General features: G+C 39.4%; 1 protein-coding gene across 1 annotated transcript; it reads left to right on the top strand.

Annotated features, from left to right (window-relative positions):
• Positions 1 to 41,444: 41,444 nt before the first annotated feature.
• On the top strand, positions 41,445 to 70,899 carry LOC306649882 (NXPE family member 3-like; the record flags this gene model as incomplete). Its single annotated transcript, XM_079121321.1, has 5 exons — positions 41,445 to 41,501; positions 48,862 to 49,616; positions 55,322 to 55,401; positions 57,983 to 58,195; positions 70,358 to 70,899. 5 exons carry the CDS (start codon positions 41,445 to 41,447, stop codon positions 70,888 to 70,890), a joined length of 1,638 nt encoding a protein of 545 aa, XP_078977447.1. The 3' UTR covers positions 70,891 to 70,899.
• Between the last annotated feature and the right edge of the window lie 903 nt (positions 70,900 to 71,802).

The following is a 71,802-nucleotide window of genomic DNA, read 5'->3' as shown; positions in this document are numbered from 1 at the left end:
AATGGCGAATTAACTGACTATTCCTTGTTAAGAAACTTAGAAACAGTACCTTGTGTCACTTTTAGTGTATATGCAAGCATCACAAAATCTCGGAAATTTTTGTTTTAATTTAGATAGTTTCTAGACCTGTTGCAATAGTAGTATGGCTGAGACAGCGTTGATGAGGTAAAATGAAGAATGATTCTAGAAATAAGCATTTCTTGGTGAGGACATGGGGAAATTGGACCCTCATGCATTGCTGGTGGGACTGTAAAATAGCACAATTGTGGAAACAGTTCTTCAACAAGTTCAGCATTAAAGTTACCATATGACAAGGTAATTCCACTCTTAGGCATGTGCCCAAAAGAACTGAAAACATGTCCACAGCAAAACTTGTACACGAATGTTTATAACAGTGTTATTCGTAATAGCAAAAAAGTGAAGCAACCCAAATACCTATCAACTGATAAATGGACCAATATAATTGGTATATCCATACAATGGACTATTACTCAGTCATAGAGGGGAATAGGGTGCTGACACATGCTGCGATCAGGATGAATCCTAAAAACGATGCTGAATAAAAGAGGTCAGACACACAAGGCCGCGTATTGTGTGGTTCCATATATGTGAAATGTCCAGAATAGGCAAGTCCATAATTAGTGGTTGCCAGGGGATTGGGATTGGGAGTGGGGGAGGAGGAAATGAAGAACAACTGCTAACAGGTTTATTTTGGGGGATGATGAGAATGTTCAGGAATTATAGTGCTGATGGTTTCATAACCTTGGGAATGTACTAAAAACACCAAATAATACAATTTGGAATGGAGTATTTTAAGGTATGTGAATTATATTTCAATTAAAGAACCCACAAAGTCCTATTGCCTGAAGATTTAATTAGAGAAGGTGGGTGCCTCCTTAACAATGAGGTATACCTAGAGATGTAGCTCATGTAGTGGTAGAGGGTGTGCTTAGTAGTGTGTGGGTTCAATTTCCAGCACCTGATAAAAAAGATACATTTATAATACAAAGTTTACATTTGAGGAGGACATAAAGAGAGAGTTTGGTGGAGATGCCTAATTTGCAAGGTCTTGCCTGGTGTTAGATATTGATGACACTTAGTAGGACCATTTTATTTGCACTTACTATTCAGAGCAGAGCATTTTCATCCCTATGTTCCCTTAATGCTCTTATTAACAACCCAGCAATACTATCCCCGCTAACCACCCTATAAAAGTAACCTCATTAACCACCCTATCGTAAGAACGACCCCATTTTGCAGATTAGAAAGTGCAGAGAGCGGAGCAGCTGGCAAGTGGCAGAGCCAGATTCTCATCTCAGTTTTCTGACACTGAGGCTGATGTTTTCCCCATGTTATGAGCTAACTCCTCAATTTTTAGAAGCGTTTGATTTTACCTCAAAACTTCTGCTCTCATTTTTACTGTTAGAGAAGAACTCTTCACAGAACCATGCTTATCAGTCATACTTAAAAACTGTTCCCTTTCCCAAACACCTTGAATCACACTACTCGTCTCATGTCCAGAGCAAAGCTGCTCTTCATTCAGTTCAGCAAATATTTATTTAGCACCTTCAGTGTACAGATACTGTTCTTGGAAGTGGGGGTACAGCAATTAAATTAAAACAAGGCTTTAAAAATTGTTTTCAAGGACATGGGAGGGAGAGGTGAGTGCACAACAAACAGCAAAATAAATGTTAAGGGGTGGAAAGTTCTGTGAATAAGAATAGAGCACAATTGCATGCATATCAAGTTCAACAAGATGCAGAACAAAATAGTGTGTTGCATACATACATACACATTTGTGGTTAAAAGGATAAAGGGAACAATAAACAGAATTTGGAATAATGATTACTTTTGGAATAGAAGACAGATGGGTCAGGGAGAGGTACAAAGGATTTCAAAGAATTGGTAGTATTCTGTGAAGTTCTGAGTCTGTGTGTGTGTGTGTGTGTGTGTGTGTGTGTGTGTGTGTGTGTGTTTTCAGTACTGGGGATTGAACCCAGGGGTGTTTAACCACTGAACCCTTTATTTATATTTTATTAGAGACAGAGTCTCACTGAGTTGTTAAGTGCCTCTCTAAATTGCTGAGGCTGGCTTTGAACTCCCAATCCTCCTGCCTCAGCCTCTCGATTTGCTGGGATTACAGGTGTGTGCCACTGCACCCGGCTTTGTGTGTGTTTTTAATACATGAAGGATTTAATAATATTTTAAAATCTTAAAAGAATAAATTGGTCTTTCGACCAAGCAACTTAACACATATGGAAATGTGTACATACGTTTACCTAAAGATGATCACTAGAAGGTTTGTAGAAGTTTTTTCCCAATATTGCAAAACTGGAAACTACCCAAATGCCCACCAATGGTTGAATGAATAAATTGTATCATATTCACACCATGGAACTCCATAGCCCACGAGAATGAATGGACTGAAACTACACAAATTACATGAGTGAATCTCACACCTGTTGAATGACAGAAGGCAGTTGCAAAAGAGGCCATTCTGCATGATTCCCTTTACATAAAGTACAAAAACAGGTAAAAAGGATCTATGCCATTAGAAATTAAGATGGGCACTCACAGGGGAAGCATTGAGGCTGAACACGAGGGGCACTTTGTGGGGCTAGTAATGCTGTTTCTTGATCTGGAAGCTGGTGTTGTGCATGTGTTCAGATTGTGAAAATTGAACGAACCACACACTTACATAAGACAACTTTCTGTATATATATTTTTAAAAATCGAATAAGAGAATATAGACAAGGTGGGGGTTTTCATCAGCTTTCTTGCTGCTGAAACTAAAATTGTACAATTGTAGAGGAGGAAACGTTTATTTGAAGGGCTTACAGTTTCAGGAGTCTTAGTCCATAGAAGGCCAGCTCCACTCCTGGGGGCTCTAGGCGACGCAGAGCCTCATGGCAGGAGAGTGTGGCCGAGGGAAGCAGCTCACATCATGTCAGGAAGCATAGAGAAAGAGTTCACTTGCCAGATACAAATATATATACCCAAAGCCATGCCCCAATTCCCAACTCCTCCAGCCGCACCCCAACACTTCGGTTACCACTCAGTTAATCCCTATCAAGGGATTAAATCATGGGTTGCATTAAGACTCTCACGACCCGGTCGTTTCTCCTCCGAACCTTGCATTGTCTCACTTGAGTTTTGGGGGGACACTTCACATCCATACCATAACAGTGGGTGTGCTATTTTCTATCAGGTGAGCAGAACTGTCCTCTCTGTTGAAGCGACAACTGAGCAGAGACCTTAGGAGATGAACTGTGCAGGTTTCTATCTTCCTGAGTGAATATTCTAGCGAGTACTTGTTGAGTACTTATTTTGTTTTAGACTGTGAGTTCCCAGATGGACCCAGCTTGCCTTTGGAATTTCACCATATTTAGTGTACAATGGAGCACAGCATGCTGCTAATCTACAAATTGGATGTATATTTTTTCTATTTTGAACTCCCAGTCACTCCCAGGATGATTCTTCTGATTTTAGGAGACTTCTTTGGTTTTCTGGTCTTTAACTGTCCTTTTACCCTTCCACTGTGCTTTCTTCTTTTGAAAAGGAGAAAATAAATCCTAGGATGTGAGACAACATGTTTATATCCACTTAATCAGCAAAGCTGTCTTCCTTCTTGTTCAGGCAATTTTCAAAGGTTCCAACATCTTCTCTCAGCCAATACACGGTAGCCTGGCTGAAAACTGCACACTCATTTATTTACCCCTTCTTCACTCTCCACACATGCACACAATCTTTGCTCCATAAAAGCCTAAGGGGACCTACATCTGGAGTGTGCATTCACCACACCTCTGTGCAGGCATTTGCTTGTCTACCTCACTTAGAAGCAGAGCAGCTTGTGGGTGGGGGGTTGTAACACGTCAACATTTTATTCCCAACACACATTACTATTAATACCGTAGTCTCCAAAAGTGCTGCCTGAAGGGGCACGACAGAGTTCAGAAAATCAGGGAAGTAGCTTTGGGGTTGAGAAGTCTGTTGATGGATGTTTGATGAGGTAGTATTTGGTACTCGGAAAATGAGAGAGAAGGAAATTAGGTGTGAGAGGCAAGGAGCACTAGTTTCAAAGCAATATCCTCAACCAAACAAAAATAATCCAGATTGAAAAGAAGAATGCTAATGGAGGCCTCAAAGACCAAAGACACAAACCCAACAGAAACAAGCCATAAGTTAACTGCCGTACAAGTTAACCAGTGTTCTCCAGATAAATAGGACTAATCAGACCATCCGCTTATCTATCATCTATCTGTCCATCCTTTTAGACTATTGAAGCATTCAGTTTTTTAGTTTTTTTAATTTTTTGTCTTAATTTTTTATTAGTGCATCATAATCATACATAATAGTGGGATTCTTTGTGATTTATTCCTACATGCACATAAGTTAGTTGACTTCATTGCCCTGAATCTTTTCTTCCTCCTCCTCCCTCCTTCTGCTTCCCTTCCTCTTCTCTACTTGACTGCCTTTTATTTTCATAATCTATTGATTTATTTCAAGGAATGAGCTCATTCAATAATGGTAGCTGGCAAATCCAAAATCTGTAGGATAGGCTGTCAGACTGGAATTTCCAGTAAAAGTTGATGGTGTAGTCTTGAATCTGAATTCTGCAGGGAAGCATGCTGGAAACTCAGTAAGGGTTTATATATTATAATCTTGAGGAGACTGTTTCTTCAGGAAACCTGGGTCTTTACTCTTGTGACCTTTAACTGAGTGGATGAGGCTCACCCATATTATGGTGGTATGTTTGTCAGTTTTCTACTATGGTGAAATACCTGAGGCAATTCACTTATAAAGAGAAAATGTTTATTTAGATCATTGTCCTGGAAGTTCCTGTCCAGAGTTCCCATTGATTTGGGCCTCTGCTGAGAGCACAGGAAGGGTGGACACAGGGAGAACATGGCAGAGCAAACCACTTCCATCATTAGTGAGGTAGCAAAACCCCTGAGAGACTGGGATCCTACACTTCCTTTGAGGATACACCCGAGTGGTCTAAGACCTCCCACTAAGTCCCACTTCTTAAAGGTCCACAGCACCTCCTAAGACTGCCACCCTGGGGATCACACCTTTAACATACGGAAATTTGAGCAACAGTATCCATATTCAAACCATAGCAGATGGCTGACCTGTTTTATTCAAATGCTGTTGGCTTAAGGACTATTCATCTGAAAAAAATACCTTTACAGTAACTGCTAGACTAATATTTGATTAAACAGCTGGATACCTGATCCTAACCAAGTTGACACATAAAATGAATTGTCATAGCCACTAGTCCCAAAGAGGGTGTGTGCCCTTTGAATATGTTGGTCTCTGTGGTAGCATTCATACCTGGGCCTGCACTCTTAGACGATACCTCCCAATGGTTCTCTCTTTATTTTACCTTATCCCTCCCACCCAGGAGCATTATGAGATAATTGAACAAAAGGGAAGAAATGTGCTTTGCTAGGTATGCATCTTAGAAGAAGCATTGGTGAACCAGAAGGGGAAGGGACATTTGGGAGCCTGGGGCCTGTTAGCCCCTGTGAACTCCCAGAGCCTGTATAATATTATAGAATCTACTTCCATGGGTCTCAATACCCAAGTGGAAACAAAGGCTACCTGAGGTATGCAGGTTCCCTCAGAGACCAGGTTCACTTCCTCTTCTCAAGTTCAGCAGTATATGAGAAAATAAAGAGAGCAGAGTTATGGTTCCCAAACTGTGGCATAATTAGAATAGTCATATTTAACAAATGGTTGCTTTTAACAGACATTACAAAGCAACATGATTTTAATAGTCATTCAATAGTTATAGGTTTTATAAAATCAATCCATGGGGTATATTGATGGTCCCTTTCCTTGACATTTAATATGGATCATCAATTTGAAATTATTAAGAGACTTTTTTTGTTTGTCTTTGAGGGTGTTTCCAGAGAATATTGACATGTGGGACAGCAAACTAAAAGGGGTGACCTACCCTGAATGGGGGTGGTGCAGTCCAATGGGCTGGGGGGCCTGGATGGAAGAAGAGTGGAGAAAGGAGGAAGTCAACATGGATGCAGGTGCCATTTTTTCTCTCTCTTGGGTGCTGCTTTGATTGCTGTTGCTTTTGCCTGAGGGTATTCAACTCCAGCTCCTCCACTCTTTCAAAATGGACTCAGATCAGTGACTCTCCAGGGAGTTCTCAGGCCTCCAGTCATGGTCTGGGACTGCATCACTGGTTCTTCTTCTTCCGAGGCTCCAATTCTTGAACTGAACAGCTACTTGCTCCTCCAGTTCTCTAGTCTACAGACGGCCATTATGGGACTATCCAGTTTCTGATTCTGTAAATCAAACTATTCTGTTGGATTTGTTTCTCTAGAAAACCCTGACTAATATAGAAATTGGTACTGAGAAGTGGGGTTATTACTGTGACTAACCTGACCATGTAGTTCAGCAGCTTTGGCAATTGGTTTGTGGGAAGAATTTTGAAAATGCAAGATGGAAAAGCTTTAGAATATTGCCAAGTGAAACTTAATTGGTGGTTCTGGTGGAAGCTTAGAAGACCAAAATGCCAATAAGCATATGGACTGTGCTTATGAGATTTCAGAGGGAAATGAAGACTCTATTGGGAATTAGACTAGAGGTTGCTCATGTTGTATCTGGCAAAGAATTTCTCTACATTTCCCCCATATCCTAAGACTTGGTGTGGTTGCATTTAAATGTGATGGACTAATTAATCTGGGGGAGGAAATTTCAAAGCAGCACAGTATTCAGTCAATGTCATGGATATTGCTGACAGCTTTTAGCCAGGTTTACTTTGAGAAATGGGAGCAGAAAGCAGAGCTAAAATATATATAAAAAAACTTGCAGTTTGACCAGAAAAGTGCATGTAAAGCTGGGACCAAGAAAGCTGTGCTTGTCAAAGAGATTACAGCTCCTAAAGAGATGCTAAGTACTTTGCACACAGACAATATGAAAGATGCCTTAAAAGCATCTCAGGGATTTGCAGGAGCACACCCACTACAAAATACATAAGAGAAAATTCCTTTGAGAAGAGATCATAGTGGCTTCCTAATCACACAGGGGATGTAGGAAATTTTTGCACCATGCTCAGAGACTCAGCTGTAATTCCAGGGGGCCTAGGTATTGTGGGAGCTACCAGCAATCCTTGGTGTCATCCATGTGGTGCTGGTTCTTCAGAAATGCAGGTTTGAAGATGATATGTGGTATGGGATGATAAGGGGTCAGGGAGACTTCCACCGAGACTTTAAAGTAAGGCATGGGAGGCCAGGCAAAGTGTAGCAGGATCAGAGTCCTTGGGGGGGCGATATGAGAAGCTGTGAAGGTGAAGCCAAAACAGGAAAGGAGACTCCAGGAATTAAGATATGCTAGTAATGTGGACTGTTTGCTGAGAACAACTGCCGACTGTGGAGAGAGCCAGGCTAAAAGACAGCCCATGTACACTACAACTAGCAAGGCCAAAGGGGTGGGACTGCCCAAGCCCTTTGGAGAGTTCATCAAGTGACCATGTGTTTTAGATGCTCTACACAGTTACCAGGCCTGTTTGCCCAGGCAACTTTTGGTCCTATTTTGGTTCCATCCCTTCTTTCTGTGTCCCTATTCCTCTCCTTTGGAATGAGAATATTTAATCTATGCCACCATACATTGAATATGTATAACTTGCTTTTGATTTTTACAGGGGCTTACAGCCAAGAGTTTGACTTTGGTCTCAATGGAGACTTTGGTTTTGGGCAATGCTAAAACTCTTAAGATTATGGGAATCTTGGAGATGAACTAAATGTATTTTTCATTTGTGAGATAGACATGAGCTTTTGGGGGCAGAATGTTACATTTTGGATTGATATGTGCTTCAAAAGCTCCTGTTAATGCAGGAATGTTCAGAGTTGAAATGATTATATTATGAGAGTTGTAGCCTAATAAGACCATCCTAGTTGAATGGACTGACTGAATAGAAACTGTAGGCAGGTGGGAATGGCCGGAAGATGTGGGTCACTGTTGACCTTCCCTAGAAGGGTGCATCTTCCCTGTGGCCCTTCTCTCTCTCCTCTCTCTCTCTCTCTCTCCTTTCTGACCTTGCCATGTGTTGAGCGACTTTCCTTCACTGGGCCCTTCCCCATGATGTGCTGCCTCACTTTGGGCCCAGAGCAATGAGACCTCTGAAACTATGAACCCCAGCTAAATTTTCCTTCCTCTAAGTTTTTCTCGTTGGATATTTTGACTATAAGAATGAAAAGCTCACTATAACAGGCCCTGAACCATTGCAATGCATCTATGGTTATAGGGTGTTGGAACTGAAGTAGTTTGCATAGTGGATAGAAGAAAAGAAAAAAGAAAAGAAAAAAAAGTATAGTAAGTTATTGTAAACTGCAGTCATTCCCTCTGTGTTGATGAATACCAGAACTTACTCTACCTTTTCCAGTTACAGATTCAAATTCAACTGAATTTATAGTTCCTTCTAGAACCTGAGTTATTTCCTTGGGACTGGAAAGAATTTGTTTGATCATTACTGAGAACAACTCCAAGTCAGGTACTGTTCTAGAGACTGTGTATAGAATAAAAATCTGTACACTTACGGAGCTTATATTCTAATGGATAAACACAGAGAAGAAGAATTAGACACACAAAAAGTAGGTTTGAAGATAATATGTGGTGTGGGAAAAAAGTAAAAGTAGAACTGGATGGGGCTGGCATACAACTTGGTGGTAGAGAGCATGCTTAGCATGCACAAAGTCCTGGGTTCAGTCCCTGGCACCAAAAAAAAACGTGGATCTGAATGACTAGGTTCCAGAATGTGGAGACAGGGAAGCTGTGCTGCAGTGGTACCCAGGGTGATTGCTAGGAGGTTCCCAGAGATGAGTCAAGCTAAAGAATGGAAGAAAGTGAGGGAATCAGCCTAGAGGAAATCTGGGGGAAAGCATTCAAGACAGAAAGAACAGCAAAGACAAATACCAAGCGTGTGTTTGTGTGTGTGCAAGCACAGTGTACCTGATGGACTTGAGGAACTGCAAAGAGGCCAGTGTGGTAAAGCTGGAGGATGGGGGATGGAGCACAGCAGGAGATGAGCTCAGGGTGGTTAATGGGACCAGGTCATGTAGGGTTGTATAAAAATGTAGCTTTTACTCTGGGTTTTAAAAAATTTCAACTTTTATTCATTATTCTGCCTCTTAAAATCCTTTGTAGACAATTTTATTTTCCTAATTGCATTCTTCCCCATAAAATTTTGATACCATAGATAAATATTTGTTTATGTGCTGTGGCCTTTTGGAGGATATTGAAATATCTGACAATTTTTTTTCACAACAGCTTGTCCCCCAAAAACAATTTTCGTGCCCTGGAGGGTGATGTTGCTCTCATGGAGAATGCATGTTGAGTGAAGTGGTGAGTCCCTGGGGAGTTGGGACAGAGGAACGGAGTGCTCTCACTTCTATATTTTACTTTATTTTATGATCTCACTTTAAAAAGCATCATTCTGGCCATTCTGTGGAGTAAAGATGATGCAAAAGTGGAAGCAAGGAGAGGAGTTAGGAGAGAGACTGTGGTGGCAGCTGGATGTAGTGGTGCACACCTGTAATCTAAGTGACTCAGGAGGCTAAGGCAGGAGGTTTGCAAGTTTGAAGCCAGTCTGGCAACTTAGTGAGAACCTGTCTCAAAATAAAAATAAAAAGAGCTGAGAATGTAGCTCTGGAGTGAAATGCCTCTGGGCTCTATCCCCAGTACTAAGGAGAGAGAGAGAGAGAGAGAGAGAGAGAGAGAGAGAGAGAGAGAGAGAGAGAGAGAGAGAGAGAGAGAGAGAGAGAGATAGTGGTGATGTAGACTATGGAGGACGGGAGTAACAGTGGAGGTAATAACAAGGAGTTGGATTATGAGTATATTTTGAAGGTAAAACCAACAGAATTGCTTGATTTAGGACAAGGAGACAAGAATGATTTTACATGGAAGACCTGAAACTAATGCTACTAGGAGAAAACTCGGGGAAATCTCTTCAACATTGGTCTCAGCAATGATTTTAGATAAGACACCAAAAACAAAAGCAACAAAGTAAAAAATGAACAAGTGGGACTACGTAAAATGAAAAACTGTTCCGCACAGCAAAGGAGACAAGCAACAAATAAATGGCAATATATAGAATTGCAGAAAATATTTGGAAACCATATATCAGATAAAGGATTAAGGCCCAGAATATATAAGGCACTCATACAACTCAAAAACTCACAGAACTCAAGTACTCCAATTAATGAATGGGCAAAAGACCTGAATAGACACTATTTTCCAAAGTGGACTTACAGATGGTCAACAGGCACATGAAAAGGTACTCAGCATCACTAATCGTCAAGAAAATGCATAGCAAAACCACAGTGAGATATCACCTAAAACCTGCTTGGAAGGCTATTAAAAACAAAAGCTAAGGGTTGATGAGGGTGTGTTCAAAGGAGAACCTTATGCACTGTTGGTGGGAATGTAAATTAGTACTGCCATTATGGAAAACAGCAGGAAGTTTCCTTGAAAAATTAAAAATAGAACCACCGTGTGATCCAGCAATCCCACTATTGGGTACATAACAGAAGGAAATAAAATCAATATATTGAGGCAGTATCTGCTTTGCTGTTACCAAAAGTTCAGTCCTCGTCCAGATGCCAATCCAATAATGAGGACAAGGTTTTGAGAAAGGGGAAAAAGAAGTTTTATTACTTTGCTAGCAAAGGAGAAGCACAGGGGGCTCCTGTCCCAGAGGCTCCTCATCAGGGGGAATAGGGGGCGTTTAAAACGGTGATTCAAAGGCTACATTTCACATGTTCTCTGTTGGAGCTGTAATACACTTGTTAATTTGGTAGATAGTCACTTCTGAGATCTTCTGGTGCCGTCCCCAAAGTCTGAATTACTTCATTCGTGGATGTGTGCTCAAGGACTGATAAATCTACCTAGGATGGGGAAGAAAGGTAATCCTGTTTCCCTTGAGATTAGGGAGGAAAGAAACATGTCCTTCTAAAAATAAGTCACATGACAATATATAACGAGGTGGGGTGATAGGGGGAAGAGAAGAATGAAGGAACCTTGGAAGGTGTAGAGGAAAATGGGGCGGGAGGGGGTGGGGGAAGGAAAGATAGTAGAATGAGACAGACAGTATTGCCCTGTGTATATGTATGATTACATGAATGGTGTGAATCTACATTGTGCACAACCATAGAAATGAAAAGTTGTACCCCATTTGTGTACGATGAATCAAAATGCAGTCTGTAAAAATAAAAAAGGTTTTAATAATAAAAAATAAAATAAAATTAATTAATTAATTAAAAAGGGCTGGGGATGTGGCTCAATGGTCAAGCATCTCTGGATTCAATCCCCAGTACCAAAATAAATAAAATTTAAAAAAAAATAAGTCACAGTGGCAGAGTAGTTAGGGCGATATTCAAAGCATCAAATGGACCACTGTTACATTTCCATGTTCACGGCAATATTACTTATAATTGATATCCAAGGTAGAAATCAACGTAAATATTTATTGACAGATGAATGGATTAAAAAGTGTATTATACATATAGCTCATTATTTGGTCTTATTAAAGGAGATCCTGCCACTTGCCACGTCATGGATGAACCTGGAAGACATTATGCTAGTGAAAGGAGCCAGACACAAAATGTTAAAATACTGTGGGATCTCATTTATATGTGGAACCTAAAAAGCAGAAGTCAAATCTACAGAGATGGAGAATACAATGTTTACCAGAGAGGCAGGAAGAGGGAAGGAAATGGGAAGTTAGAGGTCAGAGAATACGAAATACTCTGGATGTAGGATGATCATGTCTAGATATCAGTGTTCAACATGAGGACTATAGTTAATAAAATGGCATTAGATTTGGAATTTTCTGCTAAATGAGAAGGTTTTTCACTGCACTTGCCACCAATCCAAACTACACTAAAACAAAACAACAACAAAAAAGTGTAATTAGGTGAGATGATGGTTGCGTCAATGTAAAATTAACCATTTTACTATTTACATGTATCCCATAACATCAGGGATACACAATAATGTTTATTTATTTTTAAAGTAGGTTATTTGCAACATGGGTGGAGGGCTTTATGCCAAGTGAAATCCTTTAGATAAGGACTGTATGGTCTCCCTGACATGTGAAATTTAAAATAGTCCAACTCATAGAAGCGGAGGGTTGAATAGAGATTGGCAGGGATACAGGGGAGGGAAATAGGGAGGTTGTGATTAAAAGGTATGAAGTTCTAGTTGTGAAAGATAAATCAGGTCTGGAGATGGATACAGCAAAATGAGTATAGCTAATAATACTATGTTGCATTACCTAAGATGTAGTAAGCCAGTAGATCTCTTTTTAAAAAAATTTTTTTAGTTGTTGATGGACCTTTATTATTTAATTTACTCATATGTCATGCTGAGGATTGAACCCAGTGCTTCACACATGCTAGGCAAGTGCTCTACTACCAAGCTACAGCCCCAGTGGGTAGATCTTATGTTAAATGTAATTACCAAAAACAATAATATAATGAAGGGGATGGATGGAAACATTGGGAGGTGATGGATATATTATGGTGGTGATGGTTTATAGCTGCACATGTACTCATCCCCAAACTCACTGAGTGGTATATATTAAATATACATATATTTAATATTAAGCATACATATATGTCAATAAAACCTCAATGAAGTGGTTTAAAATTTTTATCATGCTATTAGATAAATTACTCTATTTCTAGTTTTCCAGAGCTTTTATGTTTTAAAATATGTTTGTTAAAAATGTTTCATTTTGGGCCGAGGTTGTGGCTCAGTGGTAGAGCATTTGCCTCACATTCTTGGGGCACTGGGTTCAATCCCCAGCACTGCAATAAATAAATAAATTAATTAATTAATTAAAGGTATTGTGTCCACATAGGACTAAAATTTTTAAAAATATTTCATTTTTTTATAACTTTATTTTATTTGTTTATTTATTTACATGGTGCTGAGCATCGAACCCAGTGCCTCATATGTGCTAGGAAAGCATTCTACTGCTGAGCCACAATCTCAGTTCCTCATTTCATTTTTAACAAACGTATTTTAACGTATAATAACAATTTTATTATATTGATAATAAAATAAACATGGAGTATTCTGGAAAAGAAAAAAAATTAGACAAATTTATGGAAATATGAATGAAGTATGAGCTTTAATTTTTTAAAAAAGTTTCATTTCAGAAAATATTGTTTTTGCATCCACTTGAATAGCCCTTTCTCCTAGTTATTCAAGAAGGTAGATAGCTCGATAGATTTCTATTATTTCACTAATTATGGTCTCCTCTAATAAATTCAAATTGATCACAGGATAATTGTGATCTTTAAAAATGAAGGTGAAGAAGCAGATGAGGAAGGGGAAGGAGATGAGGAAAACGATCCAGACTCTGACTGGAAGAGGGATCAAACCCAGCACAGTGCAAGCAACAGTGAAACCGGATGTATGTGACCTTGAGGAAAACTTCTGCAGGTGATAGTCTAGATGTAACTATTATTTATTTACAGTCTTAGGTTGTTGTATTTTCTTGGTAGACTTGTTAATTTTTTTTTTTAAGGAAAGGAATGGATATTTTAAAGACAAATGTGTTCTACCTAACATTTTGACTACAGTTTTTCTATGGTATCTGTTGAATGCACAAATTCTCTCACCCATGTTTTCTCATTGATACAGTTTGGTTCTTCTGGAATGTTTGTATCATGTAGCTATTGGAGTACCACTATAAAGACTAACACCTGTTAAAGTAAGCCGAATGTTTTTTGTTTGTTATTTTTTCCCTGAAGAACCAAAGTAGTTTTCAGTTGACGAGTTTAAGTCTCCTTGCCTAGTTGTGTTTTAGTTTATTTATTATAGAAATGCAGTGTCTTTTTTACTAATATAACTCATTATTTGAGAGGAAGAAAAAAACCCATAACAAACCATGGTTAAGAATTTCCAGTAAGACCAAACCTGATAACTACTAGGATTATTAATGGAATACAGTTAATTATAAGGAAGTCTAACTCATAATATAGTTATTGGTTACCACAGGGAGATGAATAAAACCATTTTCAGAAGGTCATTAATCTGATATGTGTACTTGTAAATTTAACCTCTATTAACTAAGCATCTTTTCTTCGTGGTAGGGTCTACCTTCTGCTTTCCTGAAAAGGATGAATTTACATCATTTGGTGAGCCTATTTCAAGTTTTTATTGTTTGTTTGCTTGTTTTTGTTTTTGCAGTCTAAAATAAAAATATCAAATATTTTTTAAAAGTTGTTGAATTTTATTTGCTAATTTTTTAAATTTTTATTTAAAAAAATTTTTTAGTTGTAGATGGACACAATATATTTAATGTTATGTGGTACTGAGGATTGAACCCAGTGCCTCTCCAATGCTAGGTATATTTGCTTTTATTTTATTTATTATTATTATTATTATTATATTAAGATTTTTGAAGGAGATTGACACAATATTTTACTTTTTTCTGTGTTGTTTACCTTAGCTAGGGGTTGGTGGCCAGCTTTTTGCTAGCTTCATGAAATGGATTGGGAAATAATTCTCTTTTCCAGTGTTCTGCAGCAATGAATATGGCACAGGAATGGTTTGTTTTTAGAACTTACAAGAGAATGTACCCTCAAGACCAATTATGCCTTTCATCTTTCTTGATAGTATATCTTGAATAACTTCAAAAAAATCTCATTTTAAATTTTTAATCAGTTCAAGATTTTTAAGTCTTCTAAACCAGTTTTGGAAATTTTCTAGAAAAATCACCCATTTCTCTAAGATTTTCAAATGGTTCAGCACAGATTTGTTTATGTAATTAGTCTTGCTATAACATAACATGTGCAATCCTAAAAATTACCAAAATCATGCTGTGGAAACCACTGAGCTTATGGAAGAATGGGATTAGGGCTGTAATACTCAAAAACTTTATCAGTGACAAAATTTTTAAAAGATAGTAGCCTAATTAAACCTAATAAAAATAGCACTGATTTAGCTGGGCTCGGCGGTGCAGGTCTATAATCCCAGTGGCTTGGGAGGTTGAGGTAGGAGGATCGAGAGTTCAAAGCCAGCCTCAGCAATTTAGCGAGGCCCTAAGCAACTCAATGAGACCCTGTCTTTAAAATACAGAAAGGGCTGGAGATGTGGCTCAGTGGCTTAGTGGTCCTGGGTTCAAACCCTGGTATGGAAAAAAAAGAAAAAAACCCACTGTTTTATACATCTTACCTGCTTATGATATATGCGAGTACTATAATAGAAATGACATGTCATGCTTTAAGACCTGAACTTTGCTTCTAAATGTGAGCATTTAAACAGTTGTATCTTGAGAACTATTGTGGCATGGTGGAAGGAGAATTATATTGGGCAGAAAGTTGTAACACCAGATGTGAGTGCAATTCTTGAAAACAATATTTCTATAGATAATATTTATAATAATCTTAATATCTAATCACTATTTGCCCCAAGTTCCTGTTAAAGTTAGCAATTGCTCATATTAGATGTTTCTGTTCAAATTATTGTAGAGTTTCTCTCTCTTGATCGAATCCATGCTTACATCAGCTAAGAAACAGAAAAATAGCCTATGGTGAAATGAATAAAAGGATGAACAGGAAATTTCTAAAGAAAAATCTTTGTATACATGTGACAGACCACACAATGAACCTCTTTAGTAATCAGGGAAATGTAAACTGAATCCACAATGGGATTCCATTGGAATTCATTGGGTTGGTAAAACCTAGCAAGGTTGATAATACTGTTAAAGATGTGGAGCAAAAGAATTCACCATTGCTGGTGGGTGTATAAACAGTGCAATTACTTTGGAGAACAATTTATCAAGATCTAGAAATACTGGATGTTATGGTTTAGACATTTGGTGTACCCCCAAAAGCTCATGTGTGAGACAATGCAAGAGTTTAGAGGTCTTAACCTAATCAGTACATTAATCCCCTGGTAGGGATTAAACTGGGTGATAACTGAAGACAGTTAGGCTGTGACTAGAGGAGGTGGGTCATTGGGGGCATATATTTTGTCTTTGTTGAGCAAAGGTCTCTCTCTCTCTCTCTCTTTCTCTCCTTCCTGGTGTGGTGTCCTGAGCTGCTTTCCTCCACCACTCTTCTTCCATGACTTTTTGCTTCATCTAGGCCCCAGAGCAAGCAATAGGGCAGGTTGCCTATGGACTGAGACCTCTGAAATGAAGAACACCAAGTGAACTTTTCCTCCTCAAAAATTGTTCTTATCAGGTCTTTGGTCACAGGAAAGAAAAAGCTGCCTATAAAAAAAATTGGTACAAAGAAGTGGAGTCATTTCTATGACTAACCTATGTGGTTCAGTTGTTTTTGGAGCTTTTTGGAATTTGTAGGAGGGATTTTGGAAAGTTTAGCAATGCAAACTGGAAAAGTTTTAGGATGTTGTAAGTACATCTTAGACTGTTGTAAGTGGCCAATTTTGGTGGGAGTTTAGAAGACTAGAATGCTGATAGGACAGTGGACAGTAAAGACTGGGCTCATGTTTCACAGGAAAAAGAGGACACTATTGGAAAATGCACTAGAGGCCACTCACATTCTGTCTAAGAAATTGTTTACATTTTCCCCATGTCCTGAGACTTTCTGTGAGGGTGAATTTAAAGGTGATGGTCTTCCTAATCTGGTTGAAAAAATTTCCAGACAGCATAGTATTCCAGTGGTGGCATGGGTATTGCTGTCAGCTTTTAACCAAGTTTATTGTGATAATTAGGAGAGAAAGCAGAGCAGAAAATTTGGAAAAACTTGCAGTTTGGCAAAAAAACTGTAAATAAAACTGAGGCTAAGGAAGGGGTGGCTGTTAAAAATATTGCAGCCACCAGAGAAATGCTGTTAAGTATCTTACCCAAAAAAATAGGAAAGATGGTTTGAGGGCACCTCAGGAACTGACAAGACCACATTCATTTCAGGCTCAAGGGTATAAAAGTAAAATTCCTTTGATAAGAGACTATGGAGGACTTCCTGCTTGCACAAGTGTGGAGAGCAGTGACAGAAAATGGGAGAGCAGTGACTGAGACTGGGGGTCTCTGATGACCTCATGGCTGTGGCCACCTGGTGCCTGGGAATGTTCCTGTGCAAAGGCACAGAATGCCTAGATGCTATAATAATGCCCTGCATGAGGAAGCTCTGCAGAAGAGTCTTATCAGCCTCAACCTTGATCTCAGGCACATAGATTTCAGGAAGAGGAATTCTCATGGTAGACAACCAGCATGTTTCACCAGCTCTGCTACTCCTGAAACTGACTGCTTAACAGTAACTTTAAACAAGGGACTTCCTTGAACACTACATGAAACTCCCAGCATTGCACTTTGCAACTGGGGATTGCAACTGGTTTCAGAGATGTTTCTAGTCTCTGTAACTTTTGGAGTACAAAGAATAATGCTTCCATAGTCTTTAACCTGATAATGAGACATATAAATAAAGATTGTTGCTGTAACTCTTTAGATCTGCTTCTCTGTCAGAGAGCAGAACTCCACCTGATCCCAGGTTTATCTTCACAATCTGTATGTGTGAGTCTTTATTTTCTAATCCCCCATCACCTCTCACTGGAATCACAAATTTGGCTGCACTGGACACAACACATAAGGGGGACTAGAAAGATTTTTCACCATGCTCAGCCACCCAGGCACTCAGTGACTGCTGTAGCTGTGGTCCCTACTTAGTTACTGTTTGAGATGGTGGCAGGCCCTGATGCTTGGTTCTGGTTCTGTAGGAATGCATCATGCTGCAGTTAGGGGGTCACGGAGGCTTCCACCAAGATTTCAAAGGAAGGCCTGGGAGGTCAGGCAAAGTAAGCAGGGTCAGAGTCCCTGAAGGCATCCCCTGAAAGGGTGATGCATGGAGATATGAGAAGGAAGCTCAAGCTGTAGAGGAGACTCCTCAGATTAAGAAATGCCAATAAACGTGGGATGTCTGCTGAGGAAAGCAGCAGGAATTGAGCACAGACAAGCTGAGAGAGGCCATGTGGACTGCAATCAGCAAAGCCATAGGGGCAGACCTACACAAGCCCTTTGGAGAGGACATTGTGATACTATGTGCTCCAGATGCTGGACAGGTAGCTCCAGAACTTGTTTGTCCAACTGGATTTCAGTCTTGCTTTGGTTCCATCCCTTCTTTATATGCTTCTATTTCTCCCCTGTGAAATGGAAATGTTTATTCTGTCTTTATATATTGGCTATATATGTAACTTGCTTTTGAGTTTTACAGGGGCTTACACTGAGAGTTTGCCTTGAGTCTCAGAGGAGACTTTGGGCTTGGACTTTGGGGAAATGCTGAAACTGTTAAGATTATGGTACTCTTGAAAATGTACTAAATGAACTTTGTGTTGCAATATGAGCATGAGCTTGGGGGACCAGGGGCAGGATATTATGGTTAAGGTGTGAGGTGTCCCACAAAAGCTCATGTGTGAGACTATATAAGAAATTATAGGGGCTGGGGTTGTGGCTTAATGGTAGAGCGTTTGTCTAGAATCTGAGAGGCACTGATCCTCAGCACCACATAAAAATAAAATAAAGGTTTTTTTAAAAAAGAAATTTTAGAGCTGAAATAATTAAGTTATAAGATATTTAACCTAATCAGTGCATTAATCCCCTGGTAGAGATTAACTGTAGGTAGGAAGGGTGGGGTTGGAGGAGGAGGTGGGTCATTGGGAGCATGCCTTTGTGGTATATATTTTGTTCTTGGTGAGCAGACCTGTCTCTCTGCTTCCTGGTTTGATGCCCTGAGTGGCTTTCCTCTGCCACACCCTTCTGCCATGATGCCTCACCTTGAGCCTCAAGGAATAGAGATGACCTTATAGATGGAGACCTGAGAAACCATGAGCCCCAAATAAACTTTTCCTTCTCTAAAATTGTTTTTGTCATGTCTTTTGGTCACAGCAAAGAAAAAGCTGACTATAGCAGAAATTGGTACCAAGAGTGGGGTTTGAACCCCATTAAAGACCTGACAAGAACACTGTGCACATATTGCATGAAGTTGAGTAATTCTACTCCCTTGAATAAATTGTACACCAATCCTGTTTGTCTGTGGTGCTGGGAATGTAATTGAGGACCTTGCAGATGTTAGGCAAGCACTCCACCACTGAGCTGCATCCCCAGCCTTTGTACACACAAAATAATTTTAAACATATCATGCACAAAAGAAATGCAAGAATGTTCAGAGCAATGTTTTTTACAAGTGTGAATAAATTAAATATGCATCACAAGGACAATAAATCAATTAACTATTTTCATTCAACCTTTTACTAAACGGCAGTTATAATTAATATAGCTGTATGCATCAATATGTACAAATCCCCAAAACAATGACATTTAAAGGAAATATAGCAAGTTGCAGAATTGTATCTTTCAAATAAGGTTGAAAACATGCAAACAATATGATAACTATTTAATAATACATATTTGTATTGTAAAATGATGAGGAAATGCTTGGAAATAAAAATATAAAATTTAAGACAGTTATTTCCTCTGTAGAGTCAGGGATGTAGATTGGCATGGAGAAGGGTCTAGTTGAAGTAGGCTTCAACTAGATGCCATGTATGGACTATGTTTTGGACTAGGTTTTGTACTATGGAAAATTTCTGTGGAATACATTATTGCTACAATCGATAAAATTGGGATAGGGGCCTTTAATTAGATAAAAGTTGATTTGTGTCCTGTAGTTGTGTGAGAGAATATTCTTGTGCTTAAGAAATATGTACAGGGTAAAGGGGCATGATGTATGCAGACTACTCTGACATAGATTTTTGTCTCTAGAAGAATAAAAACCAAGAGAGACCAACATGGCATTTGGGTCAACTTTTCGTGTACAGCTGCACTGACCAATATAATGATCACTAGCCACATGTGACTATTGAACATACTGAAATATACACAAGATAAAGACAGAGATGGCACGGCAGATAATGAAAACTATAAGGCAAATATTGCAAAGTGTTAGAGGTTAAAAAGATTACAAATTGAGTTTGGGATTTAGCTCAGTGGTAGAGTGCTTGCCAGTGTGAGAAGCAGAAATTCCAGTAGTCCATCTTCAGAATACAGTATTTAATTACTTGGGATATAAGAAAAGCAGCTAGAGGGGAGAGCAGAACGGGAAGTTACAAGCAGGTAACAACAGAGTATGAAGAATTCGCAGCCCCTTGACTAGCAGGAGGTGAGAGGGAAGGGGCTGACCTGACCCTGGGATAAACTGAGTACCTGTCAAAGTGCACTCACAACCCAAGAAGGAAGGCCTTCCTGCCACAAGACCATAGGAACATTTCTTTAAGTAACCCAAGAGGAGACAGTAAAACCTAGGTGACATTCAGGAAGACTATACACCCATAATACTCAGCCTATCAGGTCCCAGGGGAGGGACCTTGCACACTAGGGAATAAAATGCTGATTGTCACTGCTCTGGGCTGTGCCTGCTCACCCAGAGGCGGACCTTGCCAGACCATCACTAAGAGCCTCAGTTTTTTCTTTCTTCAAGTAGAAGCAACTTGGATGAACAAGACTGTGAAGAACAATGTCTCAGACCTTCCTTCAGTTTGAAGCTCAGCAATTGGAGATCTTTTGGGACACCTACCATTCTCGACCCAAACAAAACAAGTTTCTTGGCCTTCTTTTTTTGTAGTTATTTAATTTTTACACACCTGACTTTACCTAAGCCAGGTCAATCATGCCTCAGGGCTGGCATCTCTTATACTGGAATATCCCTTACCGTATTTGGTGAAAAATGCATATTTAATGAGTATTGCACATTTCAGAGAAATTTCAGAAAATATTGGTTTATTTTACATGAGGAGAGCATGCTGCACTAAAATCTTAGTTGACTGAATCTTGAATAAAATTTGAAAACTCTTATTATATTTCCATGCCAGTAAAGCTAACTAGATTTTGACTGAGTATAGCTTTGCGGATAAATTTGGTGAAATATAATGGGGAAAAAATGAAGTATAATTCAAGTAGAGATTTTGGTTCCACTATTCAAGTAGATCACTAGGGATAAAGTGACATTTTAAGTATAGCTTCTCTTTCTCTCTCTCTCTTTTTTTTTTTTTTTTTTTTTTTTGGTACTAGAGATTAAACCAAGGAGTGCTTTATCACTAAGCTATATTCCAGTGCTTTCTATTTATTTTATTTTATATTTTTTAATTTTGAGGCAGGGTCTCACTAAGCTGCTTAGGGCCTTGCTAAATTGCTGAGGTTGACCTTGAACTTGCAATCCTCCTGCCTCGGTCTTCTGAGTTGCTGGGATTACAAGTGTGTGCCACTATGCCCAGGTAGGTATAATTATCTTGATCTCTGATTATTTAGTTTATTTAAGAGATGTGAGGGTTTTTTTTTTTTTTGCATTTGATCCAAAGAAACTAACTGAGACTTTCTTTTTTTCTTTTTTCTTCTTTTTTTTTTTTTTGTAGTTGTAGATGGACAGAATGCCTTTATTTTATTTATTTATTTTTATGTGGTGCTGAGGATCGAACCCAGTGCCTCACACATGCTAGGCAAGCGCTCTGCCACTGAGCTACAGCCCCAGCCCCTCTTTTTTTCTTTTGAGAGAAAGTATTTTACTATGTTGCCTAGCTGGCTCCAAACTCCCAGGCTCAAGTAATATTCCTGTTTGGTCCTGCTGAGAAGTTGGAACCACAGGCATGTGCCTTCATACCTGGCTGAGCCTCTTTTTTTTTTTTTAAAGAATTTCTATACCACTTTTTCCTATTGCTTTAAATTTGATTAATTTTACTTAGTTTAATTAAAAATGTACATACCCAAAACAAGTCATATAAATGCTTATAAAATCATGGTGAGTTGGACCTCATTATTAACTTAATCTTCATGTGGATTCTTGTACAACATCCCAGAGTTAGGTAGGAAAAACAAACCACAATTATTTTTTACTTCAAATATATCCAAATTAAAATAACATTCTTTGATTTAAAGAAAGTAAGGGGGGAGGCAAGGAGAGAGAGAGAGAGAGAGAGAAATGTACATACCCTACTAACCTGTGAAGTTGAAAATTTCAGCCAGGCTTGGTGGTGCACGCCTATAATCCCACTAGCTCAGGAGGCTGAGGCAGGAGAATTGAGAGTTCAAAGACAGCCCCAGCAATTCATCGAGGCCTTAAGCAACTAAGAGAGACCTGTCTCTAAATAAAATATTAAAAAAAAAAAAGAGCTGGGGATGTGGGTGAGTGGTTAGTGCCCCTGGGTTCCATCTCTGGTACAAAAAGAAGGAAATTTTTTGGATAAACTTTGGGCATTGAGGCACAAATTATAGAAAATTATAGAAGTGCACCTAAAGCTAGAGTTAGTGGTTATTGATTCTTCAGTCCTGATGTGTGTCTGTCTGCCTCATGGTAGCTCTTCGGCCTGCTTCCGAAGTGTGAGTATGGACTCCCATTTTGCCTGAAATTTTGTTTTCAGATCTGCTCCTACTCTGGCACTTTACACTTTAATTCATGAAAAACTTTAATTCTCCTAAAAGAGAATTAAATATGGAGTTTTAAAATTCAATTTTAGCTATTTTAGTTTTATTCTACTGCCATTTTTTTTCATTAAAAAACCTAAAAACTATAACCTTCAAAAAAAAAGTATTGCAAATATTAAGTAACTTGATCTTTACCACCTAAACTGTTATGTATAGAATACAATCAATGTTGTTGTTATGTTTTCAAAATAGCTTCTGGTAATTAACTCTGACACTTTTAAAGCAGAGTTTTCATTGTGGGATTCAGGTTAACAACTCATGAGTTCATGTGCACATGAATCTACTCCATTTAAAGCAATACCCACTCTAGCTTCCGATTAGAGATAGACAGGAGGACATTTGCCAGGGGAAGTCACAGAAAAAAATTAAAAAGGTATTACAAAAATGAACTGGACATTTTCTTTTAACTAATTAGGCTACTTGTCAAAACCAATTAAGAGTACAGCTAAATGTCCTTTCAAATTCTCCAAGAAGCTCAAATCTAAACGAGGCACAGTGACCCACGCCTGTAATTCCAGCAACTCAGGGGGCTGAGGCAGGAGAATCACAAGTTCAAGTCCTATTTGGGCAACTTAGTGACACCCTGTCTCAAAATAAACTAGTGAAAAAGAGCAGGGATCTAACGCAGTGGTAGAGTGTTTCTGGGTTCAATCCTCAGGTACTGCATAAAAAGAATCAAATCTTTGTTCTAACAAATATTTAAAGACTCCAGTTTTCAGTTGGAGAAACTGTGATTTTGGGCAGTATCCCTTCAGTTTAGCAACTTTTGGGATATTATATCCTTTATTATGGGAAATGATTTTGAAGATCTCTGTTGAGGAATGCTACAAATTCTTGCTTAAAACATTCTTTTGGATATAATGTCACAAATTCAACATGTAGCCAGCATTTAGTGAGCTTCTTCTCCAGAACTAATTTTTGAGCACATTAATCCATGATTAAAGTGTTAGGTTTTTTTTTTTTTAAGAGTCAAGACACAAAGACTTAGGCATTTTCATCTGTTTCTTGTTTGATACATTTTGATTATCTAGTCTTTAAAAACTTCAAATAAAAATTATATCTTCAAATTACTGAATGTCTCAACCATTCCATTCTTGTAAATACATGTATAGACTGAGCTGTGTAGCTTGAAATGCTTTCAGGAAAAACTATTTGAATGCTAAATGAATAATGTAATCTACTTTGGTTTTCTCTCTCCTCTTTTCTTTCTCTTTTCATTGTCTCAAATAGATTTATTTGTAAGTGATTGCTCAGAGGGAAGATTGTTGGCTTTTTTTTTTTTTTTTTTTTTTTTTGTATAGGGGATTGAAATCACTGAGCCACATCCCCAGTCCTTGTTTGTATTTTATTTAGAGACAGGGTCTCACTGAGTTGCTTAGTGCCTTGCTAAGTTGCTGAGGCTGGCTTTGAACTCAGTGATCCTCCTGCCTCAGTCTCCCAAGCCACTGGGATTACAGGTCTATGCCAGATTTTTGGCATTTTATGTTGAAAATTTTACCTTATATAGTTTATTTGGTTTTGGTACCGGGGATGGAACCCAGGGGAGCTAAACTACTGAGCTATATCCCTAGTGTTAGCACAAAAAAACCGGGCAGGACACAAACCTCACAAATCATCTCAGCTATTTATTCAGGAACGAAGTTTTACACAGGAGCAGGGGATGCAGGGATGAAGTGGCATTGCTGGACCCACTTTCCTGGTTTAAAATGAGCCACTGAACACAGAAAGGGACTGGGTTATGTAAGTTATTTTGAGGGGTGGTCTAGTGAACATATCAGTTTCCTGGGGCACTCAGGGATTTGAACATTTTTGGGTCGGAGGACTGTGGGCAGTGTCTTGACAGGATTTACTTTGGAGGAGATTAACACCTTCTAGAGACTGTTTATTTAGGGGTGATAAACCCCTCTTTCCTGTCTGCAGCTGGCACCTGGAAAACATTGTCTTGGGAGATGAAGGCTGTCAGTGCATGGCTTCTTTTTCACTCTCTTTTCCCAGGCCACATCATCTTGGGGATCTTTTCATTTTCTATATCTTTTATTCCAGACTTGAAGAAAGAGGAAGTCAGGTGATGATGGTTCTAACTTCTTGGAACTGGGAAGGGGAGATGCTGGGGCTGGGGGAAGGGCTTCCTTCCAGAGTTCTGGATCTGAGCATGGGGGCATGCAGAGGGGGATGTGTGAGGGAAGTCCTGAGGTCACCCAGAGCGATGATAACTCTTTTTATGCTGCTCCAGGAGTTCAGGCAGTGAGCAGTGGGAGGAGGGATGTTCTGGGATGTTTCCTGGAAGTTGAGTCTGAGCTGATCACTTCATTTAAAAACTTTAAAACTAAAACTAGAGAGAAGAAAAGCATTATAGTAATATGTGAAGATTAACTAGTTTGTTAGGTTAGGGGAAACAATTGTAGTATATAGAATGAAGACTAATTAGCTTGCTAATGTTAACGATATGATTCCAGCATGGAAGACTAACTAATTTGTCAGTGTTAAAAAAATGATTTTAGCATGTAACATAATTGAGGGCTCTGTTATTTCTAGTCAAGAATCAATCAGATTTGGGTGTTCTTCCCATGAGTTCATGGACTTGGTTCCTTCGGAGCATAACAAGCATGATTTATCTTGGAACCGTATTTTCATCATTTCCATCCTGCTTGACAAATTACAAAAAATAAGGCCAGGGACACAATTAACAGTATAGTCAAGGCTAGCAAACCAGCTACATGTGTAGAAAAGTACTTAAAAGAGTTAAGGGAAGATATCCCTTCAGCTAAACTGTTCCAAATTTCTTCATTATCAAAAATAGGTGCTTAGGCATTAGCCATGGCCAGGACCTGAGAGTGTAATTTTAATACATCCAGAGAAGCAATATGAAAAGGATCTAGTTCACTAAATGATTACGTACACTCTGCCATTGAACCTTAGTGTCATTGTATGGAACCCTAGGAACACAAACGTGAGTAATGGCATTGAAGTCTCTGATTCCAGTGTAAATCTTGTACTTGCTTTCCTAGCCATATGACAGAATATTTTAGTTGCTGGGCCTCACTTAGAATTTCCTGATCAATATGTACTTGAGTTTTCTGGGTTTCAGTAAAATTCAGAGGCGATTATCCCAGCCAAGATAACAATGCCAGCTGTTGGCCACCAGATAAAATGTTTAGTATTTTCACAGGGAGCCAGGACAGAGTCCAGGACAAATTGTTATAAAGGCCAGTAGCCCCCTGGCTCCCTGTAAAAATCCTAAACATTTTATCTGGTGGCTAATAGCTGGCATGGTTATCTTGGCTGGGATAATCGCCTCTGAATTTTACTGAACTCTGAATTTTACAGAACTCTGTACAATTCTCATATTTAACATAATTCATGTTTTGTGGGGCATTATATTGTAATTGAATAGGTTCAGACAATAAAATATAGGGATTTAATACACATTCTGTGAAGATTTCCTTAATCCTGGTGGATATTTCTAGCCTTATTAGTAAGGGAATAAGTTGGGGGCTCTCCTAGTCTAGTGGCTGTTGTTGGAATGGGTAGGCTTTGATTATGGGGTTAAATGTCAGTTTGGGGAGTAAGGAAAACTAAGGTACAGAGGCTAGTTTAATTTTGGTAGGCAGGAATAAATATGAGCCTCACAAAGGAAAAACCTCAGAAGTTTGGGGTTGTGGGACTGACACAAGTGTACATCTTAAGTTTTATTTAAAAGAACCATTGTTTTTCTTCTAAATGCCAAAGTATGGCTGTATTTTGGTTATAACTGTTTTTGCTAGGTGTTTAAGATCAAGTTGGTCAAACTGAACTTGTTCATATCTGCTGTTAAGAGTCAGCTGAGTTCCCATAGGGGTCATTCTTGGGGAACTTAAGAGCAGCTTCTTCGCTCTTTTAGTGCCATCTGCTTGCTAGAATGGGTTAGGATCTTCTTGATGAGGTTGCTTCCCTTGGAAGCATCAGGGATGTCTCCCTTTTCCAATGACCCTCCTCTTTGCAGCAGGTGCACTGATTGACTTTTCATTCTCCAGTGGTCTCAGTAATCTCCCTGATCGAGAGGTCATGTGGCCCAGAGTTGCAAAGTTCCTGAGAAGAGTTCTCTAGTTCCCTGGGTTCAGACTGACTCAGAGAGCAAGAGCCAAGTGCTGGTTATCTTGACCCTTTTATTTTAACCTCAGTTTTTAAGCCTTGGTGTTAAACATCTGACACAGCAGTCTCACCAGTCTTAAAGTAAGCATCCTGGACTTTAATTTCAATGTCCATAACCTTACAGTCATTTACTCCTTGTATTTAATTGGGGTCTGTATTAGTTTTGGAAGTTAGCCTTATATCCTATCTGTCTGTCTTATAGGTGATGGCTTATTATCTCAAATTAGCCTAGGTTCTTGAAGTAGTACCTCTGCAAAACATTAACAAGCAACAGTTATAGAGTTTACAAGGAAATACAAAAAGAAATTAACAAGAGTAAAAACATGTTCAGTTTGTGTAACAGCTGTCTGGAGTTTGGGCAGTGTTATACATTACATCTGTGTGATCACAGTAATCTTTACAACAAACATCAATCTTCTGAACACAACTTTAAATGAGCCAAAGTCCAGCCTATTTTGAAGGCATTTTAACATGCAGTAAGGTGGGAGGCAGAGCCTTAACTTAGGTAAGAAAGGGCTTTTCATATATTTTAGGTAAAGTGTTCTAGCTCCTGAAGCTGATCTTTGCCTCTTTCTTAAATGTCACTTTACAAAGTTTGGATATATTGTTTTCAGAGTCTATATGAACATTAGTTAACATAATATAACGTTACATTTAAAACATGAATCAAAGAAAGGCTGAGAGAACTTTTAACTTTGCTTTCAAGTGGAAAAGTGGCAAAATGCTTTCATGTTTCGCGATATTAACCTTTAAACAGATTAGGCTGTTATTATCTTTTAGAAATACTTTTACATTTTTATCCCAGTGTAGAAAGTAACATAAGATTTAGGTTTAGTTACAGAACATTAAATGATATGAATAAATCCCCAATTAAGTTTGTTAGTCTTATAAGTTTAAAATCACCATTCCAGACAACTTCAGTTTGGAGAACAGCAGCTTGGTAAAAAATGTTCTTTTAAATTTTCCTGCTTTAAGGACTTGTATTCCTGGAAGATATAAAAAGAAGCGTGATAGTACTATGATTACATTAATGTTTTTATATTAACCAAGTTTAACTTTCAGAGAAAAATTTAGGCTCTGAGTGTAGGGTAATACTTGAAACAGTTACTGTTTAGAGTTGTATAAAATCCTAATTTCTTCAAAACTAGTTGCTCTAAAGAATAAAAATTAGCAGACATAATGTTAAGAGGAAATTGTTTTAAGAAATTCTTGTCAGTTTAACATATAGATTAAGTATTGGTTTTATACCAGTACATCAGTAATTGACCTTAGGGATAAACCTTAAAATGCTTTAACTGATTGTTTCACATACATATAACCAGCTTAGTTACACATAAACTTGTTGAAAGTTGCCCTTTACTTACATAGATTCTCATGTTGTTTATTTTCTCACACAAGGACTCTCTTACCCAGAAACATTTTTCCTCCTATTAAACATGTTTATACCTAGAACCTTCAAATTTCTTTACTCCATTTTAATAAGAGAAAATACCTTACGCTATTTACTGTATTCTAATTGAAAACACAGTTGAAACTTTTGGACCCTTTGTATTTAGAATTACATCCATTTGTTTACCAATTTATGAAAACACAAACAATGTTTGAGTATATCATCCCATGGAATTCAAGAAGTTAGGGGTACTTGATGTTATATTAACCATTAGCATTTTAACTTTGTAAATTAATCAAATGTCTCTAGCAAACACATTCATGATTAATCCCATACATATCAAATTCAATATGCTTATTTTACAAGATGTCAGACAAATGTATTGAACAGTACTAGCCATTTGTCCCTTATTGAAAAAAAGTCCTAGAAAAAATGAATATTAGACATTTCATAATAAACATCCTATTAGTTTGACCACATAGAGAAACTTGTAAATTTGTATTTTAAAGATGTCTTTACCTTTATTTGTTTACCCAATTTAAATTGAGCCTTTTAAATCACGTGTAATAAGGGTATTTGGAGCCATGTTTTTGAATTTTAATTCATGAGTGCTCATTATCTATATGCCAATTTTTATATCATGTACATGATTTGTGGATGCACACACATATATAGATAGATGACATGATAGACACAAAACACAAGCAAAGGCCTTGTAGTTTTTTTTGTAGGTGAATCTCCATTGCAATGTTATAGATGTTAAAAAAAACTCTAGAGTTGAATAAAAATAGGGCTGATCAGAAAAACATTAATATAGGTATGTAGGATCAAAATCATGAGCTCAAAAAATATGGAATTTAAAAAAATAAGAGTCCTAGAAAAAAATGACATGGCCCTTAATTATTTCAGTAAAGCAGTATGAGAGAGAGAGGGGGAGAGAGAAAGAGAGAGATGGAGGGGGAGAGAAAGAAAGAGTGTCTTAAAGTCATTTTTCTGTGTTGCAGCTCATGAGAAGTTAAAATGGACACTTTTTTCTTTAGTCTCAGGCTGATCCCCCACGGGGCCTGCTGGCTTTTGCAGTTTACATGCAGACTTCTGCTAGAAGTTGCTGCCTAGGGCTTTTTAACCCTTTTTTCTCCAGTTGGTAATCAGGTCAGGTTAGGATACAGAAAATTATGAAACATTTTTATGCTCCTTACTGAGTCATGCCATTGGCTGTTGGGTTGATGGGGTTAAGGGAGGACATTTACCAGTTAGTTGTGCCCTTAAAATGTCTTCAGAAGAGGAACATTTGCCTGCTGCTTGACTGTTCACCATCCCTGTAAACTAGGGTTCCTCAAAATTAGGGAACTTGGGAAGCTGACTGCATTGAAGGGAGGGGTGTTTTTCCCTGGGGATATTTCACCTCCCAGTGTCCCCACTGCCTACATTTGAAACACGGCTTAGTGTGTGTGTGGGGGAGGGGAGGGCTTGGATTTTGACAATCTTTTGCCCAATGTCCACTTTGTCCACATTGGAAATAGGGCCCCAGAGATGCATTAGAGAGTATGGTAGGGCCGTCAGCAGCAGTGGCTTTTGGGTCTATGGATGGTTGAGGCTGGGAGCTGATGCTTTTCTTTCTCCTGTTTGGCCTTATCTTCCCTATTACTAAAGGTCTTGAAAGCAGTATTTAGAGATTGCTTCTGGAAAGCTTTGGCACCCTTCTCTAAGTGTCTGAGTTTCTTGCGAATGTCAGGTGCAGATCCGCTAATAAAGTTAAAATGTATAAAGAGATTGCCAGCAGGACTGTTGATGTCCAAATTTGTATATTTGGTGACTGCCTCAGTAAGTCAGGTCAAAAATCGGGCAGGATTTTCATTGGGTCCCTGAGTGATTTCCTTTATCTTTTCCCCGTTTACTTGGGTGCGAGAATTTTTTGACATTCCCTCAAGGAGTCAAGTGACCATATGATGTAACCTGATAACCCCAGTTGGTATGTCCAATCAGATTTAACTGAGGGAATGGATAGACTTCAGGGTTTCAGCCTGCAAGAGATTTGCATGATCTCTAGCAGCCTGTCACATGCGGGCATGATCATCATTGGTCAGGGTGGAAGCTAATATGTAATATACATCTGCCCAAGTAAGATGATAAGCCCGAGTCAGATGGGTAAATTCCTTCCTATATTTGGCAGGGTTTTCAGAAAATAAGCCTAATTTGTCCTTGTAACAGACATATCTGTTATGAGAAGGGGATATCAACTCGGATGGTCCCTTTAGTCCCTACCATTTGCTGGGGAGGAAATATATCCTGCTGGGAGTGTTTTTGGCCCTGTAAGGAGAGGGGATGGCAAAGGGAAGGGAGAGTGTGGAGTTTATAGGGGGGAAGTCTAATGGGGGAGCTATAGGACTTTGGGGAGGAGGATCTGATGGTCAGACTCCAGGCCTTATCAGCTGAGGGAAGTAGGGAATATTACTTCACTAGCGATTCCCAATCAGGAAACCAAAATGTTAGCACAAAAAGACTGAACAGGACGCAAACCTCATGAATCATCTCAACTGTTTATTCAGGAAGGAAGTTTCACACAAGAGCAGGGGATGCAGGGATGAAATGGTATCAGTGGACCCACTTTCCTGGTGGAAAATGAGCCACTGAACACAGAAAGGGACTTGGTTTATATAGGTGATTTTGAGGGGTAGTCTAGTGAGCATATCTGTTTGGGCACTCAGGAAACAGGTTTGTGAGAATTTGAAAAGTTGTGTTTACTGGGCAATATTTTTACTTGGAGAAAAATGGAGGGACTGGGTTCAGCATTCAGTGTTTATCTCCTTCTCCTCAGGGTCTATTGTACTGTCACTGGGGAAGGATGTATTTGAGGAAGGATCAATGCTTTGATTTCCTTTCTAAGGATTGTTCTGTTCTTGGGAAAGAATGCACTGAGAAAGCTAACAATGTATTCATTCCCTTTTCTCAAGCATCACTATTTTGGGTTTGTTTGTTTGTTTGTTTGTTTCCATATCTAATGCCTTATATAGTTTGTTTGTTTGTGGTACCAGAGATTAAACCCAGGGGAGCTTATCTACTGAACAACATCCTAGCACCCCTCCCCTGCCTTTTTTTTTTTTTTTTTTCCCCTGAAATAGGGCCTTACTAATTTGCTTAGAGCCTTGCTAAATTGCTGAGGCTGGCTTTGAACTTGCAATCTCCTGCCTCAGCCTCCTGAGCCACTGGGATTACAAGCATGCACCACTGTGCCCCAGTTGAACATTTTACTTTATATAGTTTTTTGAGAGTTTTTGCCAACAACTGACTTTCGTAGAGACAGATGCAACCACTGCTACCCGAGCTGTGCTTCCATTCCCCCACCTTTTTTTAATGAGGGGAGGCAGCCCCCAACCATAAAAGTGGATCTCTCCATTCTTTAACAGGATTCTGGGGTAAAGACACTTTATGGAAATTTAAGGTCATATAGAAAAGCATAATGATTATTATGTGAGAAAGAGCTCTCTCTGTGCTATTAACTTTTTTTTGCAGCAAGATACTAATTCTCATAAAATGTCTAAACTAGTGAGAAACAGTTCATGTCAATAACTTTAAATCGTTGCATCTCTTAAGTTTATAAGTGGTATGTTGACTTTTGACTCCTATGCCCTTTCTGACTGCTCTGGTTTGTATTGAAGTCTTATTACATGGCAGACAGGTCAACCTTCCCCAAGGAACCATTTCTTAGAATGTGAAGCCCTGGCACTGTCACAGGACAGTAGGAAGTCGAAGCTCTAAACCTCATTTCCTGTGTTCCCACAAAAGAAAATGGAAAGTCAGACACCAAAAGCTATGTGAGAGAACTTTATTACAAGTGAAAATAAAGTGAGGCTCAAGCAGAGAGCACTGGAGAGAGACAGTAGGTTGTCTCTGGGCAGAAAGCCACCAAGGAAACAATACTGCTTCTAAATTTATTAGTGTTTGTCTTGAGAACTACCTTTTTTTTTTTTTTTTTTTTTTTCCAACCAGGTGTTCAACTCCTCCTTCACATCCGTTGGTGGAGTCTTTGACCCTAATTGGTCCTCTCCAGAACTGTTATGGTGGCCATCCTGTTGGGGAGGGAGGTTTATCTACAAGTCAAACTCTTGTTAATGTGGGTCTTGGGGTCAGTGGTCAGTCTGAATTTATCTTGGTGCACCTCCCTTCCAAAATATATGGAGGCACCAATAGCCATAACTCCTAGTTTGACCCTGACCTCAGTGGACCCTGAGGTCCCTTTAATGAGAATTAGTGCCATGAATCCTTCTTTCTTGACGCATTCCCCCAATTACCCACCACCCACTCTCCATTAGCGCCTTTCCTTTCTGTTTGCTTATTTTCAAGATCTATGTACCGAGGTTTTTCTACAGGTTACCTGCTGCAAGTTACTCAACTGTCATTTAAAGAAAAATTTGCTGAACTCAGTGGTGCACACCTGTAATCCCAATGGCTTAGGAGGCTGAAGCAGGAGGATTGTGACTTCAAAGCCAGCCTCAGCAACTTAGGGAGGCCCTAAGCAACTGATTGAGACCTTGTCTCTAAATAAAAATATAAAAAAAGGGCTGGGGATATGCCTAAGTGGTTAAGCCCCCTGGATTCAATCCCAAGTACCAAGGGTAAATAAAAAGCAAGAAGGAAAAGAAAACCTTAAGAGTAACTTAAAGTAAACCCATGACCTGGCCAGACATTCACCTGCTCATTACTAACTACTCCCTAAAGTGCCATCAGGGAACCACACACAGAAAGTTTTGAGAACTTACATTTCTCTTTGAGCAGATAGACACTGGTTGTGACCAAAATCAGCCTCATGTTTTGTAATAGGTCACTTCACTAACTGCTACAAGTGATCAAATCTTTGTACAATAGAAAAGTATTTAAAATTAATTTTTCTACTGACATTTCTGATTCTAGTGTAAATGTTTATCAAAAAAAAAAAAAAGAATCACTTTTTTTTTTAAAAGGCTATACACCAAAATGTTTAAAGATTAAACTATATGAGGGACTGGGGTTGTGGCTCAGTGGTAGGTAGAGCCCTTGCCTAATACGTGTGAGGCACTGGGTTTGATCCTCAGCACCACGTAAAAATTAAAAAATAAAATAAAGATATTGTGTTCATCTACAACTAAAAACATTTTTAAAACAGCTCTGATGTCTGAGATTTACTACAGAATAACTGGGAGGGGCCACATTTTAGAAGGGGTGGAAATGGAAGAAGATTAGCCACGTTTTGATGATTGTCGAAGCTCGGTGGTGGATACAACAGGTTTGTTGTACTAGTGTCTCTGTTTGCATGTTTGAAAATTTCCATAACCGAAACTTAAAAGGAACAAAAAAAAAACCCCAGATTTTCTAAAACACCCAGTTAGTGATAAATGAAAGGATGATGATGGAGTTGTTCCTGAAGAAATAAGGGCTGATGTTTATATTAAATTTCAAAGCGCAATCCCTTATCTATTGAAAGTCATTTTATAACCCTAATGGGCAGTGAAGAGCTGAGACTCCAGTGTATTATTTGTGAAGATGTGCAGGCTCACAGGGGAAGGAAGTTATCAAAATGTAAGTGGGATTTATTTATACAAACATCTTTAATGTAGCTTTCCTCTAATGTATTAGCAATGCCTGTGGGGTGTTTACTTATTTATCAACTTTTTTTTTAAGTCTTCAAAGTCTTCTGGGATCTAAAATTTAAATTTTTGGTTCAAAATTATTTTGATTTAAATAAATAATTTGAATATATAAACTAACTAAATTACTATTTTTAACATAAAACCTAAAATAATTATTTGAAATAAAATAATTTAAGTAAACTAAATTTGTAACTACAAATTATTTGCATTCAAAATCTAAAATAATTATTTGAAATAAAAAAGGTAAAGAGATAAAATGCCAATAGAAGCAGAATTTAATATTTCATATAAAAACATTAGTGCTGGGACTGGGGTTGTGTGTGGCTCAGTGGTAGAGCACTCACCTAGCAGGTGTGAGGCCCTGGGTTTGATCCTCAGCACCACATAAAATAAAGGTATCAGGTTCACCTACAACTAAAAAATACATATTGAAAAATAATGGGATCTTTTCCATTCTTCTTCTGTCTGTCCTCCTCACTTTTCTCTATCCTCCTGGCTTTCCACTCTCTCTAGCGTGCGCCCTTTCTTTTCCTTTCTCTTTTCTTCTCATTTTCTCTCTTACTCTGCAGGGAGACACTCTGTTCGCTTAATAAACTCCCTCATGTGATTTCCCGTGTCCGGCGTGGTTCCGTGGAAATTCCCTTACAGTGGTGCTATGACTCGGATCTGACTCCCCAGTGCCCCCAGACAAGGCTTGCATTCTGCCTGGTTGCTCTGCTCTGCATTTATCACTGGACTTCAGGTTGGTGAGTAGGCCGGTTCCCCTAGGCTGATTTATACGGCAGGCCCGCTTAGTCGGTCTTATCTGCTGGGTGGATTCCTGATTTTATGATTTTATTCCTGATTTTATGATTCTCTCAGGGTTGAGGCTCATCTCGCGCTCGCACAGTCACCCTCAAAAACCCTGATATCAGGTCCTCAACTCTTCTCGGCTTTTGCCTGGCCCCACATTGATGTTTGTGTGATGACACGATCAATGTGCTGCCCCTCATCTCCAGCCCAGTACTCTGGCCTTGGGACGCCCTGGCCACAGACTCGGCTGTATCAGTCCCCACCATGGAATCTGGGTCCTCCAATCTGGCAGATTCCACCCTGGGAACCCTTTGCCAGACCCCTGGTACTTAAAGCCATCAAAATCTGTTTGTGTAATGGCACACCGTGAGCCAGCGGGCAGATGGAAAGGGATTCCTTATCTTCAAGTCTCTTCTTTCTTGTTTCTTGGCTCTTCCTGCAGGCTCAAGCGCCTCCAGACCCTGCTTCCACCTCAGTCAAGGCTTACATTGAAATGTAAATGGAGGAAGGCGCAGTGGGAGACCAGTTTCAAACCCAAGGAAAAAAAAGTGTCCATTTTAAATTTCTCCTGGGCCACAACTCAGAATGCTTTTCTCCCTTTCACCTTTTCCTCTCCTTCTCATTTTCTCATGCTACAATTAATGACCATTATCATTTTTCTTCTAGGACTTTTGTTTTTCTTAAATGCTATATTTTTGAGCTCACAATTTTGATCCTACATACCTAGGTTAATAATTTTTGATCAGCTCTTTTTATCCAACTCTAGAGTTATTTTTGAACATCTGTTACATTGCAATGGAGATAAATACTACAAGGCCTTTACTTTTGTGTTAAATATAAGCGCACATAAAAATTAAAATTTTAAAAGTGGATCCAAATATTTTTAATTCATGTGATTTAAAGAGGTTCAATTTAAATTGGGTAAACTAATAGAAGTAAAATGTCTTTAAAATTAACTCACAGTCTCTAGGTGGTCACACTAATAAAATAATGTCTAACATCAATTTTTCTAGGACTTTTCTTCAAAAGGAAAGAGACAGCAAACAGTGTTTACACTTGTCTGACATCTTGTTTTTTTTTTTTTTACATTGTCTGATATCTTGGTTTTTTTACAATAAGATGAATGAATTAAAGTCAACATGTATGGGATTACTCAAATGTGTTTGTTAGAGACATCTAATTAATTTACAAAGTTATTCCATGGAGTAACATACTTAAAAACATTATTCTTTGTACATTAAATGTGTTCATATTTTCCAGGTATACAAGCCTTTAAAGCAGAAAATTTGTCAAGCTGCTATTCTCCAAATTAAACTTGTCTGTAATGGTCAACCTATCATTTAATGTTCTATTATAGGACCTGTCATCAATAGGGTATATATAAAATTTGTTAAATGTATTTCTAAAAGTTATTGAGAGGACAGTTAAAAGCTCTCTCAGCTTTTCTTTAATGCTTACATACATATATAAACGTTGCTGACATACCTCTTTAGATCTGCATTTCCATCAGAGAACAGAGTTCCATCTGATCTCAGCTTAATCTTCAAAATCTGTGTTTATAAACCTTTATGTTCTAATATTCCTTTGCCCCTCACTGAATTTGAGAATTTGGTCATGCTGGTCATGGCAAAAGAGGAAAAAATTAACTTTAGGAAAAGCCCCGCCTTACCCGAGATAAGGCTCTGCCTCACAACTCTGCTGCATGTCAGAATGGCTCTAAAGTAAGCCAGACTTTAACTCATTTAAAGTTGCATTCAAAATTCTGATGTTTGTTGTAAAGACTGTGATCTCAAACGGGAACTCAGCCAAAATTCAAGATAGCTATTGCACAGACTTTTGTTTGTGATTCCATTTTGTATTTTCCTTGTAAACTCTAATTGTTGCCTGATCAATATTTTGCAGAAGTATTGCTTCAAGAGCGAACACCGTATAATGTAAACCTCAATTAGATAAAAGGGGGTAAATAACTGTGGAGTTATAGACATTGAAGCTAAAGCCCAGTACTCTTACTTTATGACTGGTGAGACTGACTTGCTTGATGGTTAAGATCAAACTTAGAGATTGAGACAGAGGTCAAGAAAAAGTCCATATTTGGGTCTTGCCCTCAAAGTCAGCCTGAACCCAGGGAACAAGAGGACTTCTCCAAGGAAGCTTTGCAACTCTGGGTCACACAACCTCCTGAGCAAGGAGATTGATGAGGTCACTAGAGGAAAAGCCACTCAGTGCACCTGCTGCAGAGGAGGGTCATGGAAAAAGGGAGACACCCCTAATGCTTCCAAGGGGAGCCACCTCATTGAGAAGACCCTGCCTAACCAATGGCACTAATGGAGCTAAGAAGCTGCTCTTAAGTTCTCAATGAGTGACCCCTGTGGGAACTCAGCTGACTCTTTAACAGTCAGGAACAGGTCACTTTGACCAGCTTGATCTTAAACATCTAGCAAAATAGTTAAAACCAAAATATAGCCATTCTTGGGCATTTAAAAGCTACAAAAGAGAGATTCTTAGGCAAATGTGCCTAATAACTATCAAGAGAAACTGCCAGAGTCAGAAGTTTTTAGTCAGTTTAAAGCCTACAGATACAGGTAGTCTTAATCTATGTTTGCTAGTATCTCTACTAAATGTGTTTACATTCCTGATAACCTAGATAATGTTAAAGTTCCCAAATAAAGGCCTTGTCCTCTCCAGCCTTTGCTAGACCTTGTTATGGGAAAAACTTCTCAGTTCTTCCACCCCCTGGTGAGGAATTGTTGACTTCAGTCATCTTTATGATATGCATTGGCATGTTCCAGATTCTGAAACATTTATATTGTATCAATCTCATTTCAGTACTCATGTCTTTTTGTTCTTCTCTCATAGAAGCACCCATCCCTAGATGCCTTTACAACCTACTCTTCCCAACCGGACTTCTACCTTGGACCCCTCAATTGACCCAATTTCTAAAAAGGGAACTCCAAACTGCTTGCCCCACGCTGCCCCCTTTCAGCTCGAAGAAGCCAGAGTGGTTATCGACTCCCTTTCCCTACAGCAAAGGAGTTCCTAGAATTAGAGGTGTAAATAAAGTCAGAATTGGGGATAGGCAGTTAGTGTAGAAATAGGGGATCAGTCAAATCGAGGAAATGAAGTCCATGAAAACCATCTGCCTTTGGAAGTCTGGAAGGAGAATGGACTTTTTACATCTCACCTGCAAAACCAGCCCCAGTCACTTAGGCAGGAAGGAGAGATAATTCTTCGGAAGAACTGGAGAGCAAAAAATTTTCTTATAAAAAAAGAAATGGGGGAATGTAATGTATAAAGCTGCTTCCCCGCCCATCAGGTGCAGTCATTGTCCCCACCTCCCAACCACTTGTCAATCTGTGAACATCCTATCTAGCTATTGGTTCATCAGTCAGCTTGCAAGTATCCTTCTCCGATATTGGTCCCCTGTTAGCCCGGCGGAATTCAACTGTTTTACTGTAGCTTCCCCGCCATCTTTTCCATTCTTCTTCTGTCTATCCTACTCACTTTTCTCTATCCTCCTGGCTTTCCACTCTCTCTAGCATGCACCCTTTCTTTTCCTTTCTGTTTTCCTCTCTTATCCTGCAGGGAGACACTCTGCTTAATAAACTCCCTTATGTGAAAAAAAAAAAAAATGGGAAGTAAATAACACAAAAGTGCTAAAAAAATTTAGTGCTTTGTGAGCCTCTCACAGTTTGGACTATGAAGAGTGAAAAAAAAAAAAAAAAAAAAAACCCAAAAGCAAAACAAACATGAGTAATTGCTGAGACATTAAGGAAAGACTACATTAAAGATGCTTGCTTGAAAACATCAGTTAAATTCGTAATAAATAAGGTTGTCACTTCTTAATGACACTGTGGAGAGCAGGCTGTGACCTGGCCATGATATACAGAACAGCGGTTTTCAGGCTGTGCCTGAACCTGAGGTACTGTTTGCCATCACCTGCTCCATTTGAGTTAAGTGTCGAGGTGGGATGACTCTTTACCTTGTTTGTACAAGTAAACGGCCTCATCTGTTTGGCACAACCATAAGACATAAACTGATAAACAGATCATGCTAATAAAAATGAACTTCTATAGATGTGTCAAATTAATCAGAAGCACAAGGATGCATGGGCATATCACACTCATTTCAGGAAAACCAGGTCCCTGATCTTACTGGACAAACCAGATGGCTGAATGAAGCAACCCCCTCACTCAAGGCCTGTAAAAGGAGGAGCACTCTGAGACTGGCACATGGTGGTACCCTGATCCCATCACCTGGTTACTCCTCACAAGCTTTGCCCAGGAAAATCTCCATAGTGACCAACCTCCAAATCTCTGTCCTCAGGCTTTAGAAGAATTTCTCCTGCCTGTGATGATCACACACAGCTCACTCCAATCTGACATCTCAAGCTGACACTCTGAAACTGCCCTTTTGTCCGGACTGTGGCCTAGAATGAGTTCCTATACTTAGACAGCTCTGTGCCCTGAACAAATTCTTAGGCTGGTTCCTAATCTTTTTGTTTTGTGGGGTACCAGAGATTGAATTCAAGGACACTCAACCACTGAGTCACATCCACAGCCCTGTTTTGTATTTTATTTAGAGACAGGGTCTTACTGTGTTGCTAGCACCTTGCTGTTGTTGAGGCTGGCTTTGAACTGGAGATCCTCCTGTCTCAGCCTCCTGAGCTGCTGGGATTACAGGTGAGTGCTATCAATTTTATCTGCTCATTTGCATTCATTCTTTGCATTCATATCTACTCTCTGCTGTTCAGCTTCCTAAACCCCCTATCTAAATATGTCTGTATATGTAGTTGATAGATAAAAAGATATTCTGATACATATATTTTTCTGTAAAGTGTGAAGTATGACTTGAGTGTTATAGTTGTTAAAAATTAAGATCGGAATAAAAGAATTTGTTTTTGCCCAGCTTATGACTACCAGGTGACCCACAAGTATTCAGTAAACTGCCACTGAAGAAAGAGATATAGTCTGTGAATTTATTGTTTTTCAATAAATTCTGACATCATGGAAAGATACAAACATATTTGGTCTACGTTAATGACATAACTTGCCCAGGACAGATGCCATAGCTTAACATATTCAAAGTCAGTAACAAGGGCTGGGGTTGAGGTTCAATGGTAAGGAGTACTTGTCTGGCAGGTGTGAGGCACTGGGTTCGATCCTCAGCACCACATGAAAATGAATAAATAAAATAAAGGTATTATGTTCATCTACAACAAAAATAATAAATAAATAAGAAAATTTAAAAAATTAAAAAACAGAGTAACAAACAACTGCCTCATAGAATACATAAACTTTTCACAAAGTTTGGTGCTCTACCACTGAGCTACCTCCCCAGCCCTCAAAGTATTTTTCTTTGCAATTGTATGAACAGAGATATTGTTCACAGGGGAGTTCTTCTGGAATACGTGTCATAGAAGGAAGTTTTGTAGCTAATAAAACAACTAACTCTCACATGTAAAATGCATCAATCTAGGTAGGATTATATTGTCAAAAAGACAATTTGGAGTTGTCATTTTGTGTAGAATATGTTCTGAAGTTGTCACTTTGTGTTGGATTTGTTTGGACAGGCCACAAGAACAGGAAAATACTCTAGTTTTTATGTTGCTTGATTCTAATAACAAAATTAGGGCACCTATTTTATATGTCCTTTTTCCCATTTCTTTTTTTCCTCTAAATTTATTTTGATTACATTTTACAAAAAGCATCAGTTTGTGATGCAACCTGGCCTTCAGCTGCAGGGTGTGCATTTACCATAGAAATCCTCACACCCTCCCATAAGCAGAGGAGTAAAAAGATGTGAGTCACAGCTTAGCTTCTAAAACTGAAAATCTGGGAACAACCAAAATACTTACAGACAAGAGAAAGGAGAAATAAATTTTGAAACATACAAATACTGGGAAATGGTTCAGCATGTTAAGTGAATTAAACCAGAACTGCATATATCAACATGAATGAATCTCAAAAACATGTTGGGAAGAAAAGCAAAGGAGAGATACAACATGATACCACTTATTCATAGGTTGGATCAGACAATGACAATCTTACATATGTATTTTATGGGTATACTTTAGGGATGGTATAAATTCCTAAGGAAATCAGAAATATAATAGGCACTTGGGAAGGACTGGAGGAAAGCAGCTGAGGAGGTATTTTATTTCTTTGCACACATTTGAGATGTGAGTGGCAAATTGCTATGATTTGGTAGAGTTGGGTGGAGGTGACAGTAAGATTCAATTGTTATTTTTATTTGCTTCTTTGAAATTTTCACAAATATGACAACTAAATCTTCACTTTTTAAAAAAAAAAAATTTTGTAGTTGTAGAAGGACAAAATGCCTTTATTTTATTTGTTTATTTTTATGTGATGCTAAGAATTGAACCCAGTGCCTCACACATGCTAGGCAAGCGCTTTGCCACTGAGCTATAGCCCAGCCCTGGAAAAATCCATTTTGACTCTCTCCAATGGATGCCCTTTCCCAACTTTGGGCATTTGTCTTGCTAAAGTCCTTTCATTGTAGAAACAATGTATCAATAAAGCAACTACAACAAACATCAAATACATTCTAAGAAAATTTGTAAGCCAACAACAAACTGTAAATTCTCTCACTGTTGGCTTTTATAGACAGTGAATTACCACCTATACCTGAGTCTTGTAAAAGCAGCAATTTTTCAGATGTACAAGCCAGGCTTCGCCCAGAGACTTGGTGAGTGGTCTTTGGTACCCAGGAATGGAACCTGTCGTACAGGAAGCTGTGTTGGTTCCAAAAGTCAGAAGTGAGACTCTAGGATTCTGACAGAAAACCGGGACCTGGCAGTGTGGATTGTGAGAATCCTGGAGAGACACAAGGGTTAGAATAGAGACATAGTATTCCATAGAACATGTAGGTAATGCCAGGTGACAGTGTTTAAGGAAATTGGAAAGCCGCCACAGTACACTCACTCCCTTGTGATGGGAGTGTCTAAGTCTGTGCTTCTTTATGCTCCAACTGAATGCCCAATTCACCCTTACAACTCAAGAGTGTAGGCTGCACGAATCCATTCATGGAACAATTCAAGGGCTACAGGATTCTGACTGTGGGGTTGCTCTTTCTGGTTTGGGTGAGTACATCCCTCGCTTCTCATGCCTCTCATCGCTGGCTCATTTCCTCCTTCCCTATGCAACCTCTGGTTTGGATTGGTTAAATGCAGGTGAGGGAATGGAGAGAAGAACTCAAACTTTTGATCTCTGTCCCATGGGACTCTAGAAACAGTAAATGCAGGGTGGAATGTCAGTTTAAGGCAGAGGGTGAGCAGGTTGGATTTTCAGCTCTATCAGGGAATCTAAAACAAATTTGGATTTCAATGTCAAAAAACTGGTTCCAGTGCCACGTAAAGAAACAGAGTGGCGGATAAGAGCCTTACTGGCAACGAGTCAGCAAGTTGGAAGAAGGGGACTTTTGTCCTTAAGAGCCATCTTGCTCAGGGACTCAGGCACAAAGCTTACATAGAGATTTGGGGGAGGTATACTTTTAGTCTCAGACAGGTAGGTGGGACACCAGAAGTGGTCATAAATTTCTAGGTAGTCTGCTTTTTGGACATGCATACCTCTGCTATCTGAAGGTCACTGAATATTCTGGATCTTTTAGAGACCCAGAAAAAACACTTGTTAGCAAGTCCCCTTTCCCAGGAATTAATCCTTGCAATTCATCATTAAGACACAGAACCGGGCAGATACAGAATACAGAAGAGCAAGAGGCAATTTTTTTTTTTTTTTTTTTTTTTGCCAGAGAACAGTTTTAACTTATTAGATGGATTCAATCTGAGGTGGAGGGGCTGGGGAGATAGCTCAGTCAGTAGAGTGCTTGCCTTGTAAGCACTAAGGCCCTGGGTTCGATCCCCAGCACCCCCCCTAAAAAAAGAATAAATAAAAAAGGACATGTTTTAAAAAAAAAAAAAAAAATCTGAGGTGGCATCAACAGCAAATAGGAAAGGAATAATAATATATCATCCAGTTGTGTGACCTCCAAAATGAGTCATCTTAAAAGTCAACTGAGGCAGGAGGATCACAATTTCAAAGCCAGTCTCAGCAACTTAGTGAGGTCCTAAGCAACTTAGCCAAACCCTGTCTCAAATTTGAAAAATAAAAAATAAAAAGGGCTGGGGATGTGGCTCAAGGGTTAAGCACCGCTAGGTTCAAACCCTGATACTGGAAAAAAAAAAAAAAAAAAAAAAAAAAAAGTCAACTAAAAACAAGTGAAGCCAGAAGTTTTATTTAGATTTCCTCTCATATAAAGAGTTTTTATGGGGAAATCCCAAAGAGGAAAAAAAAAAAAAAAAGTAATTCATGGTGTTCATAGTTTTCTCGCCTTTGAAATGTTACAAGGTAGAACTTTCTACCTTGTAAAAGTAGTTAAGCTATAATGTAAATAAAAATACCGTAAAATCTTTTTTTAAAAATATGTTTGTTAGTTGTTGATGGACCTTTATTTTATTTACTTATTTATATTTGGTGCTGAGAAGTGAACCCAGTGCCTCATACATGCTAGGCAAGTGCTCTACCACTGAGCCACAACCCCAGTCCACAAAATCTTAAATTCTCAGTAAAAGTCAAAGATACCATACCTATGTAATCATGACCTAAGATGAGCAATGGAAATTTCCACCACCCTCAGACGCCTCTCCTCATGCTGGCTGTCACCCTACTATCGCTTCTTTCCAAAGTAGCCAATACCTCAACTTATGACAATATAGTCAAATTTTGCCTGATTTTGAATTTCTTAGAAAAGTAATCACACCACATACTCATTTATATGCACCTTCTTTTGAGACATCATTTGCTTTTGGGGGGGTTGGGGTGGTGTACAGGGGATTAAGCCAGGGGTGCTAAACCACTGAGTCAGATCCCAGCCCTTTTCATTTTTTTAATTTTAAGAAATGATCTTGCTAAATGTCTTAGGAACTCACCAAGTTACTGAGGCTGGCTTTGAACTTGCAATCCTCCTGCCTCAGCCTCCTGAGCTGCTGGGATTACAGATGTGCACCACCATGCCTAGCAATCTGCTCAATTTTCAATTGGATTTTTTTCTTGCTGTTCTGAATACCTTCTCTCATTCTCCAGGTGGTCTCTTCCGATTGTTTCCTTTGCTGTGCAGAGATTTCCTAGTTCAATATAATCCCATGTGTCTATTTTTTTTTGCTTTGGTTGCCTTATTTAGGGATATTATAAAAAAAAAATTCACAGCCTACATCAATGTCTTAAGGTTTTTCTGCTATGTTTTCTTTTAGTAGTTTAATAGTTTCCAATCTTACACATAGATCTTTGATGCATTTTGAGATTTTTTTTTTTTTATATGGTGAGAGAGAGGGGCTTCAGTTTCCTTCTTCTGCATGTGGTTATCCAGTTTTCCCAGTACTGTTTATAGAGATTGTTCTTCCTTCAATGTATGTTTCTGGCACCTTCGTCAAAGATCAGTTGGCTGTAGATGAGTGGATCTGGGTTTTGCATTCTCTTTCTTTGGTCTGTGTGTCAGTTTTTATGCCCATATCATGCTTCATTGGTTACTCCAACATTGTAATATGCTTTGAAGTCAGGTATTGTGATGTCTCCGGCTTTGTTCTCTTTGCTCAAGATTATTTTGTCTATTTGGGGTCTTCTATAATTCCACATGGATTTTAGGACTTTTTTTTCTATTTCTGTGCTATTGGTATTCTCATGGAGATTGCATTGCCTCTGTCCATCACTTTGAGTAGTATGAACATGTTTACAACATTAATTCTACCAATCCATGAACTTGGGATGTCTTTCCATTTTTATTTATGTCTTAAGGTTTGTGGTGACTCTTTAATTTCTTTTATCAGCGTCTTGTAATTTTCATTGTGAAGACTACTTACTTTCTTAGTTAAACTTATTCCTAGGTATTTTATTATTTTTCTGTAACTATTATACATGTGATTGCTTTCTTGATTTCTTTCTCTGCAAGTTAATTATTGGTGTTTAAAAATGGTATTTTTTTTGTATGTTGATTCTGTGCGATGTTAATGAGTTTCAATTTTGACAATTTGTTGGTAGAATCTTTAGGTTTTTCTACATATATTATGTCTTTCTTTGCCACATCTGCTGTGAAAATGAAGACCATTCTCAGCAACCAGACTATTCACATTCCAGAAAGTGTTGGTGTGACTCTGAAGGGCTGGGCCCCAGAGGAACTCAGTGGGGAGACTTCACATTGGTGTAGATTAGTCTTCCTGGAATGAAAAAGAAGAGGTGGGGCTGGGGATATAGTTGTTGGTAGAGCGCTTGCCTTGCAAGCACAAGGTCCTGGGTTCAATCCCCAGTACCACAAAAAAAAAAAAAAAAAAAAAAAAAAAAAAAAGGGACTCTTGTTGCTCACACTCTCTGTAGCCATGTTCAGAACACAATCAAGGGCGTTACACTGGACCTGTGTTACAGGATGAAGTCTGGGCCCACACATCCTCATCAAAATCAATGTCATTATTTGGGAGAATGGGTCTCTTGTTGAAATCTGAAATTTCTTGGGTGAAAAACACATTTTCCATTATAATTGTATTGATTGTACTTCTCATTATGTTTGAACAGTTTCTTTCTTTTTCTGTTTTACTTAGAGTTTTAACTAGAATGAATGCTGACAAATCAAATACCATTTCAGCATCTTTTAGTAAACTCACATGGGCTAATTTTTTTTCATCTTTAGATTTTGACATAGTACTTCGCATTGATAGATTTCTTGATTTTTAAAAATTAATTTTTTATTTAAATTTTTATTTTTATAGAGTGCATTTTGATTCATTGTACACAAATGGGGTACAACTTTTCATTTCTATGGTTGTACACAATGTAGATTCACACCATTCATGTAATCATACATATACATAGGGTAATACTGTCTGTCTCAGTCTACTATCTTTCCTTCCCCAACCCCCTCCCGCCCCATTTTCCTCTACACCATCCAAAGTTCCTTCATTCTTCTCTCCACCACCCCTGCCACACCCCTCATTACATATTGTCATCCATTTATCAGAGAAAACATTCAGCCTTTGGTTTTATGGGCTTGACCTATTTCACTTGGCATGATATTCTCCAACTTCATCCATTTACCAGCAAATACCATAATTTTAATCTTCTTTATGGCTGAGTAATATTTCATTGTGTATATATACCACAGTTTCTTTATCCATTCATCAATTGAAGGGCATCTTGGTTGGTTCCACAATCTAGCTATTGTGAATTGAGCGGTTATGAACATTGATGTGGCTGTGTCACTGTAGTATGCTGATTTTAAGTCCTTTGGGTATAAACCGAGGAGTGGGATAGCTGTGTCAAATTGTGGGTCCATTCCAAGTTTCTTGAGAAATCTCCATACTGCTTTCTAGAGTGGCTGCACCAATTTGCAACTCCACCAGCAATGTATGAGTGTGCCTTTTTCCCCACATCCACGTGAAATTAATTTTTATATATGTTTTTTAGTTGTTGATGAACCTTTATTTTATTCATTTACTTATATGTAGTGCTGAGAATCAAACCCAGTGCCTCACACATACCATTTAGGCATTCCACCACTGAGCCACAACCCCAGCCCAGATTTCTTGATATTTCTTGGTAGAACACCTTTATGTTTCTGAAATAAAAGTTACTGGAGTAAACTATATCATCCATTTGTTTTACTACTGTATTTTATTTAGAATTTTCATATCTATAAATAAACATGAGATAAGGTTGCTGTTGGTATCAAGAGCAGGTTATAACATAAAATGAGTCAGGGAGTTCCTACCTTTTTATGGTCTGCAGTTCAGGTTGTTTGGACTGATTTATTCTCTGTAAGCAAACGCTGAGGCTTCCCGGGGATCTCCATCTCCATTAATACCACGAATGGTCACGTCTAGGTCAACTTTATGGATGGGTGAAAGCTTCTCATTCTAGTGTTCATTTGTAATTACCAAATCATTCAGAATTTCTGGATGTTGTCTTTTTCAAAGGATCATTCACGTTTTTGCTTGTTTTTCTGTTGAGTTGCCTGTTTTGCTTCTAATTCATAGGATTTCTTTATGTATCCTGGTTCTTGATGCTTTGTGGGTTGTATGTTGCAAATATCTTCTTCCTCTCAGTGATTTGTTTCTTTCACTCATAACGGTATCTTTAATAAACCATTTAATACCATTTAACAAATGGTATCTTTTTTTAACTTTAAGGATGTTGTATTTGTCAGTCATCAACATGTTCTGTGGTGGTTAGTGTTCTTTTGTATCATGTTTAATTTCCTCATAATTCACGGGAACATAGTCTCCTCTTTGTCCTCTAAAAATCCTCATAGGTTTTGTTTTGTCTTTCATATTTGTTCTTTCATCTGCTTAGAATTAATATTTGTGAATATTTTATTCTCTTATTCTATTTGTCTATTCATGTACCACTTATTAATTATTAATGCTTTAGGGTAATACTTTTTTTTTTTTGGTACTGGGGAGTGAACTCAGGGGCACTCAACCACTAAGCCACATCCCCAGCCCTATTTTGTATTTTATTTAGAGACAGAGTCTCACTGAGTTGCTTAGCACCATGCTTTTGCTGAGGCTGGCTTTGAACTCATGATCCTCCTGCCTCAGGCTCCTGAGCCTCTGGGATTACAGGCGTGCACCACCATTCCCAGTAAGACTTTTTATGTGACTTTTTATTTCATTGATAAATAACAAGTCTTTTTTTTTAATTTTATAGTTATAGATGGACAGCATGCCTTTATTTTATATGTTTATTTTTATGCAATGCTAAGGACCTAATCCAGTGCCTCATACAGGCTAGGCAAGCACTCTGCCACTGAGCTACAGCCCCAGCCCCATAACAAGTCTTAATATTTGATAGAATGAGTTTTTTGAGTTCACTGTACTTTAAAACGTCTTTCTCAGATATCTCTCTCTCTCTCTCTGGATCGCCTCCTTTTGCCTCCATTTTTCACTTATAAGGGCCCTTATATTTATAGTAGGCCCACTCAGGTAAACCAAGATAATCTTACAGTCTTAAATCACCTGATTAGCAACCTTAAATCTCCTTTGACACAAAATCTAACATATTCATGATGTATAGATTTTCCAAGGAGCAGGAATAGTCAAGACTTTTTTTTTTTTTTTTTTTAATTTGGTACTGGGGATTGAACCCAGGGGTGCTCTGGCCTTTTTTATTTTTTATTTTGAGATAGGGTCTCACTAAGGTTGCCCACTGGCCTTGAATTTGTGATCCCTCTGTTTCAGTCAGCCGAGTCACTGGGATTATAGGCCTGGGCCACCGTGCCTGCAACTCATTGTGTTAGATCTGGGGACAATGCAGTGCTTCCTCCAAGAGTTTACAATTTAACAGGAGACATACCTATAAATAAATAGCCAAGCTAGGAGACAATGGAAAGGAGAACAGCAGGTTCCTTACCTTGTGCCTCATAGCACTGACATAGCTGCACTAACAGCCTTCAAAATAGAAGATGATTGCTCTGAGCTCCTACTCCTAATTCCAGGATACCTTCATGTTAACAATCTTTCCATAGATTGGAACTGAGAGGGTTTGGTAAAATGCCCTTCTCCTGAGTTCCCCTTGCTGAGATGGAAGGGATATTGATGAGAGTGGGTGACTATCTGATATGCAGGTACCTGAATTCCCTTCATCCATCACCAGCCCTGTGGCGTGAAACATGGCCTCTCTCCATGGCTCTTTCCATTTGGAACATGCACTTTTCTGGAATAGATTTGTGATTTTATGAAGCCAGTGAGCTCTGGGACCCTGCAGGAGACTCCTTGTCATTGCAAACACTGTGCTTCTCTAGAAGATAATCTGCAGTATCTCACTCCTGTTGCCAGCCCATACCTGACCTGTGCCTTTCTAGAGTTTCCTGCCTTTCCAGTGGTTTCTGTGGAAAGCCGAGCCCAATGAGAGAGAGCTCACTGAGGGGATGATCTCACTTTGTTCTTCCATGGTCCTCAAGAAAATTGAATAAAGGGTTTGCCCTCCCTGACTTTCAACTAGAAATGGGGGTTGGAGATGGCAGTAGGAGAGTTGTGGAAAGAGGGGCCAGGAGGAAAAAATGGGTCACTGAGAATATCAGGCTCTGTGGAGGAAGCAGGATTTGTGAAGAGTGAGAAAATTAAAGATCCGAGGGTTGGTTCCAGGCTGGCTCATAACTTGGGGAGTGGGTGGATATTGGGGGAGAATTGGCACTGGGGGGAATAAGAAAGCTAGGGGAAGGAGACAGTTGAACTCAACAGGACACACAACTTCACCTTTGCAACATGGGATGCTTCTTTTGAGTAAAGGTGGTGGTGACTCCGATGCCAAGTTTGTGAGAGACAGACAGCATGATACAGGTAGGCAGAAGCCCTGGGTCCTACCTGGCAGAGGGGACTGAGCTTTGGCAAATGGAAATCTCCTTTCAGTAAGAAAATTAGAGTAGAATCCACTGACGGATTCCTCTTTCTCTCCCCACAGATGTTCTATTTCAAGATGTCCTGGACTGACAACATCATCTATCAGGTCCCAGGACCCCGACCTGTCTCTAAATATGCCTCCAACTCTGTGGAATCACCCTCTCCCTTGGACTCTCTCCCCCAGGAGCTCTCCAATCTAACCCACCTTCTATATTGGCCTCTGACCCCAGGAGATGGGGGCGACCTTTTGGCCTCCACCAGCCCCAAGACCTCCACCTACCACCTGAGGGGTCCTGCTCAGGCCAGCTATGCCCTAGGAGGCTACCTGGAGGTTGTCCTTGTGGCCAGGGACCAACGGGGCAGGCCCAAGACCCATGGTGGGGATTTGTTTCAGGCACGATTGCTGGGTCCAGGATTGAAAGCAGGCGTCCCGGGGGATGTCCAGGATCTGGAGAATGGCACATACCTGCTGTCCTTCCCTCTGCTCTGGGCTGGGAGGGCCCAGGTGCAAGTGCGGCTGATCCATTCCAGCGAGGCCGTTGGGGTTCTGCGGAGAATCTGGAGAGAGAAAAGGGCCACGGTTGATTTTAGGGGGTATTTCCAGGGCAGGTCCGGGGTTAAAGAGACTGTGATTTGCAATGTTGACCCACACTCAACTGGAGCCAAAGGGCCTACCTGCCAGTACAGGGATGTGGTTTCTGGTGAGCTCTGGTTCTGTGCTCAACCCCCTACCCTGCCCTGCAACTCTTTGGTTGCTCACTCAAGCGGGAGTTACCTGAAGGTGACCACACCACATGATGAGGCCCTGCTGGCAGGGTAAGAAACCCAGAATCTGGGGTATGGATCCCAACCCTAAGCCTCATCTTTCCTTCCAAAACTTGCTCCTGTGATCCAACGGCCCTCCACCACTTCCGCCCGTCACCATCCAGCAGTTATTCCTCCTCTAATACAACATGAGCTTGTTGAGCAACTACCAGGTCACAGACATCGCTAGACAGACATATAGTACACAGGCTGTATCTTTAGAGAAGGTTACGATTGATCTTAGTTTTGAAGTTCAATGAGAACTTCCCTTGGTAAGTATTCAAGACAAAGCAAACTTATCTCAGAGCAAAAGTAGCTGAAGTACTTCATTTATTTATCTGGGTTCCTGCTTTCACTTAATTTTAATCTGACAGTTCATTACTGCTCTGTTAGATCTTCAGATATTTCATAGATTTTTAAATCTACGAAAATTTTCAGCAAAATTTGTTGTGAATACCTCTGTCTGCCGTTCTGTTTCATGAGTTTCGGTGGTATCTTTAACATTGTTTTCTTCAATTTCTTACAGGGTTTCTTTCCTTTCTTGTAGCTCCATGATTCAGAGCACTTAATGCCATCTATTTCAGGCTTCCTTTTATGGCGTAAAAAATGATCAGGGACACGAATTTCCCTCTGAGTATGACTTTAACTGTATTCTCCAAATTTTTATATATGAAGCCTTCATTTTAATTTTGTTTTACACATTTTATAATTTCTACAGTGGCTTCCTCTTTAATTCACAAATTATTTACAAACTACTTTTTTAAAGTTTTTGTGTAATCTGTAAATGATTCGTGAATTATTTACTTTGAAAGTTTTTGAACTTTGCCAGGTGCCATGGTGCATGCCTGTAATCCTGGGGACTCCAGCTTTTTCTTTGTATGCCACATTTCATTGAAAGTAATCTACATTCTGTATTTTTTTAAAAAATATTTTTAGTAGTTGTAGATGGACAGCATGCTTTTATTTTATTTGTTCATTTTTATGTGGTGCTAAATATCAATCCCAGTGCCCTACACATGCTAAGCAAGTGCTCTGCCACTGAGCTACAGCCCGTCTACATTCTGTATTTTTTTTGTGGGGGGGAGAGTACTGGAGATTACCCTCAGGTGCACTTGACCACTGAGCCAACCCGATTTTGTATTTTTATTTTGTACTTTATTTAGAGACAGGGTCTCACTGAGTTATATAGGGTCTCACTATGTTGCTGAGGCTGGCTTTGAACCCACGATCCTCCTTGCCTCAGCCTCCCGAGCCACTGGGATTATAGTCATGTGCCATTGCGCCGGCCTTTAATTGTTAAATTTCTAATTCTGTGTCTTCACTAATGTTTTGTGTCTGCTTAATCTAACAGCTTCAGACATAAACATATTATATTGTGTTTGTAGGTTATGATCAGCTCTCTCTTTCTTTGTGGTGCTGGGGATTGAACCCAGGACCTCATGCATGCTAGGCAAGTGCTGTACCACTGAGCTATATCCCAGTCCAAGGATACCTCTTTGTAACCCAGTAATTTTCACTTCACATATTTCAAGGAGATGCTGTTTTGGACATTCATCTCCGTTTATTTTTTAATGTTATTGGTAAATTATTCATTTTACTCTCTTGCTTTTTCTCTTAAATTCTTATTTTTGTGATATGAACACTGCTATGGCCTCAATTTGCTTGATATTTTCATGGTATACCTTTCTTCATCTCTGTATTTCAGACTTTCCAAGTGAAATAGTTTTAAGCAAGTCTTTCAATATGAACTTTCAGCATTTACTTAGGCATAAATAGATCATGGAAGAGTCTAGGTCCATGAACAAAACTAACTTTCTCTAAGCACAATAGGTTTCAATTCAACAGAGAACTATTAAGTGGTCAATAATAGGAAAATAATGATTATATGTGAACCTCATACTACACAGAAATATAAATGGAGAAAAAAAGACCTACCTGCGTTGATTTAGGATCAGGAAAATACCATTATAGTGTCACAAAGAAAAATGTAGGTAAATTGGGCTACATACAAATAAAAAACTTCTCCCTTACCATAACTGAAGTCAAGCTAAAATCATATAATAATATTAATACTAGGAATAAGTAAGGGAATATTACAAAACAAAAAGAAATATTATATAGCCCAATAGAGCAATGAGGAAAAGATGTAAATGAGAAATCAAAGGAGAAATATTTGAATAGTGAATAAAAAATATACTCACCCTCATGAACAATGAGGGAAATTTAAGATAAAACCAAGATATAATAACTTTTTTTTTGGTACCTTTTACTTTTTAAAAATTTTAAGTCAGGGTCTTGCTAAGTTGCTTAGGGCCTTAGTAAGTTGCTGAGGCTGGCTTTGAACTTTTGATCCTCCTGCCTCAGCCTCCCAAGTTGTTGGGATTACAGCCATATGCCACCATCCCTGGCTCCCAAATAAAATATCTTTAATTTTTGTATAAACAAAATCTTTTTTTTTTTTTTTTCAGTGCTGGGGATTGAACCCAGGGCCTTGTGCTTGCAAGGCAGGCACTCTACCAGCTGAGCTATATTCCTAGCCCTAGACAAAACCTTTTATTATGAAAAAACGAAGAATGATAAAGATGGTAGAAAATCTCATATGCCACTGGTAGGGCTGTTAATCCCATTAGTTATACCATTACTAAATCTTGAAAACATGAGTAATGATAGACACATATTATACCTAAAGTTTTAAAACTTGCAAGCCATTCTAATTAGTATTTTGGATTCATAAGTGTGTATCAACTGTATAAAATGTAAATGAGAATATTAACACTGAATTCATAATAGTGATTTCATCTTTTCTAGGAACAGAATGGGAAAGGGCAGGAGCATGGGGTGTGCCTGAGGAACCTGTAATGTTCTCTTTATTAAGTTTCAGCTTCCTAGTGTGAGTAACTACAGACCAACAAGAAGTTGCAAAAAGAATACATTGAATCATTTGAGCCTCTGGCCCAATTTCCCCAATGGCAACATTTCATATATGAAGTACAGACTTAAAACAGAAAATTAGCATTGGTACAATTCTGTTAACAGACCACAAAACCATTGTTTCCATCAGCTGGTGCATGTGTGTGTGTGTGCATATGTGTGTGTGTTTCTTCACAAATTTCCCCTACATACAGATTGGTATAACCACCATTACAATCAGGATACAGAAATGTTCTGCCACCAAAAGGAAAATCCTTCTACTGTCCCTTATACACTCTCCCATTCTCCAGTGCCTGTTCTTGTTACCTGGCAACTCTTTCTGTTTTCCATCTCTACAGTTTTGTCATTTCTAGATGGTTCTATAAATGGAATCAAACAGTATGCAGTCATTTGAGGTTTTTTTTTTTATTTCACGAGGCACAATGCTTTCTAGATCCACCCGAGTTGTTGCATCTGTTGATAATTCAATTTTCTTGCCACTGATGTACATTTGTTTAACCATTCACCCATTGAAGGACATTTGGGGTGTTTCCAGATTTTAACTCTTAGGAATAAAGCCTCTATGAATATTCATCTATAGGTTCTTTTGTAAAAAAGAATGTTTTCAAAATGCCTGAGTGCAGTTTCTTGGTTGTGCGATTGGTAGATATTTAGTTTTACAAGAAACTGCCAAACTATTGGCCAGAGTGGCTGTGTCATTTTATATTCCCACCTGCCATGTGTAAGAGACACAGTTTCTCTGAGTCTTCTCCTGCATTTAGCATTACTATTTTGACATTTTAGCTATTGATCCATTTCTTTTTAAAGAGAGGTTGTATTCATGTCTGGCAAAATATTAATATCTAATAGATCCAGATGCTGAGTATGTAATAAAAAAAACTTTTAAAAATGATGCATAGAAGGGAGGAAAGGAGCCTGGCAGAGTTATAGACACAGGAGGAGGTAATAGTGGCACACACCTGTAATACCATTAGCTTGGGAGGCTGAGGCAGGAGGATCGCAAGTTCAAAGCCAGCCTAAGCTACTTAGCGTGGCCCTGAGCAACTCAGCGAGAGCTTGTCTCAAAATAAATAAATAAATAAATAAATAAAATAAGGTCTGGGGATGTGGCTCAGTGGTTAAGCACGCCTGGGTTCAACCCTTAGTACCCAAAACAACAACAAAAATAAATAATGGAAGACTGGAGTGGTTTTAACTTTTTGTTTAAACAATTAAAAAATCAAATATAGTGAGTATAATTACATGCAATGATGTAAACATGTCTCTAATATGCTGGTCAATGTGTTTTGTAATTGCCCAGACAGTCAAGCTAGAGAACATTTTCATCTCCCCTGAGGGTCTCTTGTGCCCCTTCTCTGTCAATTTCCTCTGCTAACCTCCAGCCCCAGACAACCAATAGCCTTCTGACAGTAAGTATAGGTTTTGCCTTTTTTTAGAATTGCATAAGAACAGAATCACACAGTAGACAGTCTTGCATCTGCTTTTGGGTCTGTGAAATGTTTCTGAGACTCATCTACACTACTGTATATCAGTAGCTCTTCCTTTTTATTGCTGAATGGCTTGTGTCCTACAGACATAGCACCATTTGATTATCCATTCACCTCTCCATGAACATCTAAGTCATTTTCAGCTTAGGCCATTATAAATAAGACTGCTGTGAACATTGAGGCATGAGAGTTTTGTAGACAAATATTTTCATATTAGGTAAACAACTATGCATCCAGTTTTTAAATGAATAAACATTATTTTTTAGAACAATTTTAGATTCACAGAGAAGCAGAAGATAGCATGGAGTTTCCATATTTCATTTCCTGCATAGCATCTCTTCTGATTCACATCTTACATGAATGTGGTACCTCTGTTTCAATTCATGAACCTGTGGTGAGGCATTATTAAAATTACAGTCCATCGTTTATTTAAATTTCCCTAGATTTTAACTAATGTCTTTTATTTCGTACCCAAGATCCCATTCAAGTTACCCCATTCAAGTTATATTTAGGTTTTTCTTGGTTTAACAGTCTTTCTGACTTCGTCTTTGATGACCTTGAGTTTTTGAGAAGTACTGTCAATTTTATTGTGGGATTCCCCCTCTCTGAAAATGCATCTGATGTCTTTTTCTTATGGTTAGATTGGGATTGTGTATCTTGGGGAGGAAGATCATGGAAGTAGATTACATTTCCATCACATTACATCAAGGGTTCTACTATGAACATGATTCGTGCCTATTGGTGTTAACCTCGTTTGCTTGGCTAAGGGGGTATTTGTTAGGTTTTTGCGCTGTAAAGCTACCATCCCAAACCACTTCTTTATTTCTTACTGTAACTTTGGAAATCAGCAGGCATAACCCGACTCAAAAAGTGGAGAGGTATATCCCCCATTGTCTGAGTGTCCGTGTACCAACAACCAAAAATTCTTCGACTCCCCTTCCTTCCAGAAGTTAGCACTAGGAAGAGATTTTCCTCCCTGGCAGTCTGTGTACTTCCATTTATAGGAAAAGAGAACTCTATGATCTGGCTTGGTCCTCACCTCGACTATTAGTAAGCCAAGAGTTCAAAAATGCAGAAAGTCCCTCCCTCAGCCTCCTGATAAGATTTTTCAAATCCTTCCATCATTTTTTGTCTTTATTGTAACTGTCCAAATTATAAATGTGCTAAATCTAGTGCAATGTTCTCATTCCTTTTTGGAATTAGAGTGGAAACCACAAGTCAATCATCAAATCCCTGTAGTAAAATTCAAATTTTCACCAGGTCGCCCTCCCACAAAGCTCCCCCTCCCTGTTTCTCCAGGAAAGTGACTGACAAGCTGCTCCCTCAGGGTGTTGCTCCAATTCTGATCAGACCAGCAACCACAGAAAACATCAGTCTGGGTGAGTGGGACTGAGTCATGCTGGGCGTGGAGGTTGATGATGGGCTTACATGGGTTTTATTCCTTGACTGAGAGACTAACCTCTCCCCTCCAGGGTAGTAGAGCACAGGGGTTAGTACACACCACACTTCCTGGATTCACATGCTATCCCTGCCAGTCACTTTTTTCTGATTTGAAATCTCTTCATGGAGATATGATTGACATACCAAAAGCTGGCCATAAATACACACCCATGAAACCATCACCCCAATCTGTGCTGTAAACATACTCATCTTCCAAAGGTTACACTTGAAGGGTGACGGCAGTGAGGGACAGAAGATGGAGAATAAATGTGACTTTAAAATCTTACTTTGTGACTAAAGAGCTCGATTTTTGTTTTGCAGTTTTAGGAATATGCAGAACACTGAAGATTTCTTTTCCATCTCTGTTTCAAAATAGATTACTGTAATGGGGCAGGGAACTTTTCCTGCAAGAATGTTATGTTTGTAGAGGGAACTGAGTGCCATTTCATACCCGGTAGATCTAGAGATGTTCTATGAGTGAAGGAAAGTGTATGCTTCAGTCCCCTACTGTAATTATATTTTAATTAAATAGTCTATAAATGTTTAAAAAAATATATTCATCACCTCCAAAATTTTCCTCCTGCCCTTTGTATCTATTATTACTGTTATGGTGTGTGATAAAACAGTTGACATAAGATCTTCTCTCCTAGCAAATTTTCAATATACAATACAGTATTGTTAACTACAGCTTCCAATCTGTAAATATACAGCTTGATTAGTTTGGCCATAAATAATAAAAACAACACAGTGTTGTTAACTGTTGACTCTGGACTGTACAGTCGATCTCCTGAACTTACTCATCCTGTACAACTGAAACTTCGTCTCTTTCCCCCCCAGCACCTTTCTGCTTTCTCTGCAACTAAGTCTGTGGCAACTGCCCTTCTGCCATCTGCCTCTTGAGTCTTGTTCATTTAGATCCCTCGGGTCCCTCGTGAAAGTGAAGCCCCGTAGTGTTTCTCCTTCTTTGGCATCTTTCACCCAGCATGATGTCTCTGAGGATCAACCATGTTTTTCACAGAAGGCAGGGTTTCCTTCTTGTTCTTTTAGATCTTTCATTTTCCTAGCTATATCAAGGAATAATTGACAAATGAAATTGTGCGTTTTTAAAGCATCCGACGTGATGGTACAGTGTAGGTACACATTATGAAACAATCAGCCACAACTGAGCTAGTTGGCCCATCCCTTGTCTTACATAGTTTGCCTGGTTGTTTTATTTTTATTATTATTTTTAGTGGGATAAGGATAACAGAATACTTAATCTCTTAGAAAATTTCAAGTATGTAATACAGTTATTATTAATTATGGTCACCATGCTATACATTACACTCCCAGAACTTATTGATCTTATAAATGAAAGTTGGTACATTTTGACCAAAATCTTCCATTTCCCCCTCTTCCCAAGTCCCTAGCAATCTTCACTCTACTGTTTCTTTCTTTCTTTCTTTCTCTTTCTTTCTTTCTTTCTTTCTTTCTTTCTTTCTTTCTTTCTTTCTTTCTTTCTTTCTTTCTTTTAGCATACAAATATTTTATTACATAAATATAAAATGTATATAAAGTGAATGTTATAGTATCAGTTATCTAGAGTCAACATCTGCTTATTACATTCCATTTTTATTTCTTCCGTGCTTCTACCCATTCCCCAACATAGACCAGGCCCTATCCTTATATATTTATTTTTTTGGTGTGCTCATATGTACGTGTATTTTCTACTCGGTTTCTAAGATTGATTTTTAGATTCCACATATGTGAGATCGTATGGTATTTGTCTTTCTCTATCTGGCTTGCTTCTTTCTTTCTTTTGGCAGGTGGTAGGGGTACTGGGAATTAAACCCACGGGCATTTTCACGGAGCTACATTCCCAACCCTTTTATTTATTTTTAAAAATTTTGAAATAGGGCCTTGCTAAATCATTGAGGCTGGCCTTGAACTTGCAACCCTCCTATCTCAGCGTCCCAAGTTGCTGGGTTTTCAGAATGTGTGCATCAGGCCCAATTGTCTGGCTTATTCCCCTTAGTATAATGCCCTTCAAGTTCATCCATGTTGTTCTAAATGGCAGGATGTCCTTTCTTAAGAGTGGATAATATTCCTCTGCGGGTGTGTGTGTCCCATTTTCGTTATCCACTGATCCCCATTGATAGAACTCAGTTATTTCTATGTCTTGGCCATTGGGAACAATACCCAAATGAACGGGTGAGTGCGGATGATCTCTTTGAGACCCTGATTTCACTTCCTTTGAGTATATACCCAGAAGTGGTCCTGTTGTATCATATAGGAGTTCTATTCATAATTTTTGAACTGCCAATCATTATTCTTGATCACAAATTGCTTAACATTTCATCTCCCCGTGTCCCTACTTGTAACTGGAGATAAGAATGGTACTTCATAGGTTTTTGTCAAAGAGTAAACAAACAAACAAACAAATACTTGTAAATCACATCAGAAGAGTACCTGACATCTTCTAAGATGTTCATATTAGTTCTTTTTGTGCTTTATCCTGTTCTGCTTTTCTCCTTCCTACAGTCCTATCTCCACAGACCAAGTGCCACCCTGGCCTTCTGGCGCCAAAGCCCTCTGGCTTCTACCACCAAGATGTGTGGCACTCACTGTCCTGTTCTGGCCAGTCCTTCCCCACTGGCGACAGCATCCTGGGCTGCCTGGCTGGCAACATCGTGCATATGATGGGGGACTCCACACTTCGGCAGTGGTGGGAATATCTACGTGACACAGTGCCCTGTGAGTGACCATGAGGGAGGGGTAAGACATGTGGGGATTCATGAAGAAAAGGTGACCAGAGAGGGCTTTGAAAGAAGCTGCTGTGCTTGGCCGAGAGGTGGGCAGGATGTTGGGTCCTCCTGAAAGTCCAGTAGGCCAGGAGGGCAGGGTTATCATCGGGCTGCTTTCCTGGTTTAGTTACCATGGAGCTCAAACGAGAGCACCAAACCTTTCAAACAACAATGTGTGGTGATTCCAAGAGGCCTCATTTACTTTCTAAATAAGTGAATCTCTCAAGGAAAATTAAAATGAGAAAAACACAAAGTTCAAGAAATTTTGGGGGGTGTACCAGGGATTGAGCTCAGGGGCACTCAATCCCTGAGCCACATCCCCAGTCCTATTTTGTATTTTATTTAGAAACAGGGTCTCACTGAGTTGCTTAGCACCTTGTTTTTGCTGAGGCTGGCTTTGAACTCTCAATCCTCCTGCCTCAGTCTCCCGAGCCTCTGGGATTACAGGCAAGCGCCACCACACCCGGCCACAAAGTACAAAATTTTGTCTCACCCACCACCCTGCACTTCAAAGTTTGTTGTTGTTGGATTTGTTGCTGGTCTTGACCAGTCACTTGATAGAGACGGTGTTTCCCTGACCAGGTAAGGATGATGGAGTCAGTTCTGCTGAATGTATGTAGCTTTCCCATCCTCCCCCAAATTAGTGCCTTCCTCCCATTTCCAAAAACAAAAGCAAATACACAGCATCTTTAGCAGTGATTTTAAGTGAAATTATTTTCCAAGCAACCAGTACCTAGTTCAAAGATATTATAAATCTGGGGGGCCTGATATTTAAACTGAGTGGCAGAGCACTTTACTAGCATGTGTAGGGCCCAAGGTTCTATTCCCAGCATCACACACACACACACACACACACACACACACACACACAGAGTTTGATTTACACACAGAGTTTGATTCAGATGTCTGAGAAGTAGGAAGGTATAATAGAAAAGCTAGCCTAATGCCTGTCATACTAGGACCACTGTTCAGTACCCATAATCTTTATAAATTCGATCATAAAATTATCAACAGGCTGATTGTCACACTTGTTTACCATGGTTTTAAGGGAAGTCCACCTATATTATATCCAGAAGCTCAGGGACTTTCTTGGTATCCTGCAAAGTTCAGAAATCAGCCATGTTGTCACCTGTCTAATTTGAGGTTCCCCTTTATTTTAAACAGTCAGTTGAGCTGGGTACAGTGGCATACACTTGTAATTCTAGGTACTAGGGAGACTGAGGCAAGAGGATCACAAGATGAGCCTGTCTCAAAATAAAATTGAGAAAGGGCAGGGGATATAACTCAGTGGTAGAGCACTTGCCTAGCATGCAGGAGGCCCAGAAAACACAACAAAACAGCTAGTTGAGATCTGACTGACCCATGAGTGGCAGCTATTTAAAATTATGACACGTGTATACTCATGAAACAACCTTCAACCTTCATAAAATGAGATAATTAGCATATACATCACCCAGGAAAATTTCCTCATACCCTTTGGTAATTCCCCCCTGTTCTTCTGCTTTCTGTCTCTGCAACATAGTTTGCATTTGATAGAATTTTATAGTATGAAGAACCAAGAGACTTGTTGAACTATTTCCCTTTTAAATTAGGAAACAGAGAGGTATTTGATTTGAGGAAGGCCTTCCCCACACCGAGCTAAGAGAATAGATAAAACCCCGGGTGCACACCTGTAATCCCAGGGATTAGGGAGGCTGAGGCAGGAGGATCACAAGTTCAAAGCCAGCCTCAGAAATTTACCGAGGTCTTAAACAAATTAGTGAGACCCTGTCTCAAAATATAAAATATAAAGGGCTGGAGGTGTGGTTCAGTGGTTAAGCACCCCTGGGTTCAATCTCTGGTACCAAAAACAACAAAACATTGAAAGGTGACTCAAGATGATAACTGACTGGCAAGGGGTGGCAGGAAAGTTCAGTAAACAGAAAACGAGATTGGTGCGGAGATTATAGATTCATTTTATCCATATTGCATTCGAGGCAACGAAGAAAATTTTGAAAAGTTGATTGGGCACGTTAAATTGAAGCTCAGGAAGCATCAGATCTTAGACAAAAACTGAAGTGGTGGAAATGAACGAATTCTCAGAAGGAAGGTCGATGGTGAAGAAAGTGGATGCTCAGGAGTTCCAGCAGAGTGCGGGCGCGCTTCCCCGGCCCGTAGGGTGCCTGGCCCCAGGCCGGAGGGTGCGCTGGGGACCCAGGGATAGGCCGCTGCCTCTGCCCTGCAGACACCCGGAGCTCCGGATACGACTGCAGAGACCGGGTCCAGGCTGGGAAGCACCACGAGCCTCTCCCCACGCCCGGATGACCCGATGGCGGTGGCGATCCAGGTGTCGGAGCCTGGATCCGCGGGCTGCCGGGGCTTCTGACCCTGTACTGTCCCGCCCAAGCCAGTCCGCCGCTGAGGACCGGGCGCCTGTGGGTGGCGCGATGACAGCGGAGGCCGGAGAGGTCTTCGAGGACCCGGGAAGGCGAGTGCGCGCCGGAGAGCGAGCCCCGGGGATGCACAGCGGAGCCGGAGATCAGGGCCCCGCCGCCGGTTCACGCGCGGTTCCTAGAGACCTCTCTCGGTCCCGACGAAGCCCACGAAGGCCTTACGGTCCGGGAAGGTGAGCGAAGCCCAGAGGACCGCGGCTCTTTGTTCTACCAGAGAGAGAAACATGTGACCAATTGGAGGTGCCCACCGCCCTTTGGAAAGGGTGTTCGTAGAAGACCTGTGTCCATAATATGAAAAAGCTGCTCTCAACTTTACCCCCAAACTTTTACAACTTTTGCTACATCTGGACATTCTAGATGAAAAGAGGTTGCCCACTAGACTATGACATGTCTTGTAAATGCCCGTTTGTTAAAAAAAAAAAAAAAAAAAAAAAAAAAAAAAAAACAGACAAGAAGTGACACGTGGAAGTGACTTTGAAATGGAGTTGCTAAACCTCCAGGAGCGACGCCTGTCCACGTTTGTTCAGTGTAGAGGACATGGAGATAACCTGGAGAAGAAGAAGGTCCTGTGCCAGGCTGATGATGTGAAAAAGACGTTTTTCATCTTATAATCACTGTTTTGTGTGTGTGTGTGTTTTATTCGTCAGTGCTGTATATATACTTGATAAAGCTGTGTACTTTTTTTGAAATATAGTCCTAGATGTTCTGAAGTGCCTGATATACGTTAAAAGTAGAAGTGGTAAAGTATAACGTGTTTTGTAAATTTCTTTTTTTTAAATTTATTTTTATTGTAAACAAATGGGATACATGTTGTTTCTGTTTGTACATGGAGTAACAGCATACCATTTGCATATTCATACATTTACATAGAGTAATGATGTTTGATTCATTCCATTATTTTTTTCCTTCCCCCCCACCCCTCCCACCTCTCTTTTCCCTCTACACAGTTCCTCCTTCCTCCATTCTTGCCCCCCTCCCACCTCCCATTATGTGTCATCATCCGCTTATCCGTGAGATCATTCGTCCTTTGGATTTTTGAGAATGACTTATCTCACTTAATATGATATTCTCCAATTTCATCCATTTGCCTGCAAATGCCATAATTTTATTATTCTTTATAACTGAGTAATATTCCATTGTATATATATACCACAGTTTCTTTATCCATTCATCAATTGAAGGGCATCTAGGTTGGTTCCACAGTCTGGCTATTGTGAATTGAGCAGCTATGAACATTGATGTGGCTGTATCTCTGTAGTATGCTGATTTTAAGTCCTTTGGGTATAGGCCGAGGAGTGGGATAGCTGGGTCAAATGGTAGGTCCATTCCAAGTTTTCTAAGGAATCTCCACACTGCTTTCCAGAGTGGCTGCACTAATTTGCAGCCCCACCAGCAATGTATGAGTGTACCTTTTTCCCCACATCCTCTCCAACACCTATTGTTGCTTGTATTCTTGATAATCACCATTCTAATTGGGGTAAGATGGAATCTTAGTGTAGTTTTGATTTGCATTTCTCTTATTACTAAAGATGGTGAACATTTTTTCATATGTTTGTTGATTGCTTGTAGATCTTCTTCTGTGAAGTGTCTGTTCATATCCTTAGCCCATTTGTTGATTGAGTTATTTATATTCTTCGTGTAGAGTTTTTTGAGTTCTTTATATATTCTGGAAATTAGTGCTCTATCTGAAGTATGAGTGGCAAAGATATTCTCCCACTCTGTAGGCTCTCTCTTCGCATTGCTGATAGTTTCCTTTGCTGAGAGAAAGCTGTTTAGTTTGAATCTATCCCAGTTGTTGATTCTTGCTTTTATTTCTTGTGCTATGGGAGTCCTGTTAAGGAAGTCTGATCCTAAGCCAACAAGGTGAAGATTTGGACCTACTTTTTCTTCTATAAGATGCAGGGTCTCTGGTCTGATTTCAAGGTCCTTGATCCATTGTGAGTTGATTTTTGTGCAAAGTGAGAGATAGGGGTTTAGTTTCATTCTGTTGCATATGGATTTCCAGTTTTCCCAGCACCATTTGTTGAAGAGGCTATCTTTTCTCCATTGCATATTTTTGGCACCGTTGTCTAGTATTCGAAAATTGTATTTATTTGGGTTCGTATCCATGTCCTCTATTCTGTACCATTGATCTACCTGTCTATTTTGGTGCCAATACCATGCTGTTTTTGTTACTATTGCTTTGTAGTATAGTTGAAGTTCTGGTATTGCTATACCCCCTGATTCATTCTTCCTGCTAAGGCTTGCTTTAGCTATTCTGGGTTTCTTATTCTTCCAGATGAATTTCATGATTGCTTGCTCTATTTCTGTGAGGTACGTCATTGGGATTTTAATTGGAATTGCATTGAATCTGTATAGCACTTTTGGTAGTATGGCCATTTTGACAATATTAATTCTGTCTACCCAAGAACATGGGAGATCTTTCCATCTTCTAAGGTCTTCCTCAATTTCTTTCTTCAATGTTTTGTAGTTTTCATTGTAGAGATCTTTTACCTCTTTGGTTAGATTGATTCCCAAGTATTTTATTTTTTTTGAGGCTAGTGCAAATGGAGTTGTTTTCCTCATTTCTCTTTCAGCTGTTTTGTCACTTGCGTATAAAAATGCTTTAGATTTATGCGTGTTGAATTTATAGCCTGTTATTTTGCTGAATTCATTGATGAGGTCTAGAAGTTTTCTGGAGGAGGTTTTTGGATCCTCTAAATATAGAATCATGTCATCTGCAAATAGTGACAGCTTAAGTTCCTCATTTCCTATTCGTATCCCTTTAATTTCTTTGGTCTGCCTAATTGCTCTGGCTAGAGTTTCGAGGACAATGTTGAATAGAAGCGGTGAAAGAGGACATCCCTGTCTTGTTCCCGTTTTGAAAGGGAATGGTTTCAGTTTTTCTCCATTAAGAATGATGTTGGCCATGGGCTTAGCATAAATAGCCTTTACAATGTTCAGGTATGTTCCTACTATCTCTACTTTTTCTAGTGTTTTGGGCATGAAGGGGTGTTGTATTTTGTCAAATGCTTTTTCTGCGTCAATTGAAATAACCAAATGATTCTTATCCTTAAGTCTATTGACATGATGGATTACGTTTGTTGATTTACGAATGTTGAACCATCCTTGCATTCCAGGGATGAACCCAACTTGATCGTGGTGCACAATTTTCTTAATATGTTTTTGGATACGGTTTGCCAATATTTTGTTAAGGATCTTTGCATCTATATTCATCAAGGATATTGGTCTAAAATTTTCTTTCCTTGATGTGTCTTTTCCTGGTTTGGGTATGAGGGTGATATTAGCTTCATAGAATGAGTTCGATAGGGTACCCTCCTTTTCTATTTCCTGGAATACTTTGAGAAGTATTGGAATGAGTTCTTCTTTGAAGGTCTTGTAGAACTCGGCTGAGAATCCGTCTGATCCTGGGTTTTTTCTTGGATGGTAGATTTTTAATGGCTTCTTCTATTTCATTGCTTGATATTGATCTGTTTAAATTGTGTATGTCCTCCTGGTTCAGTTTGGGAGGAGCATATGTCTCTAGAAATTTGTCAATGTCTTCGGTAGTTTTTATTTTGTTGGAATACAGATTTTCAAAGTAGCTTCTCATTATGTTCTGTATCTCAGTGGTGTCTGTCGTGATATTCCCTTTTGCATCATGTATTTTAGTAATTTGAGTCTTCTCTCTCCTTCTCTTTGTTAGTGTGGCTAAGGGTTTGTCTATTTTGTTTACTTTCTCAAAGAACCAACTTTTTGTTATGTCAATTTTTTGAATTGTTTCTTTTGTTTCAATTTCATTGATTTCAGCTCTGATTTTAATTATTTCCTGTCTTCTGCTACTTTTGCTGTTATTCTGTTCTTCTTTTTCTAGGGCTTTGAGCTGTAAAGTTAGATTATTTAGTTGTTGACTTTTCATTCTTTTCTGGAATGCGCTCCATGCAATGAATTTTCCTCTTAGTACCGCTTTTATAGTGTCCCAGAGATTTTGATATGTTGTATCGTTGTTCTCATTGACCTCTAGGAATTTTTTTATCTCCTCCCTGGTGTTTTTTGTTATCCATGTTTCATTCAATAGCATATTATTTAGTCTCCAGGTGTTGGAGTAATTTCTCTTTTTTATTTTGTCATTGATTTCTACTCTCAGTCCATTATGATCTGATAGAACACAAGGCAGTATCTCTATTTTTTTGCATTTCCTAAGGGCTGCTTTGTGGCATAACATATGGTCTATTTTCAAGAAGATTCCATGTGCTCCTGAGAAGAAAGTGCATCCACTCGTTGATGGATGGAATATTCTATATATGTCTATTAAGTCTAGGTTATTGATTGTGTTATTGAGTTCTATGGTTTCTTTGGTTGGAATTTGTTTGGAAGATCTATCTAGTGGTGATGGCGGTGCATTAAAGTCACCCAGAATTCTTGTGTTGTGGTCCATGTGATTCCTGAAATTGAGAAGGATTTGTTTGATGTACAGGGATGCACCATTGTTTGGAGCATAAATATTTACTATGGTTATGTCTTCCTAATTTATGGTTCCCTTAAGCAGTATGAAATGTCCCTCTTTATCCCTTCTGACTAACTTTGGCTTGAAGTCCACTTTATCTGATATAAGGATGGAAACCCCCGCTTTTTTACTGAGTCCATGTGCGTGGTAGGTTTTTTCCCATCCTTTCACCTTTAGTCTGTGGATGTCTTTTTCTATGAGATGAGTCTCTTGCAGACAGCATATTGTTGGGTCTTTCTTTTTAATCCATTCTGCCAGTCTATGTCTTTTGATTGAGGAGTTTAGGCCATTAACGTTCAGGGTTATTATTGAGAAATGATTTGTATTCCCAGTCATTTGGCTTATTTTTGGTTTTTAAGTTGGCTTGGTTTCTCCCTGAGTGTTTTTTCTCTAAGGTAGTTCCTCCCTTTGCTGACCTCCATTGTTGTTTTTCATTTCCTCCTCATGGAATATTTTGTTGAGAACATTCTGTAGTGCAGGCTTTCTATTTGTAAATTCTTTTAACTTTTGTTTATCATGGAAGGATTTTATTTCATCTTCAAATCTGAAGGTTAAGATTTGCTGGGTACAGGATTCTTGGTTGGCAACCATGTTCTTTCAGAGCTTGAAATATGTCATTCCAGGCCCTTCTAGCTTTTAGAGTCTGGGTTGAGAAGTCTGCTGCTATCGGTATTAGTCTCTCCCCATATGTAATCGGATGCTTTTGTCTTGCGGCCTTCAAAATCCTATCTTTATTTTGAATGTTAGGCATTTTCATTATAATGTGCCTTGGTGTGGATCTGTTGTGATTTTGTGCATTTGGTGTTCTGTAAGCCTCTTGTATTTGATTTTCCATTTCATTCTTCAGGTTTGGGAAATTTTCTGATATTATTTCATTGAATAGGTTGTTCATTCCTTTGGTTTATATCTCTGTGCCTTCCTCAATCCCAATAATTCTTAAATTTGGTCTTTTCATGATGTCCCATAGTTCTTGGAGATTCTGTTCATGATTTCTTACCATCTTCTCTGTTTGGGCCACTTTATTTTCAAGATTAAATATTTTGTCTTCATTGTCTGAGGTTCTGTCTTCCAAGTGGTCTAGTCTTCTGGTGATGCTTTCCATTGAGTTTTTATTTGGTTTATTGTTTCCTTCATTTCAAGGATTTCCTTTTTTTTTTTTTTTTTTAGAATCTCTATCTCTTTGTTGAAATGATCTTTTGCTTCCTGCAGGTGCTCTTTCAGCTTATTGGTATTATCATTCATTGCCTGCATTTGCTCTCTTATCTCATCCTTTGCTTCGTGAATCATCTTAATCATGTATAATCTGAAGTCCTTTTCTGACATTTCTTCTAACATACTGTCATTGGATTCTATTAATATAGAATCTAGATTTGTTTGGATCATTTTCTTCCCTTGTTTTTTCATGTTGTTCATGTATCTTCCCCTCTAGCAGTGCAGATCTGGAGTATTGCAGATTTCCCCCTATAGGCTTAGAGTAGCCCTATAGGTTTCCAAAACCCTTTTTTTAAAGGGACATCAATATTAGCAGTGCCCAAATCAGACACTATACAATCCTAGACCAAATAGCCCCTATGGGGACAATAACAAAATTGTCATAGTAAACAGAATGAGTTCAAATATTACCTTCGATAAAACAAACAGGTTTGCACTAAGGTCTGCAGTTTCTAACGGAGGACAAAGAGGATGCAGAGGGATGTAGAATGTGACTGTTAATTGGATAAGAAAAGAATATATAGAAGTTCTAGAAAATAGAAAGGGTGAGAGTGTAATCAAAAGAAATTGGATATTAGCATACAAAAAAGGGAGAAAGAGACTCTGAGGGAACAGGTAAACAAAAGGAAAAGAGAGCAAGAAAAGTAAAGAAAAAAACTTAAATTTTTTAAAAAGGAGAAAAAAGAAAATCTACGGTATAACAGTCATATACTAATGAAACTTCCCAGTGTTCAGTAGCCTGATGCATGAGAGGTACCTGACAGGGAGCCTCAAGTCTCCAGCACGCGTCTCAGGATGGGATTTGCCCCACCTAAAGATCGGAGCTCTGGCTTCCAGGATTATCCAAGATGGCCGCTCTGGCTTCGAAATGTGTTGGCAAATGGGGAGCTACAGTTCAGGGGTGTATGTGGTCAGCTGGAGGTCCTGGAGGCGGGATGTGGTTGGTCCGACAGGGGTCCTGGAGGTTCCATGTGTTTGGTGTGGTTGTGGGGTCCTGGATGCCGGGTGCAATCAGTTGGTCTGGGGTCCCAGTGATAGGGCGCAGTCAGTTGGTCTGGGGGCCCTGGCGGCAGGGAGCAGTCAGTTGATGTGAGGGTCCCAGAGGCAGGGAGTGATCGGTCAGACTGAGGAATCCTGGAGACGGGACTCAGTCAGTCGGCCAGGGGTCCTACGGGGCCTGGCTGTTGTCTCAAAATGGCGGCAGCCACGTGTAATCAAACCTGCAGGTACTGTGGCAGAGAACTTCCAGGCAACAGCAGGCAGATGGTGCTCTACTGGCAGTTGGCGATCAGTTTGCTGACTGTTGTCGGATGATCGGGAGGTGAACCTCGTGCGTTGGGTGATGGATAAGTGTAAGGCAGGCGATGGACAGGTGAGAGGCAGGCAGATGGCGGATGACAGTGAGCAATCTGCACTCAAAAAAGGTGTCGATATGCTGGCAGACTGTAGGTCATCACAGCAGACAAATGGGGTAAACACCAGGGGATCGATAAGCAGTAAAAACTGCCTCACCGAGGAACAGATATCCTCTGCTTGAAACCGGAGTTACGGAGTGACAAGGAATGCAGCCTCCCTCTAGTCCGCCATCTTGGATCTCCTTGTAAATTTCTTTTTGCTAAAATTCTTAATAATTTTTAAAATTTCTAAAAATTATTTATTTATTTTTGCAGGGAGGGTTAGTAATAGCCAAACCCTGTTCAGGAGTACACATACCGTGCTGGTTCTCCGGAGCACCATAACAGTGCTTATAAGGCAAGAGTAACCAGTGTTCCTTATGTCTGTGCAGTTGTTTTACTTTGCTGTATACATAGTGTATGTAAAGGACAAACAAATCCTAATCAGAATCCAGTCTTTCTAGAAGTTCAAGAAGTTGCCAGTGTGTGACAGAAGTAGAATCACTAAACAAATTTTGTATGTTCTTTGTTAAGATTCCTAGGAAAGATTGTCTTCTGAAAATTTGAGCATTATGTCTTGCTGGATTGGTGAAGGGGGCTCATATTTTGAAGACATTTTCAAGTTAGATTGTTACATATGTGCATCTTATACAAGATTGTCATGTACAGAGTGGACACAGTGAGCCCTTACCTGAAATATTTACTCTGTCTAGGTGTTTAGAAGTGTCTAAACATACGTACGATAAACATACAGGCAGTAAAATATCACTTTGTAAACATCTTTTCTCTAAAATTCATATGAAATATTGTCTTTTGGGAATGGAGCTGTTAAACCACCGGTGGGCAGTGTGGTACCATCCGTCCTTATTCAGCAATGTGAAGGAGGTGGGAGGGAAGCGATGGCCAAAGATAATGTTAGTGTCTTTATACCTGAACTTTTCAGACACCCGTTTTCTGTGTTTTGTGTATTTTGTTTTGCTGTGTATGTAGTGTATACAATAGACAAGTAAGTCCCAATTTTGCAACATCTAGTTCTAGATGTTCCAAAGGTCACCAGTGCGTGACCAAGTAGTAAAATTAGCACATTTGGTACATTTTGTGTTGAAATTCATAGGAAAGCTTGTCCTCTATAAATGACTTCTGGAAGCGAATTTGTTCAACCATTTCTAATCATTGCATATACCTGTACTTTTACACCAGACTGAAAGTAGAGAGAAGTGAGGAGGGGAAGGTTCAAGGACAATATGGTCCTACTAGAAGCTGCCTCTGATTTTAACCATTGCTAAGTTTGTGATTTTATTTATCCATGCTGTGTGCATAGTGGACATGTTTTTATGTGGAACACCTGCATCTTCTATATATTTATAAGTGTTTGATATATTTAAAAGTAGAAGTAGTGGAATAAAACTTTTTGTAAATAGCTTTGAGATATTAATGGAATATACCGTTTGGAATTGTTAAACCACGTCTGAACAGTATATTGGCAGTGATTGTTCATGGGGTTGAAGGAGGTGGGAGGGAAGAAGTTGCAAAAGGTATTTTGTTAGAGTGTGCTAGAAAATTCCCACTTACCCATTGCCTTGTAAGGGGCATTTCATTTAACTTTGCTGTACTGAACATATTGTGTGTGTACTGGACAAGGGAGTCCTAATTCTATATCTAGTCTCTAGATATACAGAGATTGACAATGTATGACAAAAGTGGAGTTAGTAAACTAACACATTTTGAATACTTTGTGTTAAAAGTCACAGAAAGGAAGTGTTTTGAAAAGAACTTTGGGAAGTGAAATTGTAACATCACATCTGAGTGATAATTGTGCCTCTGTCACGTGTGACAGAGGAGAGAAGGAAATGGAAGAAATGAAGGATTCTAGGCCCTTAAGATCCTACTTAGAAGATGTTTTCAGATCCAAACATTGTTATGTGTGTGTAGTTTATTCAACCATAGTGCTGTGTACATTATGGACACACTTAAGTCCTGATTTGAAACATCTAGTCTTTCTAGATGTGTAGGGGTGCACAGTGCAGGTTAAAAGAAGAGGTAGTAAATAAAACACATTGTAGATTAAAAGAAAAAGGAAAGTGGGTTCTAGGGGCAGAATTGGGGGGATTCTTTCGTTTACAGAGTGCAAAAAAAAAAAAAAAAAAAAAAAAAAAAAAAAAAAGAAGCAAATAAATGGGCAAGGATTAACCAGAAAGGTAGAAACAATGGGATAGTGTAGTGTTACAGAAGGAAAAAGGGAAGAAAGTTTCTGGTAGAGGTTGGCCAGCAGAGGGAAGTCAAATGCCATAGAAAGTTAAAAGCCAGAGCTGTGGATGGAGCTCCATGGTCCAGCCCTTACTTCCCTTGTGCAAAGTCACGGGTTTGATCCCCAGCCCCACAGAAAAGAAAAAAAAGGAAAGAGGAAAGTACACTGTAAAGGAGTTTGGATGGATAGCATTGGTACTGATAGGAAGAGGTTTTAGAGTTTAGGAACCGAATGCTTCAATCTTGTAAAGCAAGCAGGAGTAGAAAGTTTTATTTGTAACATCAGATGGTGCATGGTCATTTGGTAACTTATGGAAACTTCTCTCTCGTCCTTCCAACAGCCCTGAAACCAGTGAATCTACATGCCACATATCAGGTGGGGCCCCTGATGGCCGTGGAGACCTCTCGGGGCATAGTGCTGCACTGGCGAGCCCACAGCTGGCCCCTGCGCTCCCAACGCACTCCAGTGGCCTCCCTGCACTCCGTGGCCAGGGAGCTGGCGGGCCTGGCTGGGGGCCCCCACACTGTAGTGGTGCTGGGTTTGGGAGCCCATTTCACCACCTTCCCTCCATCCGTCTTTGCAAGACGACTGGCAGGGATTCGGGCAGCTGTGATGGCCCTGCTGGACCGGGAACCCAGCACTCTTGTGGTCATCAAACTGGCCAACACTGGCTATAAGTCTGTGTATGGCAGCGACTGGTTCACCCTGCAGGTGAACCGGCTCCTGCGAGCTGCCTTTGCTGGCCTCCATGTGGCCTTTGTGGACGCTTGGGAAATGACCTCCAGCCTGGCCCTGCCTGACAACATCCACCCAAATCAGCTCATTGTGCGCAATGAAGTGAACTTACTGCTCTCCTTCATCTGTCCCACCTGAGAGCGTCTGAGGGTCCTGGCGTTGTGCTGATGGAGCCTGCAGCTTGGCCACAGGAATTGTGACAAGTCGTGATGGGACCCAGAAGGAGCAATGATTCAGAGGAGAGTCGCTGCCCCAAGATTTGCCACATGTGTTAACCACTGGCAACATTTTGGTGAATGTCCTCTCATACAGCTCTTTATGCAATGCACAAATAAATACACATTACATGAATGAGATCATATTTTACAGGCTCTCTTTTTTTGAAATTATTATTGATTTAATTGTACATTATGCAGTTTCATAAGGAATAATACAGAGGTCCCTTATCTTCTGTGATTTCTCCCCATGTGACCATTTTGTCAAACTAGGGTACAATATCAGAATTGGAATATTAACATTGATACAATCCCACCATTCTTACATAGATTTTCTCAGTATTATTGTCCTCAGTTGTGTGTGTGTGTGTGTGTGTTGATTTGTTTTTTGCAGTGCTGGGGATTGAACCCAGGTCCTGTACGTGCTGGGCAAGGGCTCCACCACTGAGCTATATCCCTAGCTCCTATTTTATTCATTTGTATATATTTAGTTTTATGCAACTTTATCACATATACTGGTTTCTGGTTAATTTTTTTTTAACAAATGACTTCAAGAATTTTTATTGAATTCATCAACTTTTCCCCAGTGATTTGAAAATCTGTTGTACACAATACCTTATGTGCTTAATCCATTAGTACTTAGGTTTCACAGACAAAAGGACCATCACTTTGTCTCCCTGATGGTTCATCAGGGGTGTCCCTGAGCAAGAGTGCTTGGCTCACAGCCATGAATGACTGAAAATGGCCTTCTTATAGCTCTCTTAATGTGATTACCAGATTTTCTAGTGATGAAGAGGAAGGCCATTTTAGCAAGACAAACCTTAACTGATCATGT

The sequence above is a fragment of the Sciurus vulgaris genome, assembly GCF_902686455.1.
Source record: "Sciurus vulgaris genome assembly, chromosome: 18".
In the NCBI taxonomy this organism is placed as follows: Eukaryota; Metazoa; Chordata; class Mammalia; order Rodentia; family Sciuridae; genus Sciurus; species Sciurus vulgaris.
The sequence above is the reverse complement of the archived record's forward strand: the minus strand, read 5'-3'. Positions and strand labels throughout refer to the sequence as shown.